This window comes from Rhinolophus hipposideros, assembly GCF_964194185.1.
Source record: "Rhinolophus hipposideros genome assembly, chromosome: 8".
Lineage (NCBI taxonomy): Eukaryota > Metazoa > Chordata > Mammalia > Chiroptera > Rhinolophidae > Rhinolophus > Rhinolophus hipposideros.
Genome location: NC_138054.1, coordinates 78,994,858 through 79,055,805, shown reverse-complemented (window position 1 = coordinate 79,055,805; position 60,948 = coordinate 78,994,858). Strand labels below are relative to the sequence as shown.

The window sequence follows — 60,948 nt, the reverse complement described above, 5'->3', positions numbered from 1 at the left end:
CGTCTCCCAGGACTTCTGAAGGAGTCACGCGAGCCTGCGTGAGACGTGTTTTGTACACGGCACACAGAGCACTGCAAATGTAATGATAATATTGTACATCGGGTGAAGAAGAGGCGAGAAAAGAGGAGGTGCGTGGGGGGAGCCGTGGCCGTGTCCCCCCCAAGGGGAAGAGCCCGGGCTAAGGAGTCTCACCCGCAAGTTCACCCGACAGCTCGGCCACCTACCAGCTGCCCCTCCTGGGGCAATTAAGCACGAGGCAGCCCTTCTTATCTGTACAATATGGATAATAATACCCGCTTCGCTGCTCACTTGGAGGTTACCTGAGGTAAAGCTTGCAAAGCACGTGGCGCAGCGTACATAGTAACTGGCCCTCAGTACAGGTTCACAACATTCCTACTATTCCTGTGACCGATAGACGCAGCCGGCAGGAAAAGGCGATACACTAGTTCTGGTCCCGGTGGAAGACAACACTGCCAAAGGGCCTGTCGTCGGGGGGACACCTACCGCCCCCGGTACAGAGCCACAGCCCAAGCCCGGCCACAAGGAGAAGGACCCAGTCCTGCGCGCCAAGTGCGCGCGCGCGCGCCCAGACCCCGCCCCGCCCCCACGCCCGCGCGCCAGGGGCGGGGCCGCTTCCTGCTGGCGTCCGGGCGCCGCGCGACCCCTCCGGGTGCGGCTCTCGGGCGCCTGCGCCGCGCGCTCCGCCGGAGGAGGGGGCAGGGCGGGGTGGGGCGGGAGCGCGCGGGCCCGGGAGCGCGTGCGCGCGACGCCGGCAGCCGGGCTTGGCCCTGACGCCCCTCATTCCTCCGCGGAGGCGGCCGCCCTCCCCGGCGTCGAGGGCGTGGCGGAGAGGCTGCGAGCCCCGGCTCTGCCCCGGCCGCGGCCCGGCGCGTCTCCCCAGACCCGACTCATCGCGGCGCCCGCGTTCCCACGCAGTGCGGTTGGGCCGCCCCGGCCTCTCGCCTCCCTGCAGCGGCCAAGAGCACAGGTGAGTCTCCCATTCGCAGGGCGGGGCTGACGCCCGACTTCTCCAAGCAAGGTTTGCAATTAGCACTGGGGAGGGTGGTGGACACGGGGGGGAGGAAGTTAAACCAACAAAACAGGTAAAAAAAAAAAAAAAAAAGAGAGAGAAAAGGAACGGTCAGCAGATGCCCGGGAGAGGTAGGCACTCCTGTGCCCCAGACCCTAGAGATGCTGCTGCGTGCGTCCTTGTCTCCAGGGTCCAGCCCTCCTGGTGCCCATAGTCTTCTCTGGCAGCTCTGGGGTGGGGTCTTGGAAACCAAACCAAGAACATTCTTCTTTCCTCTCCACCAGCAATTTTCTCCTAACAACTGTTTGACTTTTTGAAAAGCTGACAGGCCGAACCTGCTCCTGAAGGCAGGAAAGGTGCAATCGGTGAAGCATAGGCCTCCACAAGTTGGAAGGCCCTCTTTCTCTCTCGCTCCTCCTCTCTCCGTGCTGCACGGATAACCTTCGCGTTACTTATTTGCCAACTTCTTGAAACTTGTCTATCTGCTTCCATCTGCTGCCTGGATCGGTAGAGCAGTGGTGCCGTGTTTTCAGGTTGCTTCGTTTCAGCTTCCGTGCAAAATCTGATCATCTTTTTCAGGGATTAGGTAGGAGTCTCGTGTAAAGAGCAGTGCAGATCCGTGTTTCACCTACAAACTGGGATTATTTAGAGTGATGGTTTAGTGTAGTGCTCAAAGCCAAAAATATTCGCTCCCCCTTACTGAAAAAATTACCTAGCACACCACATTTATTTGCACTTTTCGTAGAACTCAGCATTTAGTAAGAAGCAACTGGCATTTGTAGCTGTGATTACATGCGATGTAAAATAATTTATTTTAAGACTATTTCATTAGCTCTGGGTCCGTATATTAAATTATAAAAACACAATATTGGAGACAGAGGATATAGATGTTTGTGCATCATGCAAATTTGTACTTTTTTAGTGGGGGTTTCCTATTAGTGTTCTAGAAGTACACTACTGAAGCAGGAACACAAGGAAAGGCCTGAAAACCAAGAGCGCTTTCATTATCCATGCCATCAGCGTTACATTTTACTGCATTGGCAACCTGTTTCTTTTCTTTCTTAGCTCTGGAAGAGATTTTATTGCTTTTAGGGGGAAAAAGATGTTTCCCACTATTGAATTGTAACGTTTGTAATGCTTTTAAACACATGGATGTTAAAGTTTACAAATGAGAACAAATTTTGCATGTCTCTAAAGGATTTGTTGGTTGAAAGACTTAAGCCAAACATCATGAAAAATAGTGGATTTGGAAACCCAGTAGGCTGAAGCTTGTGAAATAATGGAGCTGTAAAGTTCAGTATCATTTGTCATTTAGATCCAGATCCAAAAAAAAAAAAAACCCACAGAAGGTGGAGGTCTGACAGTGGATCTCTACTTTTCTCCTAATGTCGTGAGGGGAAATGAATTGTGTACAGCAGACCAAATAGCATCAGTCTTTTATATCTCTTTCAATTATGCTTTAAAACTTATTATTTTCATATGTTCTGACAGTTGATTTTTGTCATTTGGTTTCTGTTCTTTCCATCACGCTAGCACATACCACTGTGCCTGGTAAACCTCAATGATTATAACAGGACCAAGTCTAGATTACCTATGAAAAGAGGGCATAGGTCATTGAAACACAAAACACAAAAATCTAATTTTCACCTATTTTACTTTACAGTTGCACCAAAAATGTTTTTACCACAGCTACTAAAAAGCAGTAAAAATCTACCTATCGTGTTTCCCCGAAAATAAGACCTAGCCAGACAATCAGCTCTAATGCGTCTTTTGGAGCAAAAACTAATATAAGACCCGGTATTATATTATACCCAGTTATATTACATTATATTATATTTATTATATTATACCTGGTCTTACATAAGACTTGGTCTTGTTTTACTATAAGCAGCTGACATTTGTATTAATTTTTGCTCCAGAAGATGCATTAGAGCTGATTGTCCGACTAGGTCTTATTCTCAAGGAAACATGGTATAAGTGGTGAATGAGGAGGGCGTAAAAGATAGAGGCTTGTATGATAGCCATTCAGAACCCCCACGATGGCAATCCTGAGGGTTTTTTAAAAAAAGAAACTTAGTCTAAATTTATAATTTTTAAGTTTTTAAAAGGAATGTAGTAGTTCAACAGCATCCATCAATATTTTCCTTACTTTATATATGAAAGAACAAACAGAAAAACAAAAAGCCAAGTGACTTTTCCAAGTTTATTCAGCAGAGCACTGTAGAGCTAGAAGTGGGATACTTGTTTGCTTCTGGTATTGTTCAGTAGCATTTTGAACACATCCAAAAATAGTAAGTGCACCTAACTGAAGTGTTTTAAATGTTCACCAAGTTGAGAAGCATACTATTTTGAAACTTTTTTTTTTTTTTTAATATCCTGGAGGAGGAGGATCAGAATTTAAAATGCAAAGTCCAATCCATGTGCTTGACATTTTGGCTTGATGGATTCCGTTTGTCACAAGGCTTGTTGTAACAGAGCAGATGGTCATGCTACTTAGAGTGTTCCACTTGTTGGATGTTTCCATGAAAAAACAATTTGCCAGAAGCCAGCCACAGCTACAGTTGCGCTGGAGATGATGCTAAATCCTGATTAGCACAGACCTTTGCTTACAGAAGCTGGAGGATATTCGCCTAGTGCTTTCCCTGTTGAACCAGTCAGTATTTCCCTGGGTTAATAAATTGAGGGGCAGTTTAGTCTTGTAGTGGTAGGAGTTGGGGCAGAATTAGCAGCAAATCCAGTAATAACAGCATGGAAACAATATACTTTTGTCATTTTTTTTCGTAATAAAACCAAGCTACTTTGTAAGTATCAGCTGAGTTATCCTATAAGATGATTTCTTTACACATGTGCTAGGATTGTCATTTCTACTGGCTGACTTTAATCTTACGTCTTTTTCTATTAAAATCTAATCGCATTTATAATGTTAGTAAATTATGAAATAGTTGACAATGTTGACTTAAGTTATATCCAAAAAAAATCTCATGGCTTGCCCTTAGCAAGAGAACCATCATCTGAAAGATAATGTTTCTAATACTGTGTGTACTGAATTACAACATACAATTCTGTGAGGCCTTAAAAAAGTCACTGTGGCCTTTTTCAGCTAGTTCTGTTTTTAAATCTTTAAATGTTTTCACACAGGAGCTGTATAGCTACTGCCAGGGGTTGTTCTGGACCTGGTTTTATTGATAGGTTGGTGAGTGAACAGTTTTCTTGAAATGATACAGTGTTAGTTTTATTTTTGTAGCCATTTTGTTGCTGGGAACTAGATTGTTTGGGTATATATATTTTTCTCATTTTATTGTTTTAATATCAGTTCCACGGATGTTTCTGATATTATTGGGGTCCTTTTCAACCCAACAATGCATTGACATAGGTTGTGCCTATGTAAAAGTAATTATTGGGTACCAACTATATGCAAAGCATTATTCTGAGCACTTAGCCTGTATTCTCTCATTCAATCTTAATATACAAGGATTATTATTATCCCCATTTTATAGTTGAGAAAACAAAAGGAAGGCAAAGTAATTTACCTCACGGAGTACTGGGGGAGCCAGAGTGTATGAGTAAATCTAGAAAAGTCTGATTATGGAGCCTGATATAGGTCTGATGGGATATGCTTAAAGACTGTTCACACTTGTTTGCAGTTACTGTGGTATTTTATCCATCCACCTTTTTAAAGTGTACCAAATATACAGTAATGTATATGTGAAGAAAATGTAGCAAGACTATAAAGATTGAACTGTCTTGGGACAGAAGGCAAATAATTTAACAACAGTCTAAAAAATATTGAAGAAAAAATAGCTATAAAGGACATTATTGGGGTAATTGACAAAATCTGAATATAGACTCTGATTTAGATAATAGTATTATATTAGTTTTAAATTTCCTGGTTTTGATAATTATACTTTGGCCTATGTTAGAAAATAATCTTGTTCTTACTGAAGTATTTAGGAGTAAAGGAGGCACACTCCTCTGACTTAGTGGTTCAAGGGGGACGTATATGTATAAAAATAGAGAGTGATTTTAAAAATGGGCAAAAATGGAAGTCCTTGGTAAATCTGGGTAAAGAATATACAGGAATTCCTTGTACTACTCTTACAACTTCTCTGTTTGAAATTATATCCACCCCCCGCAAAAAAAAAGTTACCCAAAAATGAAGGTAGACAACAGGAAATGAAGGTACAACATTCTAAGAATTTTTTTTTTTTTAAGTCAGGTGTAGGATTGTTTCCTGTGCTCTGATGTTTTTTTGTCTTTTTTCTTTTTTAGGGGTTGGAGGAAGGAACTTGAAACAAACAAAAAGTCTTACCAAAAATAGCTTGCCTTTCTCACATATCAAAATCTAGCCACTCAGAACTCCCCAACTCTCCAACCTCTAAAAAACCAGGCACAGTATTTTCCTCACCTCTTTTTAATGGGTTGAGGGTAGAAGGAGATGAAGGACATTAGTGCCTCTAAGAGATAGATACAAAGATGATCCACTTTTAGTGGTACTGAAAGTTAAATTGGGTTGGTTATATCATTTCCCCGCCTGAAAACGGTCACTGGCACGGTGATATATTGACTGGCCTTTATGTCAGAACTCTGTAACCTTGTTTTTTCAAGGCGACCTGTCCCATACTTACCTTTCTGGCTTTGTCTCATGTCACCCCTGCCAAAGAGGGTACCTTCTGGCCACACTGGACCCCATGATCTTCGCACCTGCTGATCCTTTTGTCTTCCTGCCTTTGTCCATCAAGTGGTAGCTTTGCTTGGAATGCACTCCATTCTTTTCCTGCTGAAATTCTGTTCATCCTGTAAGTCTCACCGTAACTTCCTTTGGAAAGCTGTCTCTAATTTCATGCAGAATGAAATTTTCCTTTGTCTTTGCTGCCATGTCAGTGGTGTGAACACAGTGCTATCTGCTGTCCTTCAGCAGTCCTGATTAAGCTGACATTGTGAGCTAGAGACTGTGCCAGGGCCTGCGGATTCAAAGGCTCTCACAGTCTGGTGGTAGCTGGGAGTGGTTTGTAAACAAATCATAAGATAAGTATATGACAGAGAAATGAGCAAAGTACTATGAGAACTACAACTCTACCTGACAACTTAGTCTTGAAGAAAAGCTTACAATGAAAGCCACAATGAGATACCATCTTTCCCTCCCCAGGTCCATTTCCAGATAAGAGATTTCCAGCACAATAATCTAATTAAATGAAGAAGTTTAAAACAGTTGTAGTACCTGTGGGCTACCCAAGTATAAATATCCAATAGAAAGCTTACGATCGAAGTGTAGAACTGAGGAGAGAGAGGTTGAGTCCGGATATGTAAATCATAGCGTAGGCAGGGAAGACCTCAGGGCAGACTACAATCTCAGGGTCGTGTCCTTTTCCCAAACTACCCATCCCCTTTGCCTAAGATTCTGCTCTTGCTTCCCCTCAACTTTGGTGACATCCTTCCTGGCTGAAGAATCATTGTATGAAACGAGATAGCAGGGATACAAACGTGCCATGTGTATGCACCAGAGGGGGGCAGAAAACAAAGTTGAGAAGCACTGGTAGTAAAGTAGTTAAATGCTTGGGTGCAGCTACAACCACCCAGGAAGAGGAGGAGGAGGAAGAGCATGGGAGGAAACCTCAAAGAGACAAAGCTGTAAAGAAATTGTCAAAGGCGAGTGGAGGAAGAGGAGCCAGTGACAAAGACGCTTGGCGAGCAGGGAGAGGCAGGCAGGCCTGGGACCTAGAAGCCAGGGGCACAGGGAAGTCCCATAGTGACCGGGTGGGCGGCAGGGTCTGTGCTGCAGAGGTAGCCTGAGGCCTGAAATTAGGTTCCAACTGTGAGGAAACCACTGCTGTCCACACTGAGGGCATTTTCAGCTGAAAGGTAGTGGCAGTGCAGTCCAGCTGCACCGAATTCAGGAAGTTGAGGAAGTGAACACAGCAAATACAGGTTACTCTTTCCAGGAAGTTGGACAGAAAGGGGAAGGAGAGACAGACAGAGGTAGATTGGGGAGAAGGTAGACTCTGAAAGAAAGGTTTTCTTTCTTTAACATTGGGTGGTAGCGATGGGGAATCTTGAATAGGTATGTTTGCTCAGGAAGAGGGACAGGTGGAGGAGAAATTAAAAGTGTAAGAGCCAGTGACTGGAACAAGGTCCGTTAGGAGTGGTTAGCATCATGGCGAAGAAGTTCTTGCTTTGTGGGAGCTCCTTGGGGATAATAACCATGTCTTATTTATCTTATTAATCCCTAGTACCCTGTCTCCCTGAAAATAAGACCTAGCCGGACAATCAGCTCTAATGTGTCTTTTGGAGCAAAAATTAATGTAAGACCTGATATTATGTTATGTTATGTTATATTATGTTATATATTATATAAGACCGGGTCTTATAGTAAAGTAAGACTAGGTCTTTATATTAATCTTTGCTCCAAAAGACGCATTAGAGCTGATTATCTGGCTAGGTCTTATTTTCAGGGAAACACGGTAAGGGAAACCTGACATGCAATAGGCATTCAGAAAATGTTTATAAAAATGAACAAAGATTTTGCTTTTTAGAATTAGTCTCTCCTGATTGACGTAGTAGAATAACAACAACAATGAAAAACCCATGATTTTTATCCTAGAATTAGCATTCTGTACCGTACTCTATATAAGCAATATATTTGTGGCCTTGTGTTCTTTGAAATAAAGGGAAAATAACAAAGTGGGTAACACTGAGGTAGTAATAATTATGATCACTTAATTTTTCTGTGCCCGGTAATATTTCTTAAATTCTGTTTCAGCATCTTGAAATGTGTTATGTTCAAGGCGCTCCGCTTGGTGGACCTGGGGTGCATGTCATTGGAAGAGACAGACATGCACATAAATAGTCCATATAAGACAGTCTGTTCCATTGTTTAACAGAAGGACACTGTCAGCTCCATGGCTTGGGCTTAAAATTACTGATTTTTAAAAGTTCAGAAAAAGGACTTTTTTTATTGTCTATGTCAGATTTTGCCTGCCATAAATACCTCTAGTATTAACAAAGACTGACTTTACATATAGAGAGAACCTTTGGTTCTGTGTAACTTGATTCATTGAGATTCTTTGAAAAGAACAAATCGGTTAAGAAAGGTAAAGTCAGCTCATCGCAGACCATATTTCAGGGTGCAGATGGTGAGTGAATCAGTGTGGGTTTTATTCTGCTGTGCCAGTTTCAGTGTTGTAGACCTAAAACCCAAACAAATATGTGAAGTCAGTTCTGGTTCCTATTTTCCTTCCTACTGCTTGTAAACTTGAGTACATATTGATGTTATCTCATTTTGTATTATCTCCCCTCCCCCCCAATTTTACTAGAAAACTTTCTGCCTTTTTTTGGTAATACATCATTGCCAGTGAACTATATTACAGAAAATATGCCATGCTAATCAATGTAGCACATATAGAATTCATTTACGGGGACTAGAATGAGTTGATTGAAACACTAATTTATCTTTCCTGAATAAAAGTGCTTCCTTTGATGAACTGCTGTCTTGAGAATTGATTGGAACGTTATTGGGCCCTCAAAGTCTTACCTCTGTTGTTTTCTTTTTTTTTTAACAGTAGATGCCTGGTAGACATCTTAGAACTTTAAAAATGGAAAAGACCTGCTTTTAGGGGATAATGCTGAGGGACACTATGAAATCTTGGAATGATAGCCAGTCAGATCTCTGTAGCAGTGACCAAGAAGAGGAAGAAGAGATGATTTTTGGTGAAAATGAAGATGATTTGGAAGAGATGATGGATTTAAGTGATCTGCCTACCTCACTTTTTGCTTGCAGTGTCCATGAAGCAGTGTTTGAGGTGCAAGAGCAGAAGGTAGGCATATATCCTACCTTTCCCTGCATTTGCTAGTGTGTTGACTTGTGTGTGGATTGAGGAAAACAGCAGATGGCTGCTCCTTTGCAAAGTTTGTTACTGGTCTGTGACAAGTACAGAAAGCAGTCATCAACCTTTACGCATGGCTGCAGCATTTTTCATTTTTTTAAAATAAGAGTATCAGTCTGCAACAGAGAGGAAATATTTAAAAACCAATCTTTCCCCACAAATATTTTGAGAAGTACCGGTGTATAGTGAACTCTGAATCAGGTGTTATTAAGTGCATTCATTTATTCATTTTTGGAGCCTGTAGTTAAGAAAAAGCTAGTGATTTTTAGCATGGCTTCTTATTACTTGGGAGTAAATTCAGAAAAGAAGGAGTTAATTTAAGTTTTCCTGGGGTTAATTACATAATTAGGACTATATGATTTCATTGTAACAGAATTGGTAACATTTGTTTTACTTCAGTTTGGGGCAAAATGATTGAGTTTATTTATTTATTTATATTTATTTGTTTATTTTTTAAGGAAGGTGCAGCTCACGGTGGCCCATGCAGGTATCGAACCAGCAACCTTTGTGCTACCAGCACCACACTCAAACCAACTGAGCTCACTGGCCACCCTCTGAGTTTATTTTTTAAAGGTTACTCTCCTTTAGTTCATTTATTATTTACCTGGAAAGAGAGAGGTTTTATGTGTTTATTTTTCCATTATGACCTCATAAAAGCCTACTTAGTCCTACAGAAGTAACATATTTCTGGCATTGGTATACATTTTGCATGCTCTGAGATTTTTTTCTCAAAATGCTATCACCGGCCCTTTACTTTTTTCTCTGTGCACTCAAAGCATTTTCCTCCCAGTAACTTTGCTTGAAACAGAACTCGATATAGTTTGACTCAGTGTGTACGCGAGTGCCCCCACTAGGTCAGGCACTAGGCCAGGTGTTTCAGGGGACAGAGCAGAAATGTAAGCAGCTCCTGCCTCAGACAGTTTACAGTAGAGATGACAAGGAACTTGATGTAAGATGGAATACTAGTGCCTTTAGAGACACTTGAAAGTATATTGGGGTGTCGGAGGAGACAGGATCACAGCCAGCTGGACTAAAAGACCTGATGGGGAGATGGCATTTGGGAAGAGCTGTGAGAGTTGAGTAGGCGTTTAACAGGGAAGGGAAAGGGAATTCTGGCCAGCGGGAACAGAATGAGCAAAAGAGCTGAATTAGGAGAGTGCGGACCCCCTCAGGGAGTGGCAAGCAGTTCTGTGTGGCTGGTACATAGGCGAGATGTAGCCAAAGTCAAGAGAAATCGGGCTGGAAAGGTGAGTGTGCGGCATCGCAAAGCTCAAGAGCTTGCCCTGCTGTGGTTCATAATCTGAGTAAAGGAGGGTTGATCAGAATTACACGTTAGAAAACTCAGCTGACAACGTGTGAAGGGCAGAGTGGCGGAAGGAGAATTAGAAGCAGGGAGCCAGTTAGGAGATAATACATATATGCTCCTGCAGTAAACCTGCCTGGAGAGGCTGACCACCCGGAAATGGGACAAGGCAGAGGGAATACAGCCACCAATTTGTATCTTGGGTGGTTTTTTCGTTTACAAATGCTATTTTCTTCCCCAATTCAGTCATAATGTAGAAATTTGAAAATCGTACTAATGTTCTCATACCTTCCAAGAGCTCTAAATTTTCATATAATAATTACATTAACCTTGTTTATTTCTGATTGTGAGAAACCACATGTATTACTAGTTTATCTTAAAGTTATAGTCATCAGAATTCATTCAAGAAACTTCACAGGGGCGGCCAGTTAGCTCAGTTGGTTAGAGCACAGTGCTCTTAACGACAAGGTTGCTGGTTCAATCCCCACGTGGGCCAATGTGAGCTGCGCCCTCCACAACTAGATTGAAACAACTACTTGACTTAGAGCTGATGGGTCCTGGAAAAACACACTTAAATAAATAAAAGATTTTAAAAAAATTTAATAGAAAAAAAGAAACTTCACAATCTTACCTGTTCCAACTTTTTAAAACTGTAGCCTAGAAACTTTTTTAACTTGACACAGCGGTGAATTCCTGTTTGTTTTCATTTTATAAACTATTTGAAGTTACAGCTAACCTAAATTTATGTTGGAAATCGTATCAGCAAAAATTCTAGTAGCAGCTCAGTGGACTTTAGGTTATATACAATTCTTAGTCATAGTAAATTTTATATAAAGCCTTAATGGTAATAACTGAAACTATAAACTGCAAAATGTTTATAAAAAAAGTTATATGGGGATCATCAATTGGACATAAAATGTGAGGAGAATCAAATGTTTCCTTTACATTTTTCTTCTTCCTACCAATGTCTTATTTTGCTTTAATTTCTCCTGGAATAACCCGTGTATGCAAATCATCCACATATGTGCAAAAAAACAAAGCCTATTAAATATTATTGCAAATATATGCTTTATTTACAAAAGAATTTTAAGGGTTTTTTCCTGACTTTGAAAGGGTTTTATCTTTATAATTGTTGGAGCGAGCTTTTACCCTCTTCTGAACAGTAAACTAAAGAACACAGGTACCATTTTCATGTACAGGTGAATCTTTGTTTGAGATTGCTAAATTTTGGCTCTACATTTTCATGAATGTTTATTGAATATAGTGTCTGTGAGGTGGGGAAGGAAAAGTAAAGAATGTGGTAAACTGTAAGAAAAATAAACTGAGGAAAAGGCTTATCTTTCATTCCTATGTCTGCAGCAGCACGGGTGTTAGTGTTTATGCATGTGCTCAGCTAATCCATAGTTCCATCAGGAGCACCACAGGGTTAGGACCCAATTTTTCTATAACAGGTCTGGATTTGTCCCAGTGTGATTTTATTGACTTGTTTACAACTCCAGTTCTCCCTTTCTTAAAGTAAGGAAAAATTAAGCAGGCTTCTGATTTGAACATGAGAGGTTTTCAAAATACAGTTTAGTTTCTATAATGTAAGAAATGGGACTGTTTTCTTCTTTCTGTTTTAGGTCTGGTTTCTGAGGGGACTCTGTAAATGTTAATGCAAAGTAATATTCTAGATAGGACTGACTTTATAAAGAGATGCATATGGCTTTTGGATTATAGTTCCTTTGCAAAGTACTGCCCTGAAACTGTCTCAACTGACCTACTCACTCTAGAATATTTTATTTGAGTCGTTTTTCTAATGATGATGGTTGCGGTGTGTGAAGATATCTCTGCTTGCTCTCCTGGTCTTGCTTTGTGATCAGTGACACTCAGCATCTGCTACAGTTCCCAGTGCAGGGTAACATCTGTTACATGTTTGTTGAATGAATGGACTCTCTGAGATGGTTGTTAAGGATTAGTGATGCAGTGATGTGATGAAGAAACAGAATTACAAGCTGAGGGAAGTTAAGCAGTACATAGGAGACTTCATCTGAAATTATGATCCCATATACACTGGCCCAGTTTCCTTTGTGGTCTGTGTAATCAGTCATATGCACAATATAAATCTTTCTATCAAGCATTTGGTTCTAACCCTCCACTTCAAAAAGAATAGAAAATATTATTGAAGAAAATTAAATGATCTCTGGAAGTTAACTGAATACACTGATTCTCTGGTTTTTAGACTAAATCAGTTGTGTGTTTTCTGACACAGCCCTCAGTCTGGAAGAAGTAAATCCTTTGAGAAAAGTTATTTGTTTTAAATTTGGGAATTGAAAAAGGATATTCAAAGGAAGAATGTTTCTGTTACAGTGAACTGTTTTTTGAACAGTGCCTAGAACATAATAAAGTTTCAATAACTGTTTGTTTAATTGAACCTGTAGTACATTCTGGCTACAAACAAATAAATAGAAAGACATCTTGTGTCCATGGATTGGGAGACTTAATATTGTCAAGATATCAATACTACTGAAAGCGATCTACAAATTCAATGCAATCAATTCCTATCAAAATCCCAATTGATAACATTTCTTGTAGATTTAGAAAAACTCATCCTAAAATTCATATGGTATCTCAAAAGACCCCATAAAGCCAAAACAATCTTCAAAAAGAAGAAAGTTGGAGGACTCATACTTTCTGTTTTCAGAACTTAATACAAAGCTACAGTGGTCAAAACAGTGTGGTACTTACACGTCAATTATATTTCAGTAAAACAAAATTAAAAAAAATAAAATAAACCAATGTGATACTGGCATAAAGATAGATGTATTGACCAGTGGAATAGAACAGAAACCCCAGAAATAAACCTTTGCCTGTGTGTCAAAATGATTTTCAACAAGAGTGCCCAGACCATTCAATAGGAAATGGACAGTCTTTTCAACAAATGGTGCTGGGAAAACTGAATATTCACATGCAAAAGAACGATGTTGGACTCTTACATGGTATACAAAAATTAATTCAAAGTGGATCAAAGACCTAAATGTAAGAGCTAAAACTATGAAATTCTTGGAAGAAAACGTAAAGGAAGAGCTTGACATCAGATTTGGCAATAATTTCTTGGCTACGACACCAAAAGCACAGGCAATAGCAGAAGAAATAAATTGGACTTCTAAATTAAATATGTATTCATCAAAAGTCACTATCAACAGTGAAAAGGAACCTACAGAATGAGAGAAAGTATTTTCAAATCAGTATCTGATAAGGGATAAGTATGTAGAATATATGAAAGAACTCCTAAAACTCAAAAGCAAAATAAAAACCCAATTGAAAAATGGGCAAAGGACTTGAATAGACATTTCTCCAAAGAAGATACATAAACTGCCGATAAGCACATAAAAATGTGCTCAACATCACTAATAATTAGGGAAACATAACCCAGAATCACAATGAGATACCACTTCATACCCATTAGGACGGCTGTTACCATAGAAACAAAAACCAAGTGTTGACAAGCATGTGGTGAAGTTGAAACACGTGTACGTGGGGATGTAAAATGGTGTAGCTGCTGTGGAAAACAGTATGGCAGTTGCCATATGATCCAGCAGTTCTGCTCCTGGGTATATACATGAAAGAATTGAAAGGCACTCGAACAGATATTGGTGCACCCATGTTTATAGCAACGTAATTCACAATAGCCAAAAGGTGGAAACAACCCACAGGTCATCGATAGATGGAGGAATAAACAAAATGCAGTATGTATACATACAATGGAGTATTATCCAGCCTTAAAAGTGAATGAGGGGTGGCCCTTTAGCTCAATTGATTAGAGCCTGGTGCTGACAACATCAAGTTGACCGGTTCGATCCCCACATGGGCCACTGCGAGCTGTGTCCTCCTTAAAATAATAATAACTATTATTATTAATTAATTATAAAAGGCATGTTTTTTAAAAAAGTGAATGGAATTCTGATACATGCTACAGCATGGTTGAGCCATACATGCTACAGCATGGTTGGAAGACATTTTGCTGAGTGAAATAAGCCAGACACAAGAGGACAAATAATGACATGAGCCACATAGAGCAGTCAGATTCATAGACACAGATAGTAGAATGGCGGTTACCAGGGGCTGGACTGAGAGGGGAAATGATAAATTATAGTCTAATGGGTAGAGTTTCAATTTGGGAAGATGAAAAAGTTCGGAAGATAGATGGTGGTGATGGTCAACAGTGTGAATATACTTAATGCCACTGAATTGTACACTTAACAATGATTAAAATGGTAAATTTTGTGTTACGTATATTTTACTACAATAGACAAGAATCCATTTTTTGAGTTATTCTTTGTAATACACTTTTACATATACACAGAAGGAGATATACACACACAGCATACATACATTGAGTATGTAATATGTATGCATTGGACACCTCTTTTGCCCCACTTACATCCTCTTGGCCCACCTTTGCAGAGCAGCTGGCCTCTGCTGCACTGTGGCTGTCTCACTGTCCCAGCATTTCTCTGCTGCCTGTGTGAAGCTGCTCAGCCTTACTGGTGCATGTGCAGACATGGGGGGGTGAAGGAGTTAACATCTCACCGAGCATCCCTTGACCAGTGGGAGACTAAAGCCAGTGAAAAACTCCCTCCTCTTCTGACACTCAAGCCCGACAGATTCTGAGGCTCCTATCAGGTTCCAGCCCCAGTTTCCCACAGGTGGCCAGCTTGATAACACAACCTGAAGGGAAGGAGGACCGGCTTTCCCTCCTTCCTTGTTTCACTATTCGCACTCTCGTCCTGTAGGGTCACTTCCCAAAATAAGTTCCTCAAGTGTGTGTCCTTGTTCTGGCATCTGCTTTGACAAGGAGCCCAGGTAAGACAACTGAATAACTTCAAGTTTGGTTATTCCCCTTGTGTGAAGGCACCCTCCCAGGCTATCGAAGAAGGACAGTTTTTAGGTTATGTAAAAAAGGATAAAGACTAATGTAAAGAAAACCCACGTGCCCACCCAATTTAGCAAACAAAATTTTACTGATACAATTGAACCCCCTGTGTCTCCTCTCAGAGGTCACCATTATCCTGAAATCAGTGTTTATCATTTCCCAAGCAACTTTAACTTTGAAACATATGAAATTGAAGTGTTAAATTTGTAGGTCAAATATTGGTATTTCTTCTGGTTCAGCCTGATACTGTGTGTGTGTATGCATACTATGTTAAAATTTTTCTCTGTTTTGTTGACATTTTTATTTAGAAAGGAATCTACATAAAACTGTTACAACTAGCAGTAAACATTTGGAATTTGAAATTTAAAAAACATTACTATTTACAGTAGTACCATGAAATACTTAAACAGAAATCGAACATTATGTGCAGGATCTGTCCACTGAAAACTGTAAAACCCTAGTGAAATACATAGTATTTGACGTTATTTTAAATTTTCTATAAATGGCATAATTGTTAAGTTCTTTTTGTTGTTCAACATATCTGTAAGATTAATAATCCATACTGTAATATATATTCAGTTTCGCTTGCTGTATCATATCCTAATTTACAAATATACCATCATTTAGTCACCCATTCTGTGTTAGACATTTAGGTTGTTTTTCACACGTTGCTACTGCAGCAGTGATGCTGGAAATGTTCTGTGTACCCTGTGTATGTGTGTGGGGGTGGGAGGCCTCAAGGTCTGTACCAGAACCAATGTTGCTGGCTTGTAGGTTGCGCTCCTTCCATCTTAGCAGATACTGTCAGATAGTCTCCAATTGTGTCTGTCTGTATTCCTACCATCCAGGTGTAAGAATTCCCATCGCTCCACAACCTCATCAGTACTTCATATTTTCAGAATTTAAAGTTTTGCCAGTCTGCTAGTTAACATTTTTATTACTTTTTAATGCATTTTTGGATTAACTGTAGATGAATGCGTCTCAACCGTATCTCTTAGTGAAGGACCAGGTTTGTCCTGCAAACTGTCAACGACTGATGCAGTCAGATCAGTAAGAATGTCACGGCACCATAAACTTGCTAAAATGTTTCTAGACGCTTTCTCTCAGTGTCTGTACTGAACCCTGTCATAGGCTGGAAACAAAGTTCATGGACTGGCACTGGGTCCTCAGGCCACAACACAGATTATGTAACATTTAGGGGTTTTCAAATACCTTACAAGATTTTGAAACGAAAAAGCTACCTTCAGTTACCTTCCATTATATTTCTAGTTTCCATTGGGAATACTTTGACTCAAAAACAAGGGTTAAAAAGGATTTTAGGTCATTTAGTTAAGTAGTTTCGTATCTTAATTATCAGCAGTATGAAGGTTGGCTGTTGTGTTCTCAGAGATCACTGGTTTGCAGGTTCCACATCCTACCTTGATTCGTGTATGTAGCAAATACTTAACTGAGCTTTGCACCAGCCAGCAGTCCAAGTTCTAGGGAGACAGTGGTGAAAAGGATGAAGCGCCCGCCCTCGTGGAACACAGGGAGAGGAGGACAATTCACAGGCAAGCAAGTGAATGAGACGTTCAGATAACAATTACTCTGCAGAAAATAAGGAGAGGGATAGAGAGTGACTTGCTAGGTGGTGATTTTTATTAGGTTGGTGCAAAAGTAATTGCGGTTTTTGCAGTTATTTTTAACCTTTTAAACCGCAATTACTTTTGCACCAACCTAATAACTAGAGTGGTCAGGGAAAGCCAGAGGAAGTGACATTTGAGGTGAGTCCTAAATAATGGGAAAGAACTAGTGTAACATTTAATCATCCTTGGCTTCCTATAATTTAATTGAAATTTATCCTAACAATTTAAACCTGTCCAAAACAGTGCTCCCTGGGTGGGATGGGCTAACTCAGGATTGAGCAAGCCCAGGTACATGCATCACCTCCACGCTGGCTGACAGAGCCCCACCTTTGAGCCTCGCTGTTCATTAACTATGTGCTAAAGAAAAGGCTGGGAAGATCATCTGCAGGCAGTATACCAGCATTCTCCAACATTTGTGTGGAACCTTCCTAAGTTAATTTCAGGAACACTGCTTTTTCTATTTGATTGCCTAATCTGATTTACATTTCTGTTTACAAGTTGTATAGGTCAGGTTGTATTAGGACAGCAGAACATGTCCATTGTGTGTTTGTGTGTGAGTGTGTGTGTAAATAAGTAGGTAAACAAGTGCAGTATATTGGGAATGCATATGAAAAGTTTTTACTGGTTCAAGAATACAAAGAACTATTGTTTCGTTTACGATTTTTAGAGGAAATTGCCAGCGGTGATGGCCCTCACACCCAACACTCCAATATGTAATTCTTACAAACAACGGCATTCTCCTAGGAGAAAAAACAAAATTCAGGATGTTATCATTGATATATTACACCCTTCCAGTCCTCAGACCCCATTCAAGATGTGCCAGTTGTCCCAATAATGTAGGAAAAAATCCAGTCCCTTGGGTTTGGTATATTCATCAAAGCCAGTGTTCAGTTCCCAAAGTCACAGGAAAGAGACTGCGATGTTGATGCCATTGTCGCTGGGCCATTGAAACACCTGCAGGCTGGAATACGCCATTCTCCTGACCCCAGTAGAAGCCTGGGGCTGCACGTAAAGTTCAAGCTGAACCTGGACTTCCCTAATCTTTCCTACTTCACTGCTGTGAGAACAAGAAAGAGGAAGTGGACAGTGAAGTCAGCATCCTGGAGAGCAGAGTTACGGTCTTCTCGTGTTGCTGGCGTGCATAGATGGCACTGACCTTGATAACAGAAGCCTAATTATGTGGAACAGTAGTCTGGGCAACTGCAACTGTTTTCTTTTCCGGGGGAAATGTACATGGTTTTCAGAGCAAGCACTCACTTGTATGGTTTCTCTCCCCCTCTGATGTCTTAGATCAGAACTGTGTTTGAGCCCCACAACTGGATGAGTTTGCAAAACTGAAGTTTTGGTGGGCCATCTTGAGTCTTGGGACAGGTGATTGCCCACCTGTTACCTCGCTGCCTCTTCAAGGTGCCCATCAACCAGCTCAGCGGGGTAGCGATTGGACATGTTAAACAAAAGACAGAATTCTCTGCTTTTCACCATGTGTCTGCGTTCCCCAGTTTTGTTCCATCTGCTCTTTCCTCCAGGGGGCTTTGTAATCTGTTCCTCTGGCTTCTTTGCTCTTTTCAGTAAACAACCAAAACAACCGTTTGGCTAAAAAGAAAAAGAAAAAAAAGCCATTGCTTTTGCTGGGGGACTGTCAAGCGCTGGGATCTCATTAGAAGTTCTCACGGTTATGCATTGAAGATGGTGCCTTCTCCTGTAGATAGTCCCCAGAAAACCCAGTTCAGAAGTGTTCTTGTTTACCGCTGGGTTACAGGGTTTGAGTATCACTGACTGAGTGCAGTACCTTTGTATCTTGAAGTGTGTGTGTGTGTGTGTGGAGAGAGAGACTCTTCTGGTAGACACCCTGGCTGCTGCCAAATCCGCTTAACTACTAATATAATTGGGTGGTAGCTATGGTTGCAGATCTCTTTCCCCTCCTTACTTGGCAGGCTGGTTTTTCAGGTGTTTGGAGGGCAGCAATTGGCCACCAGACTGCTTGAAAATGACTTCTGTGTTGTGCACACATCTTCTGTATAAGCAGTCATAGATCTTTTCCAATTTAGCCTCAGGGAAAAGGGAGACAGCTCTATAACCAGAATTACTCCTAGCAATTGTCCCACTAGCAATTAGTCCTAGCAATGTGATGTCCTCATTGAAGATGGAAAATAGTAGCTGACCAAAGCCACCTTACCATGCCCTGCCCCCAGATCCGCGGCTGACATTCATGTGCCGCGCTCAGCAGTGGTGACGCCCAGTTGCTCCCTCTGTCTTTTCAGCCTGCACTGTAGCCACCTCACCCCACCCTTTCAGTCTCCCTCATCCTTTTTTTTTTCTTCAATTTTTTCAATAGGCAGAACTCGCCTAGTGAAATGTACATATCTTAAGTATGCAATTTGGTGCATTTTGACAGTATCTGCTTATGTAACCAACACTCTAATCAGGAATATTTCCATCCCCATCCTAATACCAGTCTGTAGTTTATTCCCGTCAAAAATGATTCGTCATTGTTTTGACCACTTTCTTGTACATGGTGAAGGGAATAGTCTAGGTTTGGGGGCAGAAATCATCGCCCTTTAAGAATTCATGTTCCAATAAGGCAGAGTATGGACCAGCGGTGCCAAAAAATATGTGCACATTTTAAGAGATGTTATCTATGTATTACTTTTCGAAGTTGAATTATGGTGGCAATGTGTAGTATGATGTTCACTCAAAAATGGCATCACCATGTGACAGGACAGTCAAAGAAAATGGTGGAAACATGGTTGTCATTCGAGGGCTGCAAGACCGTTTTGAAGTGGTATTTGAAACATAGTACGACATTGGAGGCGGGAGTTTGCAACAGAACCACCAACACACCTAACAATTGCACGCATTTGTGATAAGTTTGAGATGCATGGTTCTGTGTGTAACGTGCATAAGGGAAGATCCGGGAGGCCTCACACAGCAACAAGTCCTGCTGCTTCTGCTGTGGTGTTGGAACAGTTTATGCTGATGGTGACCACTTTGAGCACCTCTTGTAATTGCACAAGTTAACTGTGACTTGTAGTCATCTTTTGTTATCGGTATATATTGAGTAGTAGTAGGTTGGTCCAAAAGTAATTGCAGTTTAACAGGTTAAAAATTGCAAAAACCGCAATTACTTTTGCACCCACCTAATACAATTTTAATACAGCTTTTTCCTTTCTTAAAATGTATATACATTTTTTGCCACTCTCTGTATTTATAAACATGGGAGCCATTAAAACAGAAAAATCAATATTGAATAGACGGTATTTCATGTTTTTTGAATTTTAATTCGGTTCCATGCTTCTTTCTGATCTGGAAAGGTGTTGAAGGCGATATAAATGCCATCGACCAAAGGTTATAGAAGGATTTTAATTTTCATGTGTGCTGCTCTCTAGCACTTCTGAATTTAGGTTCCAGAACTTTTACAAGTGCTCAACTTACCAAGTAGAGGTTTTGAATTCACTGTGCCTAGGAGTACGTGTGTCTTTTCTGGCCAGTGAAATCCACCCCTCTGACTATTTAGTCAGCAGGGGTATTGAGGAGAACCAGCAGCACCATGCCTATCCCCAGGCAGAAGTGGAAACTGCCTCTGACATTAGTGAACCTGCAGCCTCTGGATGTTGAGGAGATGGAAGTTTCTATCTCAGACTGATGGAAAGACATAGAATGTGCAAACCTCACCATCGCTGCTTTGGGATGGGGAACAGAGAGTGGTTCTAGACAGGACAAGACATTTATGATAAAAATTGTTAATGATAAGAAAAAGGTTGTTTTGAAAGGAAAGAAGAAGAAGGATGTGATTATCAAGTAGCTGTTTAGTTTGCAAAATAGCATGTGTTACTGTTACTATGAAACATTCATTGCGGGGAATTAGGAATAAATACGTGGTCCTTTTACCCTGGTCAAGGAAAACTGTTTAATGGACAGAATTGCAAAACTAATATTTCATAAACCTTGCTTAACTAGTTCTTCCTTAGTTTCTGTTTCTGTTGTGTTCAATGTCGACATTTCTTAACAATCTCGTGGGAGAATTTTTTTTAAACATTTACTTAGCAAACATCTAACAAGAATTAAATGGAATTTCACAAAATCTCAATTCTAATTTTTTTTAAAAGGATAAAGCCAGCCATCTTTGAAATGGGTGCTGGGGAAACTGAAATGTGCCTGGAAATACTAATAAGTATTTAATATATTCATGTTTCTATTTTTAAGAATTGATGCGCTATTTTAAAATCCTTAACTATATAATATTGTATTTGTCCATATTACTCCAATATGTAGAAATAATACAGTAACTGAGAACAGGATTGATCTTAAAAGTTCACTTCCCTTTGTAGTACATGGGAAATCCAGCACTTAGCACAGTCTCGCATGCAGTTGGTTGCTTAATATATATTTTTTCAAATGATGAGCAAAAATAATTCTTAGGAAAAATGATTGTTTTCTATTCTAAATCATGAGGGATATAAATATTTGTGCACAAGTCATTTTTATCAAACTGGAGAAATATTGCAAAGTGGTAGGTAAATATTCAAATTGAGAGAAGTTAATAAATGAGGGATATATGATTTTCACTTCATGTCAGCAGGTAATTGGAAGATCTTCCCATAGACCAAAAACAAAGCGAATTGGTTCCTTTTATTGTTACCATTGGCAAGTATAAGGAATATTTCTAACCGTAAAGAGAATGTTTTGTTGAATTTCATTTATTAAACTATTGCATAAAAGTGACTAGTAAAGAAAATTTAATGTTACTATTCTTCTGGTAATTGAAGTTAGGTTTTTCATTATCTCAATTCATTAACAAATGGGAAAAGAACAATTTTCTTTTCCTCAGCCTCATAATGACTCAAATATTGGTCTCCTTTTCTTCTCTATTCCATCTCAAAGTCCTTGGGGCACATATAATCTAATTTTACTTTTTACCAAAAACTGCCATTTTGTGGAACTGTATACTCCCAAATGAACCTTAAGAAAAAAGGTTTTATTGTTTTGCCTTTGTAAAAAAAGAACTGTGGTACAGGATCCTAGGTATCTTGAAAGAAGGTGCTAAATGCACATTAGTATCTTTCATAGAAATTTCATGCAGAGGGGGGAGCAGAAAAAGAAATCAATTGAAAAGAAGACAAAGAGAACATGAATATAGAAAATCTGAGACAACTAGATAAAATAAGATGGTAGACATCCAAAAATGTCAGTAATCACAACGATGGACTAATTCCTCCTATTAAAAGACAATGATTATTTAAACTGGATTTATTTACCCCCTCTTGCACACACACACATTCTTTTTATGAGGTGTATCTAAAACATTAGGATACATAAAGGTTAGGAGTAAAGGATGGAAATTTGGTTCCATGCAATATATAACCAAAAGAAAGCTATACCAGCTGTATTAATATCAGACTTTAAGGCAAAAGACATTCCTAGAGATAAATACGGCTGCTACCTAATGATTAAAAGTTCAGTTCACCAGGAAGAGAAAACAATTCTGAACTCGTATGCGCACGATAATACAACGTAACTTTAAAATACATAATATGTATGAAGCAAAAATGACCAAATTACAAAGAAAAATCCACCTAGTTAGTGGGAGATTTTAACAGACCTCTCTTGGCAATAAATAGTTGAAATAGACCCTTCCACCCCCCAAAAAATTAGTATACATATAGAACTTCTAAAAAACACGAGCATAGGAGCATTTGATATCTTGCTTCCTGGCACATATCATCAGTTTGGCTCAAATAAACTCTTACAAAAATTCAATAAATAAACATGAGCTTAATATGCTATACCTATTTCCAGTGCTTTACCCAACAGCTGTAAAAAGCATACTCTTTTTAAGCACACATAGAAGATTTATGAAAATTGATGACTGGACAAAAAGCAAATTTTAAACATGTTGAAAGATTGGTATTACTATGTATAGCCTCCTCTGATCATAGTGAAAATAAATGAGACATTAAAAAGATAACAAATCCCGAATGGCCAATAAGCATGAAGAGTCTCGACCTCATTATTATTCTGAGGAATGTGAATTACAGCCAAAGTTAGAGCCCATTTCATATCCCCTACCTCACATTACTGAAAATATAAAGGTCTGTATGAAGTGTTGGCAAAGATGTGAAGCAACCAGAACACATCCGCTCTTGGAGACGAAATTGGTATAAAGACTTTGGGGAACTAGTTGGCATTATCTATGGAAATTAAAGATGTGCCAGCTCTGAGGCTCAGGAATTCCACTTGTAGTATGTACACCAGAGACACACATACCAGTGGGTACCACGGATGTTCATAGCACTGTAGGAGCAAAAAACCGGAGGGAGCCCAACTTCCAACTGCATTAGGTAAATCCTGGCATGACTCTACAAGGAATACTGTAGAGCAGTGAAGAGGGGTGATTTACAGACAGCAAGAAGGAAGAACTTAGGAACAAAATGTAAAGTAAGACAAATTCTTGAATACATACAACATGAATAAATCTTTAGAGATACAAATAAATGTAAAACCATAAAGAAGGGGGTGGCCGATTAGCTCGATTGGTTAGAGCGCAATGCTCGTAACACCAGGGTTGTTGGTTCGATCCCCACATGGGCCACTGTGAGCTGCGCCTTCCACAACTAGATTGAAACAACTACTTGACTTGGAGCTGATGGATCCTGGAAAAACACACTTAAAAGTTAAAAAAAAAAACAAAACGGAAAAGCAAGGAAATGGTAAGCACAGAATTCCAGAAATGGTGACTTTGAAGGAAAGGAATGGAATGGAAGAAGAAACGTAGCAGACTGGGGACTTCCAAACAGTAGTGATGACCTTGTTCTATAATTGGGATGTATCATTTTTCATACCTTGCATCTATAGTATTACATTTATTTTATAATTTGAATCTATACAATATTTAATAAAGTTACTTTTAAGATAAGTGCAAATTGCATATGAATAACAGGAAACCTGTTGTATAACTGCAAGAAAAGTATGCTTTTTTGGCAAGTCATAATGATTTCTATCCCATTGCTTATCCTTAATGATTTAAATTTCCTTTTCTTAAAGGTTTTTCTTTTTTCCCCCTCCTTTCATTTTCTCTGCCCTGCTGCTCCTCAATTTGTAGGAGAGATTTGAAGCCCTTTTCACCATCTATGATGACCAGGTTACATTTCAGTTGTTTAAAAGCTTTAGAAGAGTCCGAATAAATTTCAGCAAACCTGAAGCGGCAGCAAGAGCTCGAATAGAACTGCACGAAACGGACTTCAATGGGAAGAAGCTGAAGTTATATTTCGCACAGGTACTTCATAGAGCAAAGGACGCTATTCTCTAAGCCTGTTTTTCTCCACCCAACAGTGTTGTCAGTTCTCCGTTTTCTGTATTCTGTCAGCACTCTGACATGAACAGTCCCAATCAGCAAATAATGTAAAAATACGTTTTTCTTTACTTTACAGATCTATATATTTACTTATTAAACAACTTTACCCTCCTAACTTAGTGTTGCTATGACTAATAGTTAAAGGAATTAATTTTTCTGGCATCTTTCCTCAACTGGTGTTTCAAGAGGGTTAAGCCCTAACAGCTTAAGATCCGTGAATTAGCTTTTCTTCTGACATCGAGAACAGCTCTCGTGATGTAACACGTTTGGGAGTGTTGAGAAAATAGTCTCTGAAACCATTTCTGTGTTCTGGGATCTATATGAAACATCCCATTGAGAATGGTTGCTGGTGTGAAGGTTGACAAGAGAGGTGGCAGAGCCCTGTACCAAAAGGCTGTCTTAGACTTTGAAATTGCAGAGGATCACCAAGAATTGGCCATACTGAGCGGCTGGTTGGCTCAGTGAGAGCATGTGCTCATAACACAAATGTCACCGGTTCGGTTCCCACATGGGCCAGTGAGCTGCGTCCTCCATAACTAGACTGAAAACAATGACTTGACTTGGAGCTGTTGGGTCCTGGAAAAACACACTGTTCCCCAAAATTCCCCAATAAAAATTGTATTTTAAAGTTACTCAGAGAAGCCACACTCCCATTACTAATCCTTGTGAAACCTTCCTACTCCACTCCCCTATAGGTAACCATTAAAAAAAAAATGGCTATACTTATTCATTCATTAATGCGACTCTGAGAAACCAGTTTCTTCTTGGAAGAATTGGTGAAATGAAGACATTAGGTCTCTACTCATGTATTAAACGCACTCTGTTATTTTTCAAAATAATTTCTTTTTCTTGGTCTTAGTTTTGAATTAAAAAGAAAAAGAGGTTTGTTGTCTCACATTCCAAATGAAAGATGTCTGGACATTTCTTGGTGGAGTTGGTTGAGATGTAGACCATATAACCTAATCTCTTCTAAAATTGGAATTTAGTGCTTAGGGCCATTGTTCATTCATCTATTCATCAATTTATTTTTTTCATTTAACTATTATTTATTGAGCACCTAACTCGTGTGGGTTCTGTGCTATGCACCAAGTGTTCAGTGGTGAACTAAACAGACCCAGACCCAATCACTGGGACATGTAAACTGTTAAAGAGAAATTTTTCATTTTCTCCAAAGAGGTGTAACAGTTAAGGTAAAGATGAAAATGACAAAAAAGCCTGGTTGCAAACTTTGAGTGTCTCCTTTCCTGCAGGTACAGGTGTCTAGTGAAACACGGGACAAATCCTATCTGCTGCCGCCCCAGCCGGTCAAACAGTTCCTCATCTCCCCTCCGTCATCTCCTCCGGTGGGGTGGAAGCAGGGTGAAGACGCAATGCCTCTTATAAATTACGATTTACTCTGTGCTGTTTCCAAATTGGGACCAGGTAACAAACATCTGTCTTTCCTGTTTTTTTCCCAAGGAACTTTTATATTGAAGACTATTCAGCAATTTGTGTTCTAGCCACTTTGGCAACATGATCAGAGTGGAGCATGAAGTCACACAGACCTGGTTTCAAATTCTAGCATTTGCTAACTTCGTGATCTTGAGCAAGTTGCTTAGTGTCAATCTTCTCAGCCTCTGTTTTCTCATCGATGAAAAAGGGATCATAATAGCTACCTTTCAGTGTGGTTACAGGATGAAATGATACATGCATAATACTCAGTAAATGTAACTGCAATTTTTACTGCTACAAATTCTATTAGTACATAACAGGCTGTAGTGTTATGAGTTGCCTTCTCACGCCCATCAAAGCACCAGGCAGACAACTTCTCTATTTCAAGGAATTGGTGGTGATACCATGTCATCTCTTCCAAATTCTTATATTTATTTTTTATTGCTACTTTTCCTTCTTTGTTTTCTCTTACTCTCTCATCCCTTTAAAATAATAAAAGAAATCAATGCCATTCATTGCTGGTTCATACTAGTTGTCCTCCAAAGACAATGTCATGTCATAGGGGATACAAGAGTCATTTTGAGGGGAAGTGGCTTGGTGTTGTTTTAGACTTTAGAGGTTGTTTTAGACATCTTTGGATGTCTGAGTTTCTATCATACAGAGATTGCCAGTGCGTCCTGGAACATTACACGTGTCTCCCAAGGGAAAACCATTCTGCAGTTATGCAGATTCACCTGTACTGTTTGCAGAACAGTAAACAGTATTTACATTTTTATTCCCAAGATGTCGGTGCTCCTTACTGGCTTATTTCTTGAAATGGCAAAACTTCCTAAAAACCTTAAAGGATCATAGCCCTGATACCAAAACAAGGTAAAGTACTTTGACATAGGATTTAGAGATTTAAAAATCAATAATCAGCAATTAAAACATGAATAGAACAAGAAGTTTCCAGAGACAAAAAAACAAAACAACAACAAAACATATTTCTTTTTGCTGTGTATCTCCACAGGAGAGAAATACGAACTTCATGCAGGAACTGAGTCGACACCAAGTGTGGTGGTTCATGTCTGCGAAAGTGAAACTGAAGAGGAAGAAGACACAAAAAACCCCAAACAGAAAATTACGCAGACAAAGCGCCCGGAGCCTCCCACCACAGCCGTGGGGGAGCCCCAGACCTTCGACTGTGTGCTGTGAGCCCCCTGGCTGTGGTGTGAGGCAGCTGCCAGGTGGGCGGCAGTCGTGGCGATCCGTGCCCCCCCTGCTGGTGTGTGGCTGCTAAGAGTGGAGGTGAGGTGAGGAGAGGTGAGGAGAGGAGTGCATGAGGCACAGGTGTGCCCCAAGCCTGCACTGTGGGTAGGGCAGTGTAGAGGCTGATGGTACCTGTTCAAAATTTTAACTGATATTCTGAACAGCACTTTAAATTCAAGGATTATCCCCAACGCATGGCATCTCTTGAGCATTTTTAAACAGTAGCAAATTAGGAAAACGGCTCCCTCTAGAATGTTCATTTCCCTGATTCCGTGTAACATGGGGTACCCAAAAATTAAAACTAGAGTCACCACATGCAGTACCATTTTTATAAATTTAAGAGTAGTCTTACAATTTTGATAATCGTGTGTGGGTATTTTTGTACTAGTAACAATAGCTTCTAACTAATCTCTTGATGAAAGGTGAATTGTTATTCAGTATACATGAAATTTTTTGCACGAAAAGAAACCTGAAATAGAAACGAATGCATAGAAAATTGTTTTTCGCAAGTATTTTTTTCTTTAGCTTTGGGGAAGAAATGCCAAACTCACCTTGACTGTCAGAATCAAATGGCACAAATCTACATGCGTGTTGTTTTCTTACTTGGAAGTCAGAGGAGAGTGATGCCCACACCACTGTCGTAAGGCTGCGTCCCTTCCCAGAGAAAGAACTGCGACTTGGGAAGGGGGACATATTGCAAGTGAGCGTGACTGATTGACAGGTGGCTACTGTAACTTGTCACTTGTGACCATTTCTAGCCTATCGCATGCATACCAAGCTGTGTTCAGCCACCCGTTGAGTTTTTCTATGCCTTCTATGTTTGTGTTAGAACAAAAAACATTTTTTTGGCTTGCTTTGAAAGAAAAGTCACACATACTCCATTTCTATGAATTAGGGAAAGATGGGGAAGATCCTTTAATGAGACTTTGATTTTGGTGAGTTTTTTTACCCTGGCTTACCGTAGGCGTGTTTCCCTAAAACGGAATTGTTTCTCACTTGGGTTTCAGAGTGTATAGTTGAACCTCCTAAAGCAGAAGCAAGCATCTTTTTAACCCTTTGGGGTCTAGTCAGGCTTTGAAGGCCTTTTTTATAGAAAAGTCTCATAACTAAGAATGCTTGCTTTTGGTCAAGCGGGTCTGCTGATTGTCTGCTCGTACTGCTGTTTTCTTCGTACGGCAAGTGTCCGGAGCGCCCTGGGACGTATGTGAAGGGTCGCACATAGGAGTTCGGACTCACACACCAGTGTGGCTGCCACCACAAAGAGAGAAATGCAGAAATTCAGGCCGTGGTGTCTGTACATTTTTGGTAACATGTTTTTGTGGTTTAGATGTTCTTATTCTGGTAGAATTTATTTCTGAGGACTTAAAATATATTGTGGGGAGGGGAGTTTTATGTGTTTTCCTTTCCTTGAAGTACTCTGAGGTGATAAACTCTCCTTGACTGTATATATTTACCACTGACTGCTTAAGCCTCAGTGTAAATTCAGTTAAAATTTGTGATTCCATAAGCAGTTTACTAAATTCACATCATCATTTGGCGATTAACAGATAGCCACTAAATTTAGCCTTTTGCCAGTTTTTAATCTTATTTGGTTGTACTAACTTATCATTGCAGATTGGACTCTGGAAGCCAAAAACTCTATTTTTAACAGTTGGGGATTTTTGAATTTCCTTTTATGTAGATAATACTTATTCACTGTAATTCTCTAAGTGATCAAAATCCATGATGTTTTATTATTTGGCTTGGCTTTCCTCTCTACCTTCCAATTAAAGAATATTCTATCCATAACATACGAAACTTTTTTTAAAAGTCACGCAGTGCAAATTACCTGAATTTTTCTTGTTCTTTTTTTTAAGAGCATTGAATAAATTAAAGAAAAACTTAAACCAAAATTAAGCATATATATTATTTAATATATAATTAATTAACATGTATTAAACGTTTTTGAGTAGGGAACATTAATATTTTCAGCCTTTCTAGTATAATATTTCCATAAGATTAACTCTAAAAGAAAACCCACTAAATGCCCATTAACTTTTTAATCTTGTGAAATTAGCATCTCAACAAGTATTACGGTCTCTATCCTTTTTTGTCTTTTATGTCCAGTTCATGTAACCGTTTTGTAAGAAATGATTCTAAGATATCTTTTTTTTTCAGTTTCTTTTAATAAGGTTATCTACATTTTTTCTTCTTTGATATTGAGTTATTACTTAGATTTAACTCTGATAGTATAGTAGCCATGTTTTCTTCAGAAATCATAACCTCTTCTTGGGAATCAAATTATTTAGACAACTGGGAGGAAAGAAAATGAAGCTTTGTGTTGGGAGAAAACATTTGTGAAGGATGAGAAAATTATCACACTTAATAAGGATAGTTGGCAGAACCCTGTCCTAGGTTCTTTCAACATACCCACCTGATGAAACTGGAAATAAATACATTTAAAAAGTGTACTAGTGTGAGCATCTTCTAGTTTAAGGTGCTAAAGAGGCAGAAATGATAAGAACAGTTCCCTTGCCTTGAAGAGCTGAAAGTCAGGTGGAAAGCAAACTAGTCTGTTCACATTCTGCTTCTCCAAAATGTTATATACTATCAATATATTAAAAGCCAAACCTATCAATAATTAAAAGCCAAATAAAAGCTACTAGGAACTTTCAAGTTCAATCTAAAAGTTTACATAGAACATTGTGATTTATGAGATGTTTGAATCAAAGAGATCCTGGAAGATAGAAATCAGGCACAACACTTTCATTGTTTTAGAAAACAGTCGTTTTTGTTTCCCTTTCACATTAATTTCATTATTTAAAAAATGTGCTATAAAGTGAAAAGTTTTAATTTCTCAGAATCTCAATTACAGAGCTGAAGGTGACTTTGGAAAACATATAGTGTATCTAATCCTAGTGTCACACAGATTTGAAAACTGAGGTGATGTGACTTGCATCAAAGCCCACAGAAAGGCAGCCTAAGAACTGTTGGCATTTCCAACTCCCAGGCTAGTGCTTTCTCCACTTTTTCTTGCATTAGCCTCTTAGAGACTCTCAGAGGCAGTAAATCCCTGTCATGAGGAAATAAACAAGCAAGAAAAAGTTAGAGGAGGAGAATTTTTCTCCTATTTGGATATAATGAATAAGAAAAATCTTAGGTGGTGGAGTCAGTGACTTAATAATTTTAATTAACTTGATGTTCTCTATTTTGTTTTTGTCATCATTGAACCATTGAGATTGGAATCTACTTAAATAGTGGGATCTTGGTAGCCAGCAGTTATGTTGAGATTTTATGTGGGCTTTCTTAGATTTTAATAGTAATGAGATTAAAATATAGATAGTCTTACTTGAGATGGGACTCTAATGAAGCAGAATGAGATGTAATATGATTTGGAAATAGTTTGCAGTGGAATGACACACTGTCCTATTAAAAATGGAAGACTGTGCTTCATATTTTTATACAGACACTTTTACAGACCATGGCTTTATTTGTAAAAGGGAAGATCTCAAACATAATTAAGCAATGGAAAAATGTATGAAATTCTTTGGTGCATCAGGTTCACTGTCTGCTGGATAGCCCCCTTTTCTCCAGAGTTCTGCACTGCAAACTTACCAATCACACAGGTGAACTTGGTCAGTCTTCCTTTTCCCACTCACTGGGCTCCTTTTTGCACATTTGCATGGACATCTTCCTGTATGAAAGGAAACGTGCCAATAGAAAGGAACCAAAGACTAGGGGAAATAGTTGCCTCCTAGCTGGGGAGCTAAGTCCCTGTTGTAGAAACCCACCTTTTAGACAGTTAGATGTTTAAAGAATAAGGTTTATGACCCTTGTGCATCAATTCAATAAATGCTCAGTTGTTTTCTGAACTCCCCTGGGAGTGTGGGTCAGCCGGATCATCTTCCCTGGCACGCCATTGTTTTCTCTAACCGTGAATGGGGGGAAATGTTAGTAATTGGGGCGTGCTGTTATTACCAAATATACAAGCAACAAAGCAACCGAAAATTGCAACAACTGCTAGGTTCATTGACCGAAAAGATGTATAAAAACGGTCATGTTCAAAATAGAAGTTTCCGGCCAAGGTTAAGAAGAATAACCTTGGACTGAGTCGAAGTATCTCTGCCCGTTGATTCAAGGGTCTATTGTAAACCTCCATTTCTTTTTGAAACAAAATCATGTCCCGTAAACACATAGCTTTGACTGAATGTGCATTCTTGTCATAACGGAAGATTTATATCTATGCAGATAATGTGTTTTTCCATATTGTTTCCTGTTTAGTCCTCAATCTCCTAACTCAAATTGGGGACTGAGGAGAGAAAGGTGGCTAATCCTATTGTGCCATACTCTTCCAACTGCTTCTCAGCCCCACGCGGGAGCCCCAGTGAGTATTGATTCACATTTCTGCTGTATTGTGCAAATCCTCCATGTTAAAGTTTCTCTGTCGGTCTATCTTAAGTGAACCCCGGAATTGAATTTATTATTTTGTCTGAACATGTTTGTGATCTTGTGTTATATTTTAGGGCATGTTACCTTTCTAGTACTATAAACTCTAGTGAATATTCACTGTACTTCAAAAAACTGGTCAGTAATTTGCATATATGTATTCCATATGTTAGTGTGCTTGAAGTGACAATCCATAGTTTGTAGTAGTTTGTTACTTGCCAACTTTGGCTATCCTGTATTTTGAGGACATTTAAACATTCCTTATCCTATCAAGGTGACAAAAGCAGAATGTAATTTTTTTGGAGTTTTCGTGATTAATTGTAACAAATTTTGTTTTTAAAAAGCTAATTAAAATAAAGTGAGTGTTGTTTTTCAGAAATCAGTTCATCAACTTGAATTCTCTGTGTGCAGTATTTTCCATAAGTATCACTTACATTTAGGTAATAACACAAAAAAGACAGAAAAGTGAGATATGATGTTTGTTCCTGTAACAAGATCCCAGTTGAACATTAATGCTGTGTTGTGCCCGAGTTAAAGGTGGTGACTCACAGCCGACCCTGGAAATAACCACTGTGGTGTGTGTTCTTCACCAAGAAAAGTAGTCAACCCTGGTTTGTTCCTCAGTTAAAAATAATTTATTGCTGTCAAGACTTATTTTCTGTGTTGGTTAAAAAAACAAAAACAAACTCCAAATCAAAATATTGAAACTAGAAATGACTAGAGGTTATCTGGTGCAGTGGTTTTTTAATACCGATTTTTAAGCCATAGACCTCTACTCTTTGTTTAACTGAAATCTTATGTATAAAACCCAAAGTAAACTGATTGCAAAAAAATGGGGGGTTGGGGGAGAGCTGCTCCTTCCGAAGGGGGTGGGGGTGGTGAGGATCTAAAGTCCCCTCTAACCCAGAGCTCATCCTCCAACCTCCAACCCCTGTGAGAGCTCACCAGAACAGTTCAAAACTCTCCCCCAGCCCCTCCGGCATACCTTTACAAGTAGATGAAAGAGGCATTGCCAAATTCACACATCTGGATAGAATCTCAGTTTCTCGCCTTTGTCCCAAGTTCTTTCTAGCACACTCCACTAGTCTGTCCCACTGAAATCTTTAATTTTTCAGGAGAAAATGTATTAGGTTGGGGCAAAAGTAATTACGGTTTTTGCAGTTATTTTCAACCTTTTAAACCGCAATTGTTTTGCACCAACCTAATATTAGGATTCAGAGGTTCTTAAAATTGTTGTGTGTTTGTTTTAATAAAACTAAATCAGAGGGGCCGCTGGATGGCTCAGTTGGTTAGAGCATGAGCTCTCAACAACAAGGTTGCCGGTTCAGTGCCGGCTTGGGTTGGTGGGCTGTGCCCCCTGCGACTGGACTTGGAGCTGAGCTGCTCCCGCCACAACTAGATTGAAGGACAACGACTTGGAGCCGATAGTCTCTGTAGAAACACACTGTTCCCCAAGATTCCCCAATAAAATTTAGGAAAAAACAAAAACAACAAAAATTAAACTGAATCCGAGTATCTGGGGACATTTCCACTTTAAGACACTTTTCCAAGCTATGTTCTGTAGGGCTGCCTCTGGGTGGAGCTGAGCTTCCAGGTTCCTGGGGCTTTGCTTTCGGGCTTCACTCTTATTTGTTGTACATAATGGTCTTAGAATAAGATTTCACTTGAGCTAAGGATTCCTTGGCTAAAATAGCAAAATGGTGGTTAGAAAACCACTGCAAATAACCTAAAGATAAAACAATTTTTAATGCAGAATAGAAAATACAAGAATAAAGGTTTAAGTAATTTAGCTCATAAATAGGCTGACTTTAAATTCAACAATGTCTGTCCGAGTCCTATTATCACCAAGAAACATGTTAAAATAGATAGCAAGAGTGAGCAGTAACTTACTCTGCCTTCACTGAACACACCAAAATATGGTTCTAATCTAGAAGGAGAAAAAATTTAAATTCTTGAAGCACATAGGAAAGATCTCAAATCTTGCCAAATGTCTTCTGATCTGAGATATAGAAGGTGTAAATATGGATAATTTGTAGGTTGGATATTTAAATATAGTGTCTCAAAGTATGTTATGTTATTTGGGAAAAGTTTGTGGTCCAAAATGTCTTGAAAAGTTGAACTGTTTCTATATTGCATTGCTTAGATGGGGACCAAAAGTTTTTTGGGGGATATTGATTTTTAAACCGGTTTTTAAGAAAAGTCTCAGAAAGAACCTTTGACGCGCCCTGCTATCCTGCAGAAGAGATTTATTTAGATGGAAAGACCTGTTTCAGGAAGGGAACCTTAATAAAATCACCTTTAGCATTAGACCGGAAGACTCCAGGCAGGAGCCTGTTGATTTAATCCACCCCCCATCTCTAATAAGGAAATGGGTAATTATCTAAATACATGCTCTTGAATAGGATAACTTATTTTAGGAATGTCAGATTTTTTCTATATTAATCTATAAATTCAAATCTCTGTCAAAATTCCAGCTGTATTTTTTTATAATAAACTCATTAGACTTATTCTAAAACTGCTATGGAAGAATAAAGAAACAAATAATTAAGACAAACCTTAAAAAGAAAAAAGAAGACATGCCCTACCTAATAGGAAGATAGCCTACTAAGTTGAACGAGATGGGTATAAGAATAGATAAACTACAAAAAAAGAAGAGACCACCCGTGTCTATAACAGCATTTAATATACAATAAAGTCATTATAAATAAATGAAGAAATGATCAGACTGTTTGGTAGATGGTGCTGGGGAAATTGGCTTTTAGCTTATGTAGGTAAATAAAGATTGGTTCTTCATCAAATGCCACATACAGAGATGGACTCCAGATGAATTAAAGACCTAAATATGGAATGTAAAACTAGAAAGTTAGTAGAACAAATTGTAGGAGAATGCCATTGTGACCTACAGGCAAGGAAAGAACACATAAAACTTTAAAAGCATAAGCTATAAGGTAAATATAATTTGACTATATCGAAATTAATGATTTAGGTTGAACAAAGGATGCCATAGATAATGTTGACAGACAGTAGGAAGAAGATATTTGCAATCCTAACATGGAATAAAATAACAGTAATGTACAAGGAAATTTTGCAAATCAGAAGGAAAAACACCTTGATAGGAAAATGAACTAACGGATATGAACAATTGACAGAAAAGGAAAAGGGAGCCTACGAAGCAACACTCAAACCCAGTAATCAGGTAAGTGTAAACTAAAATAACAAGATGTCACTTTATTCCTATTGGATTCTCAAACATGTAAAAAGTGAACAGTGCCAGTATAACAAGAGGGTGGGGATATAGGCAACCTGATATAATACTGGTGGCCATGTAGACTGCTTTAGTTATTCGGAAGGACTATCTGGCACATATGTATAGATATGTAAATATACTCTATTTCTCAACAGAGTGGCCATATGCACAGTCATATGCATGGATCTTAGAAACAACTGAGTGACAAAAGAATCAGAGATGTATATAAAACTTGCATTACATAAATTAAAATATAAGGACAGTAATTGCGCAAGAATATAAATACAAATAAAAAGATACGCATTAAACACATACATACATAAGAAGCATCTTGCGTGGATCGATGATGATAACGTGCTGTGAACAGAGAAGTCTGATTGACCATTAGACTTATATAGACTTTAAGAAACTATTTATACCTCTAGTTCTTTCCTTGCTTGATTCTACACTAAGGTTAAAAATTGCATGTATTTTTCTCTATTATTGTTCTAGAGTAAAATATGTCCCTGTGATTCATTTTATTGGAGATATTTGTGCCTTTTAGGATAAATATTTCAGAAAAATATCAGGTACTGCCTATTCTGTTGCTAGATGTGTATGTATAAATGCTTTCTCTGGTAGATTCTTTATTAAGTGTTGACCTTAAAAGTTCTTTTAACAGCAAAAATGGATTCATTCGGGACAGACAAGCAATAGCAAAGCCATAGGCAAGTCCAACAAAGCAGAGGAGACAAAGGAGAAAGTTGGGAGGGGTTGTTTTGAACAAAAGTCCACTGGAAAAAAGAGTTCAGGGAGATGACAGTTTCTCACTGGCTGAGTTGCTGAGGTAGTCCATTTCTTGTAGATTCAATGTACATCTTTTTCTGTTGGGGCCAATTGTTGATCATTTTTTCCTGTTGAGGATTCTGCTGATGGGGACGATGATTGATGGAGAATTGACATGGAGTGGTACTGTGTCAGTGCTCCCCTTTCTGGCTTCCTGACTCCATTTTTGTGAGGTCTCCATTCATTTTCACAGTATACTCCCATATGGATGGGAAAAATTTACCTACCATTCACTGTCCTCTGAGATACAAATGAATAAACATTGCATGTGATTTGCCTCTAAACTCACCATTTCCCTTTGCTTCAAAGAAGTAGTCAAGTTAATTCTTCACTTGGTGCTGTCTTTCTTCAATGTATTTTGAATAATTGAGATCTTTAATAGAAAATCATACAATCTTCTATCCTGGGAGATTTGACAAGGCCCCTTGGCCCCAAAGGAAGTAATTAGAACAAAAGTGATTTCCCAAAGGTTGCCTGGATAAGTCCAATGAAGAAAAGGTGTTTTAAGGGCTAAATTTACTAGTCTTCTATTATTTATTTCCTTAACAACTTGAGTCATTTCCCAGACTACTAGAGATTTCTGATAATTGTTGGAAAGTCTAAAATAGAGATTTGTCTCCTTTATAAATGAGAAGCAGCTCTTGAGCATTGATTTACCACGGCCACCTGCTGATTCTAGATGTTTAGTGAGTTCCTCTGTGAAAAGGCACAGAGTACCCTCCTACTCAGTTCCAGCTTCCCAGTTTCCCTTAACCACCCATTTAAGAATGGAGCGCAGGGACAGTAAGTGCTCAGTAAATGTTAACAGCTTAAAAAAAAAAAAGAATGGAGTAGCTTAAAGTGTGTTTTCTTAAGAGAGAGGTTTACTAATTGTTCATGCTGGAGAAAATTAAACTGGAGGTTTAACAAAACTCCATTCAGGAGTATATTAGTTATCGGTTTGCTGCATAACAAATTACTGAAAATTTAGCAACTGAAAACAAAACATTATCTCAGTTTCTGAGAGTCAGAAATCAGGGGGGGGGGGTATCTTAAGGTGGTGGCTCAGCGTCTCTCAGAGGGTTGTATCGTGTAGTCAGTGTGGGCTGCAGTCATCTGAGGGACTGGAGAATCGCCTCTGAGCTCATGTGGCTGTTGGCTGGAGAGCAGTTCCTCACCACATGGCCTCTCCATAGGTCCCCTCACAGAACATGGAAGGGGCTTTCCCCAGAGTGAGTGATCAGAAGGAGGACCCAAGACGGAGCCTTTTTATAACCTAATCTTGGAAGTGACATACCATCACTTCTGCCATATGCTGTTTATCACCAACCCTGGTATAACATGGGAGGAGACAAAGAGTGCTACAGCAATCGTGAGGAGGGTGTATAGCTCTAAACACCTATACTAAGTGTTGAAAAGGGTGTAGGATAAGAACTCTCCCTTCATCTCTCAGCTCTTCTTATTGGCCTCTCTTTAAGTGTCTGCCTCATTCCCTCTTACTGCAAAAAGGCCTTTCCCTCATAGTAGAGAACATGACAGCCAACAACTCAAGTGGAAGGAGGGCTTTTTCCTAGAGTTCTATCCTAGGGGAGGATTCTGATTGGCCAAACTGGATCACATGTCCATCCCTGTGGCCAGCTGGGCAAGTTACCCCAGAAAGGAGAACGAGAGAGGGACAGACAAAAACACAATAGCTATCACAGTGTACTTCAATATATAAAGTCGAATTTCAGCACTCTAATGGATAAGCATTGTCATTTTATCTGGTTTTCATTTTTCACCACCCAATTTTGATTCCAGACAAGATATGAGGAGTAAATTTTAAGTGAGTCTTATAAATGTCCCCCAAATCACTTGTGGTGTAGAGGTTTCTGACTCATGCTATTTACCACAGAACTTCCTTAGGATCTTTTTTAAAAAAAAAATTATTTATTTGAATGTCTTTTTCCAGGACCCATCAGCTCTAAGTCAAATAGTTGTTTCAGTCTAGTTGTGGAGGGCGCAGCTCACAGTGGCCCATGTGGGGATCGAACCGGCAACCTTGTCAAGAGCACCGTGCTCTAACCAACTGAGCTAACTGGCCACCCCTTCCTTAGGATCTTGATGATGAGTGATAATCAATACTGTATCACAGTTTCCCATGTTACACTGAGAGACACATACCATACCATCAGAATCCATAAAGTACATTATTTGATCACCGCTCTAAATTTTTGATGGGGTGAGCCACTTTATGTCATGGTTTCATTGTATTGCACCTTTTTAGAAACGTAAAGATCCAGAGAGGGAAATAATATCACAACGTTATTTAGATTTCATGACTTTATAAAATTTTACTCATACTGCATCCTTCCATTTTTTTCTCATTGTAAGTTTTGTTCACCAGATTGCAAAACCATCCCCAGTATCTAATTCCAAAATATTTTCATCACCTCAAAAAGAAACCCTGTTCTCATAAGTAGTCACTCCCCATTCTCTCCTTCCCTGCTTATTTGCAAACACTAATTTTCCAACCAGTAATTTACTTTCTGTCACAGATTTGCCTGTTTTGGACATTTCTTATCAATGGAATCATGCAACATGTGGCCTTTTGTGTCTAGTCTGCCTTCTTTCACTTAGCATGTTTTCAAGGTTCATCCATGTACATAGAATGAATTCTTCATTCCTGTTTGTGGTTGAAAATATTTCATTATACCCCATTTTGTTTATTTACTCACCAGTTGATGGATTTGAGACGTTCCTGCTTTTTAGCTATTATCTGCAATACTGCCATGAACATCATGCGTAAGTTTTTGTGTGGACATATATTTTCAATTCTCTTGCATGTATATACCTAGAAGTAGAATTGATGGGTCATGTGTAACTCTGTTTTAAGTTTTTGAGAAATTGCCAGACTGCGTTCCACAGCAACTGCACCATTCTACATTCACACCAGTAGGGTTCTGATTTCTCCGTATCCTCAACAACACTCATTTTTATCTGTCTTTTTTATTTTTGCCATCTTAATGGGTTTGAAGTGACATCTCACTGTGGTTTTGATTTGCATTTCTCTGATAACTAATGATGTTGAACATTTTTCATGTGCTTAAAAGCTACTGTATATCTTTGGAGAAATGTGTATTCAGCTCTTTAATGGGTTGCATAGTGTCCCCCAAAATTCATGTCCACCTAGAATATGTGTATGTGACCTTTGCAGATGTGATTAAGTTAATGTGAGGTCGTACTGGATGAGGGTGGGACCTGGATCCAATTTGACTTGTGTCCTTATAAGAAGAGGGAAATTTAGACATGGACGCACACAAAGAGAATGCCATGAGAAGACAGAAAAAGAGATTGGAATGATGTTCTAAGAGCCAAGGAATGCCAAGAATTGCCAGCCACCACCAGAAGCCAAGAGAGAGGCGAGAACAGATTCTCCCTCAGAGCCCCCAGTAGGACCCTATCCTGCTGACTCCTTGACTTCATCAATCAGGTAGACAAAAAATAAATACAAATAGTAAAAATTTACACAAAAAATTAAACAGCTTAATTATATATTACATTTAATGGATATAACATAACATATACATTATGTAATATACATAATTATCAAAATAGTATGATATACAATTATGTGATCAATTACATATAATAGATTATATGTGTGTATTTTTATATATATAACTCTGTACACAAGAGAGCACTATTGTACATTCTTTTCATGCATATACTGAACATCACTAAAAATCATCAAGCAGTAGGCTATAAGGAAATTTTCAACAAATTCCTAAAAGCAGAAATCCCATAGTCTTAGTTTGTTCAGGCTGCTATAACAAAATACTATAGACTTATGTGACTTATAAGCATCAGAAATTTATTTCTTACAGTTCTGGAGGCTGGAAGTCCAAGATCAGGGCACCAGTAGGCTCAGTGTCTGGTGAGAGCCCTCTTCCTGGTTCATAGCCAGCTGTTTTTTTACTATGTCTTCACATGGTGGAAGGTGCAAGGGATCTCTCTCTGAGTTCTCTTTTACAAGGGTACTAATCCCATTCACAAGGCTCCACACTCAGGACCTAATCACCCCCCAAAGGACCCACCTCAAATTAGATTTCAACATGAATTTGGGGGAGGGGCGCAAACATTCAGTCTGTAGCACCTATATGCCACATTCATTGACCATAATGTAATAAAATTAGAAATTAACAATAAAAAGATAGAAAAACAAACCTAAACACTTGGAAATCCAACACTACCCTTCTAAATATCTCTTTAGGTAAAGAGGAAAATAAAATTGTTTTTGGAAATGAACAGTGAGAGTGCAGCCTATTAAGACCTGTGGGAAGTAGCCATGGTGGTATTCAGAGGAAAATGCATAGTAGCCTTAAGTACGCGTATTAGAAAGCAAAAAGCAGTGAGTCTAAATAAACAACATTTTCAACTTAAGAAGCTAGAAAAAAACAATGAACTAGGGCTTGTAGGTGAAGCAGGATTTTGACTAAATGGCATTGGAAGTAATGGCTATCTAGGCAAAGGAAACAAAAGCCTAATCTCCTCTTTTTATAGGGACACCAATCATATTGGATTAGGGCCCATGCATGTGACCTCATTTTACTTTAATTACCTCTTTAAAGGCCCTATCTCCTAATATAGTCGTATCTGAGGTACTAGGGATCAGGACTTCAATATATGAATTGGGGTGGGGGTATACATTTTGACACAAGTCAGCTCATAACAGAAATTGAATTTGGAATGATTGATAGCTTGGTCATCACTGAGAAATCACAGTTTCTTAGCCCCCAGGTGAGAAGGACACTCCAGCCTGCAGGAAAGTGGGAGGAGAGGCCATGACATCCTGTGGGGGCTCCCGGCACTGAGGGGAATGAGGTACTGAGTGATCTGCAGTGACACTGTGTCTGAGAAAGAAAAGATCTCAGGCCGGGGGGCCAGCCATTGGGCAAGTCACTCCTCTGTGGCTAGATGAGGCTTTGACCTTGATCACACATTAGTGTCACCTAGGGAGCTTGCAACAAAAATAAAAAACAAACAAAAAAATGAACGTCTGGCCCCACCCCCAGAGACTCTGGTTCAAGAGACTGCAGTGCATCTTAACCCCAGATTTTCAAAGCACTCAGGTAATTCTAAGGGACAGCTAGGACTGTGACCTCCCCGGGCTAGAGGATGTTCAAGTTCCCTTCCATCCTCAGGCCATGATTCAAGCTGACCTGGGTTCTCCCTCCCTGGATCATAGACTTTCTTGGCCTTTAGAATCTGTGTAAGTGGTTTTTCATTTAACAAAATGTCCATTTACAGTATTATAATTACTTTTAATATTTGCACAGCCCATTATTGTTTGAGGAAGTAATTTTATGAGCATTAACTCATTCTGTTCTCATTACAACCCTTAGCAGTATACAGTGGACAGATATCACTAGTCCACCTCCCCTCTAGAGTACTTACCACCCTCTAACATGCCATATCATTGGCTTATTTATTTGTATTATTTTCCTCAGCATCAGAATGTAAGCTTCATCAGGGCAGTGGTTGTCTCTTTCGTTCACTGCTGGCACACAGCAGGCACTCAATAAATACTGGTTGAATGAATGAATGAATAATAGAAGAGTAAACAAAAGCCCAGAGAGGTTAGGAGATCTGCCTGAGGTCACATAGCAAGGACATGAAATAGCTATTGTGCTGCACCTTCTCTCTGTGTTCTTTCCACCTGCACTCTGGGTTTCCTAGAGTGACTGGTGTTAGGATGGACCCAGAAGGTACCAGGAGAGAGGGAATTCAGCAGCTGAGATAGCTGCATATGGGCTAACTGCTGTCTGGAAGTGCTCCTAGAATCCTAGGGGTAAAAAAGCACAATTTCTTTGCCAATTTGAGGAAGAGCAGCTTCTGCTGATGGTCGAAGGGCTTAACTTAACTTACAGGCTCTCATTTTCATTCTGGGAACAGAAGTTTTTTCCTTATAATTACCTGCAAATGATTTGTGCTGATACACTGAAACTGAATCAAAGGGTTCCTAAAAATGTAGCATAAAAATGAGTTGGGCTGGCTGTGAAAAGCGGTAGTCCTGTCAATCAAACTTCCCATGGAGCTGGAAGAGACCTCAAAGACCAAACAGTCCCCCTGCCACTTTACAGAAGAGAAAACAGAGCCCAGGGAGAGCAGGGAGTTTGCTGAGGGTTACAGACGCCTGGCTCTTCCTCCGTCACTCTCTTCTTTCCTGTCCCTCCATGGCTCAGATGTTCCCAGAGGTGAAATGGGAATTAACTCGAATGCAGGACAATGGCTGCGGGAAAGCGTGTCTACATGCTCTGGATCTCATTTCTGGGTACCTCACAGCGCACATTTATGTGGGGAGCAGCCACATGAAAAATTGTACTGTGTGCCCTATAGATAATTAAGAACCGTGACATCTGAGTCTTTTGGGCCTTTGCTCTCTCCACCCCCTTGGCTGAGAGACAAGGAATTGATTTCAAAATCAATTGGCCTAGGTATGGGTTTCCTTTTTCTTCTTTTCTTTTCTTTTTGTGACTGGATTAATCAGTTAAATGGACTTGTATTTCTCTGGATTCATGATTCTCTGTGCTTCATCTCCCCCCTGAAATTGCATTCTAATCCTTCAGGACATTTGTCTGGTTTCCCCAGCAACCATCTCAAAAGCCATAAACAGCAGATTAAGGCTTTGAGGGGAGAAGTGAGAGACTGCAAAGTGCTGGCCAGGAGATAAAAACCCAGGTGCTCAAAAGCTGGTTTGCAGCAGCACCCTCTGCTAAGTCAATGCATTTGAGTATTTTCTATGTGGAAAGAGCAGGTGTGTGTGTGTTATTTTTAAATCTCCAAGCATTTAAGAATCCATATGGTACCTCTGAAACGGGTGGTTTGTTGAGTAATTTTATAAGCAATTTTCATTGACTTATGAAACTGTTTTATATAAACATTATTATCTTCACAAAAGAACATGGAAAATCATTATGCTTTATTTATATTCCACCAAATTCCCTTCAAATCTTAATCAGTTTACAGACATACATTTTATATAGTTGTCAGAGTTTGCGTCTGCCATCTCCACTTTCTATTTATAAACTCATGGAAAAACACACTCTGTGTCCCCTCTACTCGCAATACCCTGCTTTATTGCTGACACTTCTGGTCACCAAATGTTGGGAGAGGCAGGGGGATTCCCACATCAAGTAATTCTCTGCTACCAGCTGGGTGTCCTACAGTTTAATTCAATTCTGACACTACCTGGAGATAGTGTCAGATCCTACAGGTTATGGGCTCAGTCCCACAGCGCAGACCGCCCCCTTCAGATGCCAATCCAAGGTCCAGGTCGTTACCTGTGGTTCTGACGACCTGGTATAAATCAGAGGTTCCCATGACCCCCTCCTTGGGTTTGATTCATTTGCTAGAGCGGCTCACAGAACTCAGGACTCACAGAACTCAGTTTACTTACTAGATTGCCAGTTTATGACAAACGATATTAAAAGATATGAATGAACAGCCAGATGAAGCGATACATAAGGTGAGATCCAGAAGGATCCTGAGCACAGCAGCTTCAGTCCCTATGGACTTGAGGGGGAGCACACAGCCTGGACGCATTCTTATTCAACCTGAAAGCTCTCTGAACTCGTCCTTTTGGGGTTTTATGGAGGCTTCATTGTGTACGCATGTTGATTGAATCATTGGCCATTGGTGATTGTTTCCACCTCCAGCCCCTTTCCCCTCCCGGGATGTGGGGCTGCGGGTGGCGGTGGGAGGAGGCACTGAAAGTTCCAACCCTCTAATCGCTTGGCTGGCAATCAGCTTCCATCTTTAAGTTTACTAGAGGCTTCCTCAAAATAACCTCATTAACATAAACTCAGGTGTGGCTGAAAGGGGTTTGTTATGAATAACAGATGTCCACCTCACCTTGATCCCTCTGAAGCTATTTCAGGAACTGAGGACAAAAGCCAGATATTATAACAAAAGATGCCCCCCTCTTGCTCTAGTCACTTAGAAATTAGAAGTGTTTAGGGAGCTGAGAGGCAGGCACGGTGGGCAAAGACCAAAATATATGTTTTTCATTATAACCCACAACATCTCACACACACAATCTCCACCAGCTGGAGAAGCCTGAATATTTGTATGTCTGGTGCCTCAATTATGAAACACAATTGACTTAGCCATTCTCCATCACTTGGAATTGTGGTCATTTCCAGTTTTCACATGCGGAATATCATTTAATAGTCTTGTTCCTTTGCCTGATGGGGCACCTTCGATGACCTGTTCCTGCTTTGCCTGAGGAATAGTCAAGGATGGTGGGTCAGGTTGGTTCTGGACTGGGAGTTAGGAGTCTTCTGCCCAGACCTGTGACGCAGTGGGCACGTTTCCCTGCCTCCCTGGGCTCAGACTCTGGGGATGTAAAATCCAGGGGAGACCGAAGGGTGCCCGAGTTACAGCCAGCTCAGAGAGAAGTGGGGTCACTGACTCTGGTTGTGGAAACTTCCGCCGCTGGATGATTGACTCATCAGCAAACCAAACTGCCACGTGGTGGTTTCTTGTTGTTGTTTTTTTAAATTGAGTAAATTTGACATGTAACATTGTGTACGTTGATGATATGCAATGTGTTACTTTGATACATTTATATAATTGTCGATGTAGCAATGTTTACCACATTAAATCATTATGGGACAATATTATTGTCTATATTCATTATACAGCGCATTAGCTGTCTATGGCTTATTTACTGTTTGTTACAAGTTTGTACCTTTAAACATCATCATTCTTAGTCACTGGTATCCACCCTCTCCCCCGTTTCCTGATAACCATCACTTTACTGTTTTTTACAGGTTTAACTTTTTTAGATTCCACGTACAAGTGATATCATCCAGTACTTGCTTTTCTCTGTCTGACTTAACTTGCTTAGCATGACGTGCTTAGGATTCACCCATGTTTCCCAAATGGGAGGATAGCTTTCTTTCCCATGGCTGAATAATATTCCATTGCGTATATGTATCACATCTTTTTTATCCATTCATTCGTCGATGGGCATTTGGGTTGTTTCCATATCTTGGCTACTGTGAATAATGCTTCAGTAAACATGGGAGTGCATATATCTTGTCAAAAGCATATGACCTTCTTTGAATCTTACTCTCCCAGCCATCCCTGTCTGCCCTTTCTCCAGAATATATCCCAAATCTGACCATTTCTCTTCACTTTCACTGTTACCCCATTCCACACCGCCCTCCTCCCTGAGCTCCCTTTATCCATTCTTCTCAGCCAGCCAGAGTGGTCTCTTAAAAACGTAGCTCGGATCAGGTCATTCCTTTCTTACGGAATTCCATTCCTTACACCCCATGGCTTTCCATGGTCCTTGGGACAAAATCTGGACTTCTCACTCTAACCTCTAAGACCTCACAAGAGCTGATTGCTTTCTGCCTCTGACCTCATCCTGTCCACTCTGTCCCCGACCCCTCCTCCAGTCAACCACACTGGCCTTATGGGCTTTCCCTCTGTCTGGAATGCTCCCCCGCTCCAGCCCCCACTCCCATATGACATACCTGCCTGCTTGTCCTTCAGGCCTCCGCTCACCTGTGTGGCGGTTCATAACTAGCCATCCCAAGATGTGCCTCTGTGGTATGCAGATTGTTTTGAGCTTCAGGCTCAAGAGAAACTTCTGCCCCTCCGTTTAACTACCTTGAAGAACTTGAATTAGGGTCCTTGTCCATAATAAGAGATTATCAGAAATAACCTTTTTGACCTATCTATATGGCAGGGCTGAACTATTATTTACTAAACATCTGCTCTTTTTATCATCCTGCAATGACCTTTTGAAGCTCCCAAGGTACATTGCCTCATCCCTAGCTCAGAATGTCAAATATATCCATGTTCTCTTTCTGTCTCTGAACCGCTTGTGTTGTGGGGTTCTCGTACATATGTATTAAACTTGGTTATTCTCTCTTGCTAATCTGTCTCATGTGTATTTGATTATTAGACCAGCTGAAAGAACCTTGAGGGTAGAGGAAAGTTTGTTCCTCCCCCACACCTATCTTTTCCTGGCAGATACCTGTCCTCCTTCTAATAATGATCAATGACAACACGTTATTATTTCCTTCATAGAACTTTTCACAGATTGTTGTTCTCGTGTGTTACCATCTTTGCTGGTTGGGTGTCAGCTGTTCCCCTCACCCGCCCTGGAAGGTGAGGTCTACAGGATGAAGCAGAGACCGCAGTGACTGTCCCACTTTGCAGAGTCCCTGGCCTTTTGCGAACATTCAGGAGAACTTAAAGAATGAATAAACTGAAAGATGAAGGTTCGCTTGAGTCTTTTTATGTGTCTACTTACTGGGCGTGGCTCAGGTATCTGACCCAGGTCAACTCTTTATGAGGGAGGCTGGTGAGAGAAAGTTGCCTTCCCAAACCTCTCACAGTGTGTGCACACTTATTCTGATATGGCCGGTGTCCTGTGGCTTGGTTGGCCTGGACTAAGGGAGAAAGCAGAAGGTGGAGTGGAGTCATGGATGACAGAAGGGTGGAGACCACCAAATCCTGCATAGGGGGACCTACCAGAGATGCCAAGGTCCCCTTTGTGTCAGCATGTCCCCCTGCCCAGTCCCTACCACTTAGTATAATTCTCTTATTTATCCAGTATTTGGCAAGTATTATCCCATTTGTAATCCTCACCACAACTCTACTGAGGTAAGTACATTGTCTTTATCCAACTGAAAGAAACTGAGTCTCAGGGAGGTTTATCAACATGCTCCTGCCTTGCAGTTGGTAAGCAGTGAGTCAGGATTGGAACCTGAGACCATGTGAATGCTAAGCCCTTGACCCCACATGCAACCCAGCGGGAAGCAGCTTGAAGTGGCCCCATAGAGCTCAGATCTCAGGGCCAGAGCACCCTCTTACTGGGCTCTCCTCTGTTCCTTTATGGCCCCCTGCTTTGTGGACAGTTCTGCCTCTCCCATCACAGGGAAAGTCTGTGAAGCCAAGGACTATTTCTCATGTCTTTGGTGAAGAAGTAGAATCACAGTATTATACTTCCGAATCGATCTTTATTGCTAAAGACTGCCTTGGAGATTCCTAGGAAAACACTAGACTCTCAGTTCTTAGTCTGCTCTGGAGGAAAGTAGAAACCTTCACCACCTCACAGGCACCCTGTCAAAGCAATAGGCCCATAACCAATCACCTTCTGGAAATAATTTGAAAACAAAAGGAGGAAGCCTAGCTGTATTCCTGATTCCATCACTCACCTGCTGTGTGACTTTGGGCAACTCACCTCGGCTTCCTGGGCCTCAGTTTCCCCATTTGTAAAAGGAAAGGGATTGAGTTTCCCCTCTCTAAAATGTCTTCCCTCTTTCTGTAAATATTGAATGAGGGCCTTATTATTGTTTGGGGGGAGGAAAGGAGGTGAAAGGGACGGGGGATAGAGTCCTGGGCTTCGGGGATACAGCAATAAAGCAGTCTGATTCTGCAGAGTGGAATTTTTGATTGTTGCCAGGGGTCAGACGTCCAGGTGTGACCCTTTGTGATTGTCTAAACTCCAACCTGCCTCCAAACCTTTCAGTCAGATTAGCACAATCCCACTGTAAAGACACATACCCCAAACCCCGCAGCCCCCATTCACCCGGGGGAGTTTGTACGGCCCCTGCCTCCCGTCTGGCCCTCAGAGGAGTCGGACCTGGAGGACATGGTCTGGTGTCCTGAGCGCCCCGCGGAGCTACAACTGGAATCCCCACAAGGACCCCGGCCCGGGAGAGGCACGAGGACGCCACGGGGAGGCGCCGCCACTCCAGGGCCCCGAGTCTGGCGCCCCCGGGACGGGCCCCGAGGCCGGGGCACCCGGATCACCTGCGCGGGGCGGGGCGGGGCGGGCCGGGGGCGGGGTCCCCAGGCGGGTAGAGCCCCGGCGGCGGCGGTGGCGGTGGCGCCAGCGGGAGGCTAAGCCGGCAGCCGGCCGGCGCGTGGGACTCGCGCGAGCAGGTAAGAGGCCCCGGGGGCCTGGGTCCGGGGAACCACGGCGGCCCAGCCCAGGCCCAGCGGCTGGCTGCCCACCTGCCGGCCGCGCTCCGCGAAGGAGAGCCGGGGTGGTGGAGGCACGAGCGGTCCCGGTGCAGCCCCCACCTTCGTGGGAGGAAGCGCCTGGGGTGTGTGCGCGAGGGCGGCGGGGCCGGGGGTGGGAAGTCGATCATCTCCAGTTGGGCGACGGGGATGGGACGTGCGTCAAGGGGCCCAGAGTGCCAAACAAGCCCAGCCCAGCGCGGAGAAGCGCCCTGAGAACCCGCCTGCGTTTGCGGGTTGATATTCCGGGCATTCGGACGGCGGGTCGTTTCCCACGGAAAATAAAAAGGAACCGAACCGACCGGCCAGGAGATAGCAGGGATCTTGAAGGACTCAGGACCCGTGTTTGCTTCCTCTGTAAAATGGGTGTCTCATTGGGTCGGTCTTGAGCGGGAGCCAGGCCAGAAGGAAGATACGCGGTTCAATTAGATGAAAACCCGCACCAGGGGGAGGAACCCAGGGTGCTAGTTCAGATCGGCAAGTTCAGCAAACACGTTGGGAACAGCTCCCGGGCGGGGGTGGGGGCGGCTCACCGAACCAGCTGCTCCAGAGGAAAGACACGGCGACCGGCTCCAGTTCTGTGGTCTGGGTCCCCGCGTGGGAGGAAGGAATGGATGTGCAAATATAAGGGTTAGCTTAGAGGGCCCAAGGAAGCCCTCTATTAGTGGGAATCCCAGCTTTGCCCTTAGCTGGGTGTCTAACTTGGCCTTGGGCAGAACCGTTCTTTTCTCTTTGGTTCAGTTTGATGTGCTCCTTAAATGAAGCAATTTTTTCTGACAGACTAAGTCAGATAATCCATATAAAGTGCTTAGTATAGGGTCTGTATATAGCAGGCACTCAGTGTAAGCTATTAATTTTCACTAGACTATATATAGCTCCTCGGGGTAAGGACCCAATGCCAATGTCTATTTGGTTCACGATTTTATATATATAGTGCTTGAGTATAGCAGGTCTCACCAGTATTTGTTGAATGAATGATGAATGAGTCTGCAGTAAGCGCTTGGCATGTGGTTAACAGTCAACAGATAGTAGTGAATTTAGAGATGGCCAGATCCTAACAGATGAGTATGGATATAGGAGACAGTGTCTAGGTGGATGGAACAGTGTAAATGTAAGCCCAGAGTATCAGAATAGGAGCACCCCTGTGGGGAAGAAGCTCTCCTTTAGCCTCAAGGTTCTTTCAGCTGGTCTAATAACCAAAGGAACATGAGACAGATTAGCAAGAGAGAATAACCAAATTTAATACATACATATGTATGGGGACCCTGCATACTGGAGAAAGTCAGAAACCCCACATTCATGAGAGGTTCAGAGATAGAAGGGAACATGGGTGTATAAAACATTCTGAGGTAGGGATGAGGTAATGTGCCTTGGGAGCTTCAAAAGATCATTGCAGGAAGATAAGAGCAGATGTTTGGTAAGTAGAAGTTTGCTCTGCCCTATGGATGGGTCAAAAGAAGTTATCTCTGATTATCTCTTATTATGGGCTAAAGCCCCTAATTCAAGTTCTTCTAGGTAGTTAAGGGAGGGGCAGAGATTTCTCTTGAGCTTGAGGCTAAACTTGCCTTTAGCTCCATACAGTCTGCATACCACAGAGGCACAACTTGGGCGACTCGTTCTGAATGCTCAGACCCCCCCTTTATGGTGTGGGGAGGGGCAACATGATAGTCAGAACCAGAGCACAGAAGTAGGGGAGGGCACACAAAATCCTGGAATCCTGAACGCCAGCGGCTACATGGGAGTAGATGAAGGAGCTGGAACTCTAGGTAGGTCAAGTACCTTTCTCATGTCCTCTAAGTGTCCACCCCAAGGTTACACGGGTAGGGGAGGGAGGAAGGGACGCCAAGACACAGCAAAGGACCAGGGTGCCTGAAGGAGCAAAGGATGAAAAGGGGGAGGGGCTCCCAGGACCCCTTCATGAGGGTGAGAATTCCTCACCTTGTTCCTGCTGGTGGTAAGGTAGCTGAAGGGGGCACCGCGGTGCCAAGTGAGCCCACCATCGGTGTGTGTGGTGAGCTATACACAAGTGAGCTGGGCTAGAGGGACAAGCTCGTCTGGGGGAGAATCTGCTGCAGTGGTTTTGTATCAACACCTTATCCCCTGGGCCAGTTCCAGAGCTCCATATCACACCACTGGACTGTGGCCACTCCTGCCTCAGGCCCAAAGGGAGCTGTGTCCTTGAGTTGGAGCCTCTCTAAGCAAAGTTAGGGACCTTCTAGCTCCTGGCAGGCAGCCATGTGTGGTTTCCATCTCCCTGGGGTAAGAAGCAAAGGTCTGAGGTGGAAGTGAGATGTGGGGCAACATATCCACAGGAGACAAGAGGCACTGTACACCTGAAAAGAGCCAAGTTTGGAGCTTCTCCTTGTGACACTTTCCAGCATTGCTCATAATTTGCCCTTAACACATCATGAGTCCCTGAGACTCTTCGGGGCTCCGAGAGGAGGAAAGCAATGTCCATGCTCATCCTCATCCCAATGCTTCTGGGACACAGAGTCACAGGGTGTTAGAGCTTCAAGGACCCTTCACGGTAATAGAGGGCACCATCCATTTAAAGGTGGGGAAGTAGGGGTCCTGAGAGACTGCGATATGCTCAGTCGTGGAGTGTTAAAGGAGATCTCCAGTCTCCTACCTCCAAGGGCTCGTGTCCTACAGTGGGTTATGAAATGCTCTGGGAATTAACATGCAGCAACACATCCCTTTATTTTCCAACCTAATAAAATGCAAAGAAAGGTTTAAAACGAAAAGAAAGGTAAAGTGGATTTTAAGTTGCTCAGTATACCCTTTTACTTAAAAAAGAAAAACACATGTACGATGAAAATAAAGACCTAAAATTATATATGTTCACTTTATTTCTTTTAAGATACATATTTGATAATGAAGACAAATGATCCAAAATAGAAACCTCTCTAACCTCGGCTGAACCATTGCTGGTCAGTAGTTAAGATACACACTTTGCACGCTGCCAGCTAAGGGCTGCCTGGAAGCAGCAGCCTGTTTATTTCAACTGGACGATTTTCAAGCCCCGCACATACTGCTCCTGTCGCCGTCCCCAGCTCCATCCATCCGCCTCCTGATGCCTTCATTGGCATCGTGGCCTCTGGCATGCCACTCTTCGCTTTGGGATCTGGCAGAATGGCTCTCTCTTTCTTTTCTCTCCAATTCCTTATCAGACCTATAGATCCTCAGTAGGCAGGAGGAGGCAGGAGTAGAGGAAGGCAAAAGCTGGCCAGTCAGTCTCCGAGGATTCCTGCGCAGGGCTGGGTGTAGGTAAAGCTAAGGGGGTAGGGCCAGAGTGTAGCTGTGGGCTGGAACCTCTCATGTGGTTTGAAACTCCTGGGTGGGGGGGTGGCTGCAGTTTGGCCTAAGGAAGAGGGTGTGCCCATCTCTAAGACAGAGAGGCTGTTCTTCAGTCAGCTTCCAGGCCTGTTCTGAGAGGCCTCCTGTCTAGGCCGGACACTCCTGAGCTGCTGGGGGCCCAGAGGAGGGGCAGTGGGTGGTGTTGGAAGTGCTGGCATCTCAGGGATTGGTGCAGACCCTGGCGGTCCAGCGAGCCTTGGGCAGAAGCGCCAGCAGTGAGGTAAGAGCTAAGAGCAGGGACCTAGGCCTCTGCTTTCGAGCTGTGGGATCTTGTTCAAGCCACATCACTTCTCTAAGCCTCAGTTTCCTGATTTATTACACTGGACAATATCCAGAGCAATCACTTAATAAATATTAGTTTCCCTTCCCCTTTAGAGAAACTTGATTGTGTCTTCAGACCTGCTGAGCCAACTTTTAGGGCCAACAACCTCAGGCTTTTAAATCCCTCCACAATTCACTCGTCAGTCACTCATTCATTCATTCATTCCACCTCTTCTGAGTTAATACCTGCCTCAGGGCCTGTGCTGGGAATTCAGAGACAACTCTTGCTGCTATCTGGTTTCTTGCAGACACCCAGCACATGTGGCCTTGCTTTAAAGCTTCCATCTCTTCCTCCCCCTGAGGGTCTCTTCAGTCAGTTGCTCAATAAAAAGCATTGTGTAATTTGTTCCCCCCACACTGCGGTACCCAATCCCATAACCCTCCTCCAGGTTTCCTAAGATGTTAGCCTGCAAAAAGCTCCTGAAAGCTTGCTAGGCCTACACACTGCTAAATGCACTGCATGGAAGCAACTTCCTGGTTGTCACAGAGTGGACCAGGTATGCATTCTAACTTCCCGGGCCCTAGGCAAGTTTGCCTTCATGGTCCCCTTCTTCCATAAAAAATATTTACAGTTATATTAATGACTGCATTGGGAGAGTAAAGCATTTTTTCTTCAATCTAGAAGTGGCTTTTTTCTTCTGATTTGGGAAGAAAACTTTTTTGTGGGTCCCTAAAAGTTCTGTGGGCCCTGGTCACTTTGTCTCCTGTATCTAGTGGAGACATTAGGCCTGGAGCGAAGGAGAAACAGCTGGGATTCCAGCCCACGCCCATCGCTGTGGAAGTTCCGACGACCTCACTGCACTGCCCTTTACAATTAAAATGAAAAAAAAAAAAAACAAGCAAAGAACTGGGGGAAAGGGACCAGTGGTATTAATAGTTCTCTCAGGGAAATGGAACTTGGTTTGTTTGTCCTCCACGCCTCCCCACCGCCTTAGCTCCCATTACAGATCTTAAGGGCAACTGGCTTGTCCAAAGGACAAAGGAGATTCATCTTTTAAAAGCAGCTCCCAGTTCCTACCTTATCCCCAGTAACAATGTCATTGGTTATAGTAATAATGATAATAATAATAATGAACATTTTGAGGAGCTCCCGGTGTGCCAGGCATTGTGAATCACTCGGCATGCATTGTCTCCCGAAAGTCTCTGGAACCCTATGGATAGACACACTCTATTACCTTCATTTTTCAGGTGAAGAAACTGAGACTTAGAAAGACTAAGAGAGTTGTCCAAGGGGCAGCACTGGGATTGGAACCTGAGAGTGTTAGTTTGTTGTCAGCATAACCTCCATGATGGACAGTTTCCCACTGTCTCCCTCTCACCCACACATCACCTTGGTGCATGCAAGCGTTCATTGTGGAATGAATGAAAGTTTGACCTCAGAGCCTGAACTTACAACCTTTCCACTGTCCTGCTCTTTAGGGACAGACACTTGCTTACCTGTTTGGAGTGCTGTCCCTGGAGTGCAGGAGTTGGCAGCTACAGCCCAGGGTAGTCTGGGGACAACTGAAAGCCCTGATGGAGTGAGGACTTGATTAAGAGACAAGGCTTAGGCAGTCACTCTTCCATCAGGTCCACCCCAGCCTGTGGAATCCCACTAGAGGAATCTGCCTCCTACCAAGGCTGCTTCTTTTTTTTTTTTTTCCAAGGCTGCTTCTTGCTGGAAGCTCAAAGGTGACAGTCATACAGGCAGAGTGCCAACCAGAAAGGGGTAGCCAAGGAGGTCTGCAGCTCTCTGCCGTGGGGCTCATCTTTTTTCCTCTCTGTAAGCTTTTGGCCTCTTTCCAGGGCATGTTACCAGACAGATAGTTAGCACCCCCAGGGGAACTTGAACTAGCCCACCAAAATAATTAGACACCTGAGAAATACAACTACTATAAAAGAAAGGCAATAAATCAAGCTACATATGCCAGCTGAAGCAGAATTATTGAACCAGATGGAGCAAGATTGTAAAGCATTATTATATGCAAGGAGACAAGGGAAGAAATTCATACAGTAATTCAAGAATAAGAAGTAATAGGAGAGAACCAAGAAAAAACATTAGCTATGAAAAAACATTTAAAATAAAGGACACAGTAGGTGGCATGAATATCAGGATGGATACAGTTGAATTAACTCGTAAAGAGGAAGATCAGATTGAGAACTGTCCCAGGAAGAAGCAGGAAAAGATAAAAAGATAAATAAAAAAGCAAAGCTAAGAGGTATGGAGAGTAAAAATAGGTGTCCCAAAATAAAAATAGAAATGGAGAAGAAATACTTGAAGAAATAATGGAGATTAAATGTTCCAGAATTAAAGAAAAATGAATGAACTCAGATTGAAAGGACTCATGGATAGACAACTAGAAATAAGGAAAAACGCACACACAGGTATTGGGTGAAATGGAGAATATGAAAAAGGGAGAGAACAGAGAGAAATAACATCCCTTACAAAGGAACAAGAGTCAAATTGGCTTGTCAGTAACAACAGTGGATAAAGGAAGTAAAAAAGTAATGTCATTAAGAATTGAAAGCAAAGAACCCTTTCTTTCAATCCAGAATTTTAAAGCTAGCCAAATTGTCATTCAAATATGAGGTCATCATAAAAATATTCTTAGGCAAATAAAACCACAGAAGGTGGATTACACAAAGACCCACATTGAAAATACTCGGGGAGGGAAGACTTAAATAATAAAGAAATAAATCCAGAGATGCTGCAGGAACTATGGGAAGTTGAGGGTGTTGAAGTCAGAGGCCAGTGCCAGAAACAGCAGAACTCAACATTTTAGGTAGGAAGGGATTTTCTACAACTAATTCTTTAAAAATATTGGAAAGGCTGAAGAATCCCAAAACACAGCAGAACTGGCCAGATTGGGGACCTACGGTGCCTGTCCTGATCAGGAAAGTGGGAGACTCACAATGCTGCCTGGAACTGTTTAATTTAAGGACGCATGACTGGACGTGTGATCCAAGGACCCAAAGCTGATATGCTGCAACTAACTGCCCAGATACTAGAACTCGGTCTGGCTACCAGTGTCACCGCAGCACGTGCTCATCTTTTCAACAAAGAGAAGGCCAGCCTCGGGCTCAGACACTTTGGGAGGTAACACTGTCTAGCTGGAATCAACGACATTGATCTGTGTCATCCAATTTATTTTGTTACCTTCTATTGATGGCAAGTGACATTGGTTTTCCATTTTCAGAAGTGATAGAAAATTTCTGTTTAGAATAAACTTTATAAATGTTTTAAAGGAAAAGTAGGTCCAGGGATCTCAATACCAAGCCATTATGATTGGTGCAAACAATTATTCTAAATGGTCAGAAGTGGAAGAGGTGACCCGGGCAGGGTGAAATTGTTGGGTCTCGTGACAGAGGAAGGTTTAGACTGGTGTAGAGTCGGGAAGAGAGTACTGGAGTGAAGACCAATGTGCTATCTGTTGCCATGTGACCAACGGCTCCAAAATTTAGTGGCTTACAACAGTCATTTATTATTGTTTCCTCTCATGGCTTGATAGGATGACTGGGCTCTGCTGGGAGGTTCTCACGGGGTCTCTCACATGGTTTCTGCCAGATGTTCAGTCATCTGAAGGCTCAACTGGCCTAAGTATCCAAGGTGTCTCACTCACATGGCAACCTAGTGATGCTGGCTGTGGGTCGGGAGCACAGCTTGGGATGTCAACGAGTGCATCTTCCTGTGGCCTCTCCGTGTGCCTTGAGCTTCTCACAGCCAGGCAGCCAGATCTGAGAGGGAGGTTCCCAGGAGCAAGGATTCTGAGGAAGAAGAAGGTGACACTGAAAGGCTATATCCGTGTCACTTCCAGTTTCACTTCCGCCATATTCTTGTGGTCCTAGCAGCCCACCTAGATTCAAGGGAGCAGAGAAATAGACTCCACCTCTAGAGGGGGGCAGTGGCCAGGTCACATTGCAGAGGAGCATGTCGGGTGGGGGTTATTGTGCTGCCAGCTTCCCAATACTGGGAGTTTCGGAGACAGAAAGTCACTCACTCTGCCTACTGTCTGGGAGAAAGGGAGGAGATAGGTGCTGGTGGGTAAGACTGAGAAAAGTTCATAGAAGACCTTGGTTGCCAAGACAAAGAATTAGGGATTTATTGTGTAGCCAAATGATGGAGAGACACTGTTCAGAAGGCTAAGACCTCAGCAGCCTGTTCTCCTAATTCCTTTTCCAACAAGTGAGACCCCAGGGAAGAAGGCTGGTGACTTCCCTTTCTTCACAGTAGCGTGTCCCAGCCCCGCAACAGTGTGACAAGCACACTGCCCCCAACACACTGAGCGTTTCTTAGGTAAGGTCCACTGGGTACATGGCCAGCCCAGGCACTGTGAAAGTAGGTCTACAATTGACAAGCCACTGGACTATCCTGGAAATTCCAGTATTTCTACATCCATTCCATAGCTTCCAGGTCTCCTCTTAGACTCCTCAACCAGTGTCCTGGTTATTGAATAAAAAGTTATAGTCCAAGTCCAACCAATATAAGAGCCTGGGGAAAGGTATGACTTGTCCCTGGAGTCTGAAAGGAAAGCTGAGTAAGGGACTCCTATGGCCATCACCAGAGCTCTGGGACTCAGAGCCCAGCAAGTTAAGTGTGTGTTCAAAGCCAGTCCATCCTCAGGCATCTCCTTAAGCACATCTCTTCCATGCAGCCTATGTGTGTGTGCGCTTTCATTCATTTATTCATTCAAGTGCCTTTTAAGTGGCAGACCCCATGCTGAATGTGGCAAAGTGGCCCCGATTAAGGCATGTTTTGTCTCCCTGGGAGCTCCTAGACTAGAAGGGAAGACTACTGACTAATTACAACGCTTTCATGTGATAAGTGCTGTAACTGAGGTACCAGTGAGATGCTGTGAAGATTCTCAGAAGAGACTGACCTACTCGAGATTGGTGGGGAGGCTTGGGCAGGTCTCGGAGGAAAGGGAAACCAGCGTTTTTAGGGCCCAGGCTGCGTCAAGCACACGGCTAGAGGTTTGGTGTGCATTGCTAAATGACTGATGCATGCAAACTCTTCCACATGCCTGGTTAATATAGTAAGGCTAAGTCATTGGCACTTGTTATTGGCAGTTATTATCTCATTTGATTGTTGCAACAAGGAATGAGACCAGAATCCCAAAGCCCAGTTTACAGATGAGGAAATGGGCTCAGGGGGGTTGTCACGAGTCCAAGATGACTTAACTAAGCCTGAATTCAAGCCCAGGTCTAACTCTAAAACCCATACCTCTGCCCACTCCACCAGTTCACAGGGAGGGGAGGACATTCCAGGAGAGGGGACAAACACTGTCAGAGGGGAAACTCGCAAAGAGCCAACGAAGGTGCTGTGTGTGTGGGTGCCCAGATGGGACGGGTGGTAGAGGAGGCAGGAGAGAGGCATGAAGGCCTTGGATTCCAGGTCAGCGTGGGGAGTGGACTTTATGCTGTCCACAAAGAGAGCTGACCTAGGGTTCCATGACTCCCTAGCCCACACTGGAATCTCCTCCTAGGTCACTCTCTAGTGAAAACTCGTCACCGAATGTCCATGTCCTTTGAGGCAGGGCTGGGCCTGGAACACAGGTCTCCTGAGTCCCAGCCAGAGCTCACTCCTCACCCAGCTTCTTCCTTCTCACGACCTCCTTCAGGCTGTGGTGTTTGCTCAGAACCTGGGCAAAGAGCACAGAAGTATTTATTTATGTCACAGCCAACCCTGCCTTCTGGAGGCCCCCAAGGGGTACCTCACAGAGAAGTTCAGTTATATAACCCCGCGTTGACACAGCAGAAAGGAGAAGGAAATAGATTATAATTATTCTTTTTTTCTCAGTCTTGGACACGTTTTGAAACTAGATAGCTTGACATTTTCCTCTCTTCTTCCTCTCTCACCTATTGACCTGGAGTCTACAGGGATCTTGGTGGTTCTAAATGAGTTGCTGATTTTAGACTTAATTCTGGTGAGACTGGGGGTTTGGGAAGATCTTCCTAGACGTGGGGGGAGAGAAATGAAATATATTAAAGGAATACTTTGTGCCAAGATTTCCTCCAGGGGCTTTATATTCATCGTCTCATTTTACCCAAATAGCAACCCTATGATGGAGATCCTGTTTTTTCACCTCCATTTTGCAGAAAAGGACTGGAGGCACAGAGAGGTTAAGTAACTTTCCAAAGGCCACCCAGCAGAGCCAGGTCAATTTGGCTCTGACACTGTTGGATTTTCAAACATCTCACACGGGATCCGTAACAGGGATTCTGGAGAGAGCAGACGTCTTAGTGTCAAATCTGTATCGCTGTGGCATGCTAGCTTCTCCCTATGGAGTAAATTCCCAATTATCCCAATACGTTCCTCACATCCAACCTCCACTCTGGCCTTCCCTGGACACTCAGCTCCACTTCTCCGGGACCCTCACTGTCTCATGTCTTCACCAAATCTTATACTTCCCTTCCTGAATGTGCTCATCCCCAGCTGCTGCCCTTAGTCTTCACACCCACTGTTCCTCCCAGCTAGAATGTTGCTCTTCCCTTCTCCACCCTACAAAATCCCAGTAAAATAATAATAACAATAATAATAATAATAATGCTCATTCATTGAGCAGAAGCTGTGAAGTCGAGTGGTTAAAAGAGCAAACTCTGGAGTGTTCTGCCTGGGTTCCACCCAGTTCCACCCCTTTTGCTGGCTGTGTGACCAAAGGCAAATTCCTTAACCTCTCTGGACCTCAGTTTCTTCACCTGTAAGATGGAGATAGTGATACCCGCCTCACAGGTTTGTAATGGGATGAAATGAGTTATAAGATAAAAATATAAACTTATCTGTAAAGTTTTTATAAATGTGCTTGGCACACAGTGCTTATTAAATGTTTATTCCTATCGTTGTGCCCTCACAATGGAGCAGACTCTAAGTCAGATTCCCTGGGTTCACCACCCACCTCAGTGGGTGACCTTGGACAAGTTACTTAACCTCTCTAGGCCTCAATTTCCACATATAAAAATTTTAAACCATAAAATGTGTTCTAGTTAGGGTGGATAAGACAATCAAACATAAAGAATTTAGTAGAGGGCTGGGTACTTAGAACCAAGTAAATATGAACTATTCATAGATTACTGGGATTCAGACCCAGGTCACTGACACCACAGAGTGGTCACACAGTGCCACTCAAGGCAACCTGCCCTGCCCCCAGCCCTCTGCTCTGCACTCTCTCCCTGTCTGAGCTCCACAGCACTCAGGGCCTTAGTGTCTTAGTGTCACCCCTGCATTGCTGTGGCAGCTAGAGGTGGTGGGAAGGCACGAGCCAGATGATCTGGGCGTGATCCTTGCTCATGCTGAGTTCGGCCAGCGATTATTGAACACACACTCCTCATTCATTTTAGCCAGTTATTTATTTCATTCAGCGACTATGCGGTCACACTTACCATGTGCCAAGCAGTGCTTGGGGTGCTAGGGATTCAAAAGGTGAATTAAAACCGACACAGCCCCTGCACTCATGGAGCTCAGAATCTGGAGTGGGACACAAACCGTTCATCAAATGGAAGATGCTAACTGCAAAGCAGTGGTGAGGGAAGAACACGACGCTGTCAGCGCACAGCATAGGCATTTGAAGTAACGCTTGGGTGAAAGTATCATAAGTGTCAGTAGGTGAGGCAAGAGTGTTCTGGCATATGCAAAGGCCCTGTGGCAGGGTAGGAAGGCCTGACAGGGCTGAGCTCAGGCAAGGATGAGACTGGAGGGGTCTACAGGCTCCAGAATGTGTGGGACTTTTTCACCATCATATGTTCCAGTTTGAGATAGACTTGAGGCCCCTCCAAAATATTTTAATTTCTTTTAAAATTGAGGGAGGAAAATCCCCAACTTTTTTTTTGGAGGAGGGGATGTTTCAATTTTTTTCTCACACCAGAAAAAAGAATGTTTAGCGCCCATGAAAATTTATTATGGTGGGTGGGGTCCCCAAAAGTCATGATGTGGCCCTGACCAGTTCTTCATTCGAGGATATTTATTGCGCAAGGTACTTTCTATCAGTTCTTATTTGATCCTTACAATCTTACCTAATTACACACAGACTTTCTTTTTTCCTCAGATGAGGAAAATGAGGCCCGTGGAGGGTAAGTAAATTTCCCATGACAGTGAGTTTAGAGGTAACAGATGTGGGATTTGAAACCAGGTTCAACTGACTCCAAACCCTTTTCTTCACTACACCACACTATTTGTAAGTTTATCATTTTATTTATTTGAGTCCCCACAGTATAAGGGTGGGACAATCACCCCCATTTTAAAGCTGAGGAAACTGAGGCCTGGACAGGAGAAGGCGGTACCTTGCTCACAGTCACTTGGCTAGTCAGTAAGGGAGCCGGGAACTAGCCCCTTCTCCTGAACCCTCTCTCCTGCCCCGCTGCTCTGTCCAGAGTCTTTCCTGCCCCCCTATTATCTCCACCTTCCACTCTCACTATGGCCACCCTTACCCCTACCACCCTACACCCTTTTGTCAGGTTTCCCAGCCCATAGAGGGGCTGCTTAGGTCTGTGAAACATGTACATCCCACTTCTTAACAAAGCTGGGGCTGGCACTGCCACCAGAGAGGGAGGGGAGAAAAGAGGAGGCAGTGGGCCAAAGTGAGAGAAGGTTTAAATGAAACCTTGGGTCCCCCAGACAAACATCCCTCTGTATCTCGGGGCCTATTGTGACTGGCCGAGGGCCAGCTCTCACCGCGGAGGCTTGAACGGCTGGGATGGTTTCTCCACCTCCTGTCCTCGGCAGTCCAGCGCCTGCCAGGCCTGAGCTTGGGCAGGAAAGGGGAAGGGTGTTTCTCTGAAATGGAGGGTGTGGGAGGCAGGCAAGCCTTGGGGAGGGTGAGGGGCCAGGTTCTGAACCAAACATAGAAGCTGGGAGAGTCACAAGATGGAAAGAGCTTGAGGGAGAGGTCACTGGGCCACAGCTGTGCATTTTGCAGGAGAACAAACTGAAGTCCAGACAGAACAAGTGACTTTCCCAAAGGTCACAGAGCAAGTAAGTAGCAGAGGTAAGACTTGAACCCAGGACTCCTAACTTCCAGCCCAGGGTTCTTGCTCCCCACATCAGGGCTCTCTGGGGGGGTTTCCGTGGTGACTGTTAAACAGGTGAGATGATGAGCTCCATAGACCAGGACCTTGAGACTCAAAGTAAGAACGTCACATGTTAAGATTATGGAGTACTAAGTTTCCTAGAATTTCATATTCAAGTGCAGATACTTCAGACAGAGTTTACATCCTTCACTCATTAATTACAAACACGTTGAGGTTAACCAAGCCCTTGGAAAAGGTGGAGGGAGTTGCAGAGTATCCAAAGCGAGACCACTGAAAGGTCAGTGTTAGAGATAAACTTAGATTATCAGATAACCTGGCGTTGGTCTTTTTTTTTAAGGAGGGCGCAGCTCACAGTGGCCCACATGGAGATTGAACCAGCAACTTTGGTGCTACCAGCACCATGCTTTAACCAACTGAGCTAACCGGCCACCCAGGCCTTGGTTCTTAATAATAAGCAGCTACCCAAGAGCACCTGGTTCCAAGGAAATTGCTGGCGCTCATTTATGTTTGTTTTTTCCCTGCACTCCCACACCCAAATTTTCCCCCAGAATTTTACAGTTGCCTTCTCCATGGTGTACAAAACTCAAAATACCTACGTATTCTTGCCTTAATAGGTGGTAATTAGAAGTAACTCAGGAACCTCAGTCTGTGCTTTTTAGAAATTCAGTGCAATTACATCAGCAAAGTGATTGAAAGGAAAGCTAAGGGGGAAAACACGGCCAGGTGGGATCTCACATCTCACTCACCAGCTGGTGTTCCTTCAGGTTTTGTTTGGTTTTGTTTTTTTCAGTTTCAGGTGTACAAAGCAATGTACTAGTTAGACATTTACACCCCTCACAAAGTGATAACCACCCCCCCCACCCCCCAAAAATCTACCACCCCTTTGACGTATATAGGGGTGGTTTGGTATATAGTGGTGGTTTGATTCTTGCTATTGTTGTTACTGATCTTGTTTTGAATGAATCAGAAAGGAGTTCTCCAAAACTC

The 60,948-nt window shown here is 41.9% G+C and overlaps 2 protein-coding genes across 7 annotated transcripts in view; both read left to right on the top strand.

Moving 5' to 3' along the window:
* The first annotated feature begins 723 nt into the window (after window positions 1–723).
* Window positions 724–28,672, top strand: RCAN3 (RCAN family member 3). 3 transcript variants are annotated; one of them, XM_081056869.1, is made up of 6 exons: window positions 760–988; window positions 5,691–5,826; window positions 8,587–8,841; window positions 23,853–24,026; window positions 25,355–25,526; window positions 26,545–28,671. In XM_081056869.1, the coding sequence occupies exons 3-6, from the start codon at window positions 8,647–8,649 to the stop codon at window positions 26,727–26,729; spliced, it is 726 nt and encodes a 241-aa protein (XP_080912995.1). In that variant the 5' UTR covers window positions 760–988; window positions 5,691–5,826; window positions 8,587–8,646; the 3' UTR covers window positions 26,730–28,671. The 3 variants fall into 3 exon arrangements, with proteins under 3 accessions (XP_080912994.1, XP_080912996.1, XP_080912995.1); XM_081056868.1 differs by lacking the exon at window positions 5,691–5,826 and having other exon boundaries at window positions 724–988; window positions 26,545–28,672; XM_081056870.1 differs by lacking the exon at window positions 5,691–5,826 and having other exon boundaries at window positions 729–988; window positions 8,590–8,841.
* An 18,444-nt stretch (window positions 28,673–47,116) lies between these two features.
* Window positions 47,117–60,948, top strand: part of NCMAP (non-compact myelin associated protein) — a 36,408-nt gene continuing 22,576 nt past the window's right edge. Inside the window, exons 1-2 of one of the 4 annotated variants that reach the window (XM_081055789.1) lie at window positions 47,125–47,205; window positions 53,881–54,037. In XM_081055789.1, the coding sequence (XP_080911915.1) occupies window positions 53,886–54,037 (152 nt within the window). In that variant the 5' untranslated portion in view covers window positions 47,125–47,205; window positions 53,881–53,885. Of the gene's footprint in view, window positions 47,206–53,880; window positions 54,038–59,774; window positions 59,919–60,948 lie in introns of those variants that run through there. The other 3 variants (XM_081055790.1, XM_081055791.1, XM_081055792.1) reach the window with 3 other exon arrangements.

What these genes read in the sequence shown, in the direction of transcription:
- RCAN3 (XM_081056868.1), top strand. Translation starts at nt 8,647, where the DNA reads ATGCTGAGGGACACTATGAAATCTTGGAATGATAGCCAGTCAGATCTC. An exon ending in TTGAGGTGCAAGAGCAGAAG is followed by an intron (nt 8,842 to 23,852) that starts GTAGGCATATAT and finishes CTCAATTTGTAG; the next exon opens with GAGAGATTTGAAGCCCTTTT. An exon ending in TGTTTCCAAATTGGGACCAG is followed by an intron (nt 25,527 to 26,544) that starts GTAACAAACATC and finishes GTATCTCCACAG; the next exon opens with GAGAGAAATACGAACTTCAT.